Here is a 72,089-nt window from a genome sequence, read left to right as displayed (position 1 = left end):
TTGGTCATTTTATGGGTTTCGGGGGTATTTTGGTCATTTTTTGGGTTTCGAGGGTATTTTGGTAATTTTTGGGTTTCGGGGGTATTTTGGTAATTTTCTAGGTTTTGGGGGTATTATGGTAATTTTTCTGGGTTTTGGGGGTATTTTGGTAATTTTTTGGGTTTTGGGGGGGTATTTTGGTCATTTTTGGGTTTCAGGGTATTTTGGTCATTTTTTGGGTTTCAGGAGTATTTTGGTCATTTTTTTGGTTTCGGGGGGGTATTTTGGTCATTTTTTGGGTTTTGGGGGTATTTTGGTCATTTTTGAAGATTTTAGAGTATTTTGGTCATTTTCACTTTAATGGCATTTTGGTAATTTTGATAATTGGGTAATTGGGTGGGTTGGGTTTACCCATAATAATTAGGTTGTGTTGGATTTGGGTTAGAAGCAATTAATTAAATGAGTTTTAAATGGGTAAATGGGTTTTATATGCCCAACCCAATTATGTCCACCCCAAACCCACCCATTTGCCACCCCTACCTGGAAGCTTGCCTCTGGAATAACACGTGGGCTAGCGAACGCAAGTGCTCCAGCAAGAAGGACAGATTGAACTTTGCCTCTATAAGATCATGCACCACGCCCTTTCATTCCAAAAGTGTTTTTTTTTTTTTTTTTAGATGACGAGTTAAAAGAGGAATCCCTCAAAGAGATTAACACAGCACATAACAGTTCCATCAAAATATTGCCTAGAAATAGACCTCCCTTGAACCCACTGGTAAAGTCTCAATGGATCTTGAACAACCCTTCCAGTAATGGCAGACCCTCCACTGGCACAGAGAATTATAGGAAGTCACCATAAGGAGGCCCAATGCAATAAAAATGGCTTGCAGAGAGGTTGTTGAACTCCAGAAGATCAAAACGGGCCAGGAAAGCAGGAAGCCCTGAGCCAGGATCAGAAACAGTCACCTTTAGGGCCTCCCCCATTGTTGTATCTCCACTTAAAGGGATTAGGGAGCTTTCAATCCTCTGGATGGTTTGGGGGGTCCCTGCTTGAGATTTAGCAACCTGGACGTCAGGAGCAGATTCCACAACTACCTCAGGAACTACGAACTTAAGACCCTTAACACCTATGTCAACACCTACAAAAGCAGACAAAATTCAAAAATGGGGAAAAAACCAAGGAAGAAATATAAGGTGAGAAAAGTAAAGAAGAAAAGAAAAAAAACCAGTATCAACTTCCTGTGGCAGAGCTCCCTCATCTTGCTCATTTGATTTATTGGAAGACTCTGTAAAAGAACACACAGCATGTTGAAGAAAGGGTGAGAAAACCTTGGCAAAATGGCTAAAGGAAGGTAAGGATACTGGGGGCTTCGCCATAGAAGGAAAAGGGGAAGGAGAAGAAACACAATAAAGTTGAACAACATGCACTTTCAGAACCCTCTGATTCCAAGGAAGATGCAACCTTAGGGGCAGATTGAATACTAGTTTGACCTAAAAGGGGAAGAGAAAATGGGAACTCTAAAAGAATAAATAAATAAATAAAAGAGAGATAAGGTTAAGCATATTTATAAGGGGCGAATGAGGCTCACCTGTTTGTATGGATGGAGACGCGCCCCACAAGGGTTCCTTTCTTAACACAAGTTTAGTCACAGGTTCAAATGACACAGTCTTGGTAGGACTGAAAGTCTGCACGGGCTTGGGATCTTGGGAAATAGGAGGCTGGGAAGCTTCAAGGTACTGAGCAACCAGGGGAACAGAAGGCAGAATGGGCTGGACATCCTGCATTGGCTGCCCAACCTACTGAGTCACACCACCACTAGGGGGCTCCTCCTTCATGATTGGGGAAACAGCAGAGGGAGCTACAATCACTTCTTCAATCAGAGTCTCACCAGTCATGGGAGAAGGTACCTCCACTTGCAAAAGAAAAAAAAGTGATAAAACATCACAAAATGCATGAGGACATAACACCAGAAAAGGTTGAAAGCAAACAGAAAAAGGCACGAATAGAAGAGGGCCATACCACATCATCACCATACGACTGACTCTGGCCTCTCTTGGGGTTTGACTTGCATTTGGACTGCAAGGAAGAAAATAATCATTCACCAGTTAAAAGAAGAAAGGAAAAGACACTGATAATAAGCTACTGCAAAAATAAAAGAGGGAAGAAGGAAAGAGGCCTTGCCCTTCTCTCTCTCTACAGAGTCTCCAATGGTCTTTTTTCTACTACAGGTACGCCTAGAGGGTCCTAAGGGAAACTGGGGTACAAAATCAAAGGACCCCAAAGAACCCTGGGCTGAGGAAATCACAGAAACCTGAGAGAGAGAAGACTCTACCTTAGTCTTCACTCAAGTCCTTGGAATTAAAGGATGCCCAACTTCCTTTCCAACTGTAGGGGAGCTCACTCTCTCGGGTTCCTCAGAAATTACCAACTGCTTCTGAGATCTCGCAATCTTCCTCTTCTTAGTCTTAGGGCTAGCCTCGGTACCCTCAGCACTCTCTTCAAGCTCAGCTCTTTTAACCTTTTCCTGCTTAATCTTCTTTTTTTTACCTTTGCCTATGGGAGTGGCAGCACCAATTGCCTCTAATACCCCTCTTTTAATTGGCACACCAAAAGAAGTACCAATAATAAGGTTGCACCTTCACCAAGTCTTTAGAAAATCTTGTGCGTAACACACCCAACCACCCCTAGAAGCATGCCACTCCGCGAATCCTATCTTGTTGCTTATGGCAGAAGATACAATGCTAGCAGTAAGGAAGGATAGGCGCTTGTTGGAGGTAGGAGCAGAGAGAATGTTAGGATTGGGAACTCTCCCAATCTTGCCAGAATCCACATAATCAGAGAAGGATTTTTGAACTCTTCTCCAGTAGCTAGCAAAACCACTGGAAGCAAAGACTCCCCTCTGGGAGTTTGGCACAACAAATTGAGAACTCCTCCGTGACCAATAAGAGAATGTCTAAAGCCTCAAGAACGGGTCCAGAAAAGGGATAGAAGGTACTATATCTTTAAACACTGGCGAGATGTCCTAATGAAAGCCAAACTGCCAGAGTACCCGATATGCTGAGTAGTAGGTGTACCTGGGGCCACTTGAGGAGGGCATTGGAAGCCATAAAGGACTAACACAAGCCAAGTAGGCCAAACTGCCTTCATCACTAGGACACAGGTCAAAGGTATTTCTTGGAGAGTTGAGAAAAGAAGCCAATACAGAGTTACAGGCAAACCCAGGGCTGAACTCCTGGGGAGAACGCCAACTTCAATCCCTGCCTAATCAAATAACTCAACCAAATTGAGGCCACTACCTTTCAAACTAGCCCAACGAAAAATGATAGGGTGGCTATCAGTAGAACTACAACATAGACCCTTGATTACATCAAGAGATCCCTAGAATTTATCTTTTATAAATTTTAAATTTCTACATTTTTCTAAAGTAAGAAAAGAGCAATCCCACGTGAATACTTGGAGAATGGCATAGTGGAGGGACGAGGTGATAGCATAACAAGAATCGCCTTCAACTTCATCTCTATGAAGCAAATCCAATTGAGAGTAAACATGGTCCAAGAACATGGGGGCTAGGGGATATTGAGCACCTTGGGTCAATTTAATTACCAATGGGAAGAAAACAGACTTAACCCCGTACCCAAGGAACTCACTGAACAGAAACTTACTAAGCCAGAGCACCAAGAACCCAACTCACTTGACTGCCTTGTCCTTTTTTGGCAAAAGAGTCATAACCCACTTGCCCATTCTGGCCAATTTCCCACTAGGAGAAGCAGTACACCCGCCAAAATGACTGAATAATTTTTCTTCCACTTTGAGATCCTTGTCAGAAAGATTGATTTCAAAAGGATTCTCATCTCCAAATACCGGGAGGAGAAAGTTATTGACCACATCCTCCAAAGTAATCATAAGCTCACCAACAGAAAAGAAGAAGGTATGAAGGAAAAGGCACCAACGGTGTACCAAGTGTCTGAGGCCCTTGGCATCTCTAAAACCTTCAAGGTTCCTGAAAATCGCCATTACTTTTAGGATTCCAACGCGCTCCAGACAACCAACAAATTCCCTATCGGAAAGTTCCCTATCCACCCAAATAGGCCAGCCAGTGGTCTTCCCAGGAACGAATTTAAAGAAAATAGGAACCGCCTCTCAAGATCCTCGTCTAATTTGGAGATCTAAAACCTCTCTTGGATCTAAAACCTAGGCAGAATTGGCAAAACCAGACTGGCTAGAGAACACCCAGGTATGAGGGGAAGGAGGGGCCTCATCATGAGACACCAGAGGAAAAAACAGGTTGAGGGTGTACCAGGGTGTTAGGACATATGTGATTCACTTGTTAGGAACATATGTCACTATTTTATGTAATTGGATTATCCTTTGACAAAACGCACTTTACTTGTATTTGGGTAAATCTATGATGTGTTTAATACTTCAAGAAATTGTGTTTCAAGATCAAGTGTTGAAGATATACAAATCTGTCCAAGATTCAAGCTAAAGAAGTGCTATTCATTAAAACTCAACAGCTAGCTATCCATCGAGCATAAGAAGTTGTTCCAACTCCGTGGCTCGACAGCTGCTCGACAGCATCTCGACAGACAGGTATCTGTTGAGCTTTATGAAAAACAGAATTCTAATTTTGTTTTGACTCTAATTCATGATTATGTGTTTGGGCTTTTTTTTCTTCTAACCCTAGACATATAAAATGATTATTTTAAAGGCCGTCAAAGTGTACACAAGTTGCACAAGTGTTGAGCAAAGTTTGTTCAAGAAATTTGTAACCGGAGACAAAGTTTTGCCATAGTTCATCATTCTTGTGAAGAAGTTGTTATGTATGTGCACCGTAGGGTTTTGTGACCAAGCATCTTCTTGATCTTCATCGTTGGGATGAATTGAAGAACTTTGCAGCCAACAACCTTCTCTACTTGGTGATTGAAGTTGTGTATTGGGATCCGTGTATTGGTTAGTCACGTACTTGAGAGCCGTGCATCAAAAGGGGAAATTGTCACTACAGAACAAGTTTAATTGGGTATTAGGGTATAAGGTACTGGGATTCCTTTACTTGTAACTGCTTGTTGTGATAATAGTGAAGTTTCGGGAGTGGTGACCTAAAAATCACCCGGTGGGGTTTTTGCCGTGTAAGTTTTCCCCATTTGTAAATAAATGACCGTGTTATTTATTTTCCGCTGTATAATTAGTTTATTGGTGATTTGTTTATGCTACCACGCGTTTGCATGTTAATTAACTTAATTAATTCATTTGGCTGAATTAATTGGTTAATTTATCACAAATGGTCAATTCGTTTTTTGGCCTATTAAGTGGTATCAGAGCAGGCACACTCTGATTAAGATTTAATCTTTACTGTGTTGATCCATTGACCCCTGTTTTTCATGGATAGAGGACAGTCGTTAATCATACCTCCTTTATTTAATGACACTAACTATGCATACTAGAAAGTATACATGAGGGCTTTCTTGCAGTCTTTAGATGAGAAAGTGTGGCAAGCTGTTGAGATAGGCTGGACCAAGCCGAAGGAAGCACCGGCCGATTGGGATGATGCCAAGATCAAGGCGGCAAACTTCAACAGCAAAGCGTTGAATACCTTAATCAGTGCGGTCACAAATGAGGAGTTCAAGAAGATATCCTCCACTAAAACTGCTAAGGAAGCATGAATCATCCTCCAGACAACCTATGAGGGAACAAAGGCTGTTAAGGATTCAAAACTTTAGAGGCTTACTACAAGTTTTGAAGAGATTAAGATGGAGGAGGATGAGTCGTTCGATGAGTTCTATGCTAAGCTCAAGGACATAGTGAACTTAGCTTTAGGACATAGTGAACTCAGCTTTCAATCTTGGGGAAACCATTCTTGAACCCAAGATTGTGAGAAAGGTGTTCAGATCTTTACCTGAGAGATTCCATGCCAAGATTACGGTAATCGTGGAATCAAAGGACATTGACAAGATTCCTTTGACAGAGTTGGTTGGAAATCTGCAGACCTACGAGCTAGGGTTGACTAGGATTGGCAAGACGGGTAAAGGCAAGAGCATGGCACTGAAGGCCAAGTGTAGTGAGACAAATGAGTCTTCAGATGATGAAAATTCTAAGATGATGAAAATTCTAAGATGAAGTCCTACATCACTAGGTAGTTCAAGAAGTTTATGAAAAATGCCATTAGAAAGGGCTTCGACAAGGACCGTAGGCAATCGAGTTCTCCTCAGTTCAAGATCCAAGACAAAGGGAAGAAGGATGCAAGAGATGGCGGTTAGTACACTGTTCCCGCAGGACCTAAGTGCTTTGGGTGTCAAGGCTTCCTTCACATGAAACAAGAGTGTCCTACATATCTCAAGAGCATTGGGAAAAGCAAGGTACTTGCTGCTACCTTGAACGACACCGAGCCTGAGGATGATTCTGACAATGAGGATGACGGAATCTTGAATGCCTTCACTGCCATTGTCAATCCTACCGATGGGATTGTTGAAGATGTGGTTGAAGAAGAGGAATTGGTGGAGTCCAAGTTTGAGAAGATGGATGATCAAGATGATATCCATACAGCCTATGAGAAATTGTACAAGCTTTTTAAGAAACATGAGAAACTTTACAGGTTGACCACCAAGAAGCTCAGTGATGTGGAACTTGATTGTGAAGAGCTTTCCACAAAGTTTGATGAGGCTAATCAGACTATTGGAGCACTGAGGTTCGAGAATAATTTCTTGGCTAAGAAGACCAAGAAGCTTGAAGTGGAGCTGTTTCAAGTCAGAGCTCAATTGGAGAGGACTTCAAGTGCAAAGATTAATGAGATGCTCAATCTTCAGAAATCTGCTTTTGATCGAACAAGTTTAGGGTATGGTTTCTCTTCCTCTAATATTGCTTCTACTGGTACTACTATTTTTGTTCCTCCTAACAATAATGTTGAAATTGAGAACAATGATGTTAAAACTGATTTAGCTAGTGAGAATTTAGACAAAGGTAAATATATCTTAGGATCACCCCCTAAGTAAGATAAGAAGGAAGTTAGGAACCCTAGGGCTAAGAAGGCTAACTCTCAAAAGCCTAAACAAAAGAAGCAGCATCTCTGTCATCATTGTGGAGTTACCGATCATACTCGACCAAATTGCTATAAGTGGCTTGCCACTTAACAGAGCAACGGCATGATAGCATCTAGAAGCCAGAATCAGCTTCAATCCACTCTTGCTCCCCTTGGAGATCTTCTCAAAGCCCTCATGTTCCTTTCGAACTTAAACGGTTTTAATTGTTCCCCCTCACCGCCGGTTCAAGGGTTTAATCAAAGGAAATGTTCTTCCAGGGTGTGGAAGGAAAAGGGCTCCAAGTGATTCTATCACTTTTCTCATTTTCTCTTCTTGTTTTTGTGTGTGTATTACTTGTGTGTTTTGCTTTCAAGTTTTGAGTCAATCTAGTTTTTATACTTTCCATTGTTTAACATGTTTTTGTTTGTTTTCAGTTTTGATTATTTTGTTTTTAATATAAAAATAAAAAAAATTGAAAAATCAGAAAAATACAAAAACAGAGTGTGTTATGTGTACATTGGTACTTGTGTACCTTGGATGGCCATTGAAGCAAAGTTTTCTAAACTTTGTTTCTCTTGTAGCTTAGATAAGCATCTCTATGCATAACTAAGCAAGTGAACTTTGTGGCTCGTGTTTGTGATGAGTAAAATTAAGTAATCTCTTATACTTAACAATCATATCACTCTTTTTGACGGGAAGGACTAGAAAATCCTAAGAGAAAGGCATAAATAACCATCTCACCACTGCTGCCCGCCAATCATAATAGGACACCTGTATGCTTCAGCATAGCAAAAGTGCAGTGTCAATGACATTTGTGTGCTTCAGTATAGCAAAATTGGAATGTCAAATGCTTACCATCATTGGGTATTTCTTTTCTCTTTCTTATATGTCCATGCATGATTTGCTTAAATAAAAATATGCAAAGAAAATGAAAAGCAAAAAGATCAAAAATACTTTAAATATGATTGCAAGCGTGTATTCTAGGAGATGTGGGAGTTATAAGATGTACCTCGAATGTGATAGTCCCCATTAAACAGTTATGATTGTGTGTGAGTTAAAGTGATTTTCTCATATCTTAAATCGTCATAATATGTATACACTTATGCAATCTTGCGATGTTTTTCACACATAACACGCAATATTCTTTGCTACTTTTGATACATATGCAAGTACAATATGATTTGGCCATCACAAGGTTTTATATGTGTTAATGCATGCTCACTAAACTGTCTTAACTTGTTTTTGAAATATAAAATTGGTTAGACTTGTTTAGTATGTGTGTGTGTTTTTGGGATCATTGTACTTAAAATTTTTGTTGAGAGATGATTTTAAGAGCTTAAAATGTTGATCTTTGGTTGAGTAGCATGCCTGATTGCATTCATATATGTGTTTTTCCCTTCTTGAAAAATGGTTTTTAAGCAATCTCGACACCTCCTCGACACCTGGCTATTTGTCGAGCTCTTAAGATCTTTTCCTATCACAGTCTCGATAGATCCTCGATAGTTGGTGGATCGAACGAAAAAGTTCATGGACCTTCGATAGCTTCTCGACAGCTGGTGGATCGATCGAGATTCTCTTCTTATGTCTTTGCTTTGTTTCTCGACACCTTCTCGACAGCTATATCTGTCGATGTTGTTTTTCTTGACACCTCTCGACACCTCTATCTGTCGAGAATTACTGAGGATCTATATATTCGTTCTTCGCGATCCGGTTCTCATTTCTTCGATCTGTCCGCACCTATTCATCTCCCAAACACTGTCTCTCTCACTCCAAACCTCTTCCCCAGTGATTTTTCAAGCTTTTTCAAGTTTTCCTTCACTTGGTAAGCTTCTATTCTCCTTCATTTACATGCATTTCATGTTTTGAAACCTAGGTTTTGGGGTTTTTGAAAATTTTTGGGGTTTTTCAAAATTGATGAGTTATTGTTGAAATTTTGAGATGGGTTTTGCTTACATGATCTTAAAACTTCATGCATTGCATCACACATGCATTATAACTATATTTTCATGCATTTAGATGTGTGTTATATATGTTAAACTGATGTATGCCGGTAGGATTGGATTGGGCTGAGCCCATGATGCAATTTCTTTTGCATATCACATGTTCATGCATTCCTCATACATACGTACTCTCTTTTCAATATACTTGTTATATTTGAATTGCTTTTGAAATTTTCTGATTGTCTCTCTTTCTCTCCCTATCTTTCTGTTTACATTAGTCATGTCTATGGCACCTAAGAGTAAGTCAGCTCCATCCCAGAACCTTTTGCGTTCTAAGGCATTGCCTTCTTCTGATCCTACTCCTTCTCATATTCGGTTCCATGATGAGGATGCCCGAAAGGACTTCTCAGAGAACTTTTCTCGATGAGGTGTTCATTCGAAACGCCAAGTCATTTTGGTGGACTTCGCCAACACTGACCTTCCCACTATCATTCACAGTCCGGGATGGGAGTCACTAAGTGACATCTTGGTCACTTGTCCGACCGTGCTGATCCAAGAGTTTTACTCCAACATGCATGGTTTCGATTTTTCAGTACCTCTCTTTTCTACTCGCATTTGAGGTACGCACACTGTAGTCACACCGCAGCTTGTTGCGGATGTGCTTCATATTCCGAGGGTAGAGCATCCTGACTACCCCGGTTGTGAGCATCTAAGGACTATGTCCAAAGACAAGATGATTTCCGCTTTCTGTGAGTGTCCTGTAGATTGGGCTGATCGTCAGTTTACACCATGTAAGCCCTTTGCTAAAGCTTCTAGATCCATGAATATGGTGATGACTTTTGTTTTGCACCCACTCTATCACTCTAACTCTATCACTGAGCCTCGTGCTCGATTTTTGCTTTCTTTGTTAGAGCACCTCACTATAGATTTTCCTTCACATTTTATTCTTTCTATCTTAGATGTGTATAGGAATACGACTACCTGTGATAAGCTCATTTTCCCTTTGGCTATCACGCGGATTCTATGCCATTTTTCTATTCCTTTTCCCTCGTCCGACCATTTTTCTGTCATGTGTGCCATAGACTACGCTACCATTAAATGTAGCGAGCCGCAGTTTAGGTCTCGATAGTCGGATTCAGCAGCTCCTCCCTCCCATTCTGCTCCGTCTCGTTCTGCTCCATTCACATCCGCTCCCTCCTCTTCTTCGGGCAATGTAACTCTAGGAGACATCATGGCACAACTGCAGCGCATGGATGTTTGCCTTGATACACTCTCTACAGAGTTGTATCAGGTGAACGTTCATGTCGGTCGTATTGCACGACGACAGGAGACCATGGTTGGTTATGCTCCTAAGGCTTCTCCTTCACCACATCCTCTAGTGGCTTCTGATTTTGAGGATAAGGATGATGATGATGGTAATGACGATGATGCTTCGGATGATAATGATGGAGATACTAGCTCTACGGATGAGATGTATACTTGACACTCTTACCCTTTGTCACTCGTGACAAAAAAGGGGAGTAGTTTTGGGTATGAGAATAGTCATTCTTAGGGGGAGAGTTAGTATAGGACATTTTGTTAGGGGGAGTGTTGATTTTTTTTTTAGTGAGGATTACTTGTATCTTTTTCTTTTCTCTATTTTAGATACATTTGTTCTTGTACATGGGTCTTGTGACTATTTTTGATATACATTGTACTTATATTCTTTATATATGTTGATGTATGTTCTTTCATCTACCCTCACATGTGTTGTTTCTTTTCTCTCTTTATGCACATGCTTTTTATTACGTGTATGCAATCTATTATTTCTGTTTCACACAAAGATGCCTTGATGAGTTTTGTTTAAAGTGTTTCAGAAATACAGGTTGTTAAAGTCTTCTTGCCATAAACTCTTTTCTTGCAAAGTTTTTTAAGAGTTTGTTTTAGGATAGATTTTATTGTATTCAACACGTGAATATAAGTTGAGTGATTTATGACTTCTCTCATATGTTCATTTGTTTATTCTGGTTTTGTCACCGATTGCCAAAGGGGGAGAATGTTAGGACATATGTGATTCACTTGTTAGGAACATGTGTCACTATTTTATGTAATTGGCTTATCCTTTGACAAAACGCACTGTACTTGTATTTGGGTAGATCTAGGATGTGTTTAATACTTCAAGAAACTGTGTTTCAAGATCAAGTGTTGAAGACATGTAAGTCTATCCAAGATTCAAGCTGAAGAAGTGTTGTTCATTAAAACTCGATAGCTAACTCGACAGCTAGCTATCCATCGAGCTTATGAAGCTGTTCCAGCCCCGTGGCTCGACAGCTGCTCAACAGCATCTCGATAGACAGGTATCTGTCGAGATTTATGAAAAACAGAATTCCAGTTTTGTTTTGACTCTAATCTGTGATTATGTGTTTAGGCTTTCTTTTCTTTTAACCCTAGATATATAAAATTATTATTTTAAGGGCTGTCAAAGTGTACACAAGTTGCACAAATGTTGAGCAAAGTTTGTTCAAGTAATTTGTAATCGGAGACAAAGTTTTGCCCTAGTTCATCATTCTTGTGATGAAGTTGCTGTGTATGTGCATCATAGAGTTTTGTAACCAAACATCTTCTTAATCTTCATCGTTGGGATGAATTAAAGAACTTTGCAGCCAACAACCCTCTCTAGTTGGTAATTGAAGTCGCGTACTGGGATCTGCACATTGGTTAGTCACGTACTTGGGAGCCGTGCATTAAAAGGGGAAATTGTTACTACAGAACAAGTTCAATTTGATATTGGGGTAAGGGTTCAACTGTAGGTTGGTATAAGGTACTGGAATTCCTTTACTTGTAACCGCTTGTTGTGATAATAGTGAAGTTTGGAAGTGGTGACCTGAAAATCACCTGGTGAGGTTTTTGCCGTGTAGGTTTTCCCCATTCGTAAACAAATCACCGTGTTATTTATTTTCTACTACATAATTAGTTTATTGGTGATTTTTTTGTGCTACCACACATTTTCATGTTAATTAACTTAATTAATTCACTTGGCTAAATTAATTAGTTAATTTATTACAAGAGGTCAATTCGTTTTTGGCCTATCACAGGGGTCCCGTAAAACAAGCTATAGAACAACAAATGTATTGGGAAATAGGAAAGTCAAAGGAGCAAAGACTAGAAGAAGAAAGCAGAGAAGCAGACTAAATTGGAAAGAAGGAGATAAGGTTGGGAATAGAGGACTCTAGAAAGTGAAAGGAAAATATGAATTGGCTGTAATAATGGTGCAAAGAGCAGTTGGGGAAGACGATGTATGGATAGGTGTGCCAGTTGCCAAAATTTAATTTTAAGAGAAGAGTTAATTGGCAGTTATTAATGGGAGTTACAAGGAACGTGAAAAGAAGGCAGATGAGGTTTTTTACTCCAACATTCAACACGCAAAGAAGACTAGGATACCCAAAAGTAGCGAGAAAGTCAAGATCCTAAAGGGAGGAAAAGGGGAACCCTGAAGTTAATTAAAATAGTGAAGAATGAAGTCCTACAAAAATTAAAGCTCTAATTTACTCACTCGTGGGCTGCAGGCAACCCATAAGCTCAGGGGGCTAAATGTTGAGGTCTAAAAAGTTATAACACCAAGGCCCAAAATAGCACAGTGGGTGAAACCATATAAAAGGTTTGAGCTTAATACAAGAGAAAAGGATGGCCCAAGTCCATTAAAAAAGATTTAAAACCCAAAACCCACAAAAGGATAGGCCTTAGGGCCCATGAAAAGAAGGTAAGAAAGGAAAAAAAAAAAAAAATCCCAGCTTGTCAAGATCAGAAAATCAAAGGAAGTCCAGTGGGAAGAACTGGGCCGGGATATCCAGAGGCTGCCAAGGGCTTAGGATCATCGGGATGTGTAACACAGCTAAGATGAGATTGAGACAGTTCAAAAAGAGCACCAAGAAACACAAGGAACAAAGGACAAATACATCATTCTCAATCACCCAATGATGCAGAAAGGAACCAGAAGGCTTGGAGAGTAACAATTCATGAATAAGGGGCTAGTACCTCGGGCAACCCAGAAAGAAGAACTATAAATAGAAGTAGCCGAGAAAACCTTTAACTTGGCAAGAATGGATTCGGCTCACCTAGGAAAAATGACAAAAAGAAAGACACCTAAAAAGCTGAGTCTGAAAATGTAAGGTTTAGAAGCCTTGAAGGAAGAGAGATTGGAGGACAGCCCTCTAAAGACACCCCAGAATGGAAAGTCAGCAAGAAACTTTTAGGAAAACAGCACCAAAATAAGAAAACTATAAGAAACAAGGAAATGACCAGTCATTAGAGTGGCTGGCACAACGTGGGCTCTAGTACCCAGGGGAGTAGAGGAGGGGAATCAGTGGTACCTCGGAACCCTAGAATGACGCTATAAATGGGAGAAGCAGCCAACATTGAATGGGTATTCAACAATAGAGAATCATAACATAATCATTAAGAAAACTCTATCAAAAACTCAAAGAAAGTAGTAAAAGAAAGAGAAATATCGCCTGGTATCCTAAAAACAGCCACTATAGAACATACTTGGATTCAAAGGGATTCAAACTTTGCAAGTCTTTGAGGCTTAGATAGCCATCTAAGTCTATAATTTTTGAGCTTATTTGGACCTTGTAACATGTCTTAGTGAGCACATTGTGATACACAATTAAAGAAAGTAATGAAATATTTCACAGTGTTTTAAGGATCCTTAACAATTACTTTGTCTCTCTCTTTATTACATTGTTCTTTTACTATTTCTTGTTGTTCAATACGTATATATTCTTGCTTGTTAGTATGTACGTATGGTAGGATTCTTGCTTTGTGCAGCACTTGGTTTGTAAATAGCCCATTTAACTGCGGTGAACCAAGCCCAGCACCTTTAAACAACAACTAAAAGGCCCAGGATCCTTACTTCAACTTGGGCCTGGACACTGTCCAAAAAAGGACCCTCACAACAATTTATTGAAATAAAAAAATTAAAAAAAAAAAAAAAAAAAAAAAAAAGCTCTTACAACTGTGGGGTGTGAAATAGCAACTTGGGGGGGTTTTACACTTCAATGATGGTGCTCTTAGAGCACTAGTATTGGTGGTGCTGAAAAGCTATATGCTATTTTTAGCACCACCGAATATTAAAATGTAGAGAAATTATAAGGTCCTCGTGATGAACAAGTGATGTGATCTACCATTTTATTAAAAAACTTCCACCTGTTTAAAATTGCTCAGTCAAATTTTTTTTTTTTTTTTTAAATAGAAACTAATTACTGACTAAGCAATTTTAAACAAATGAGAGTTTTTTAGTGGAATGATGAACAAGTTACGTGGTTCACCATAAGGACCGTATAATTTCTCCAAAATGTAGCTACATTGGTGAGCAAAAGCCATATTTTTTGGCTCTAAGAAAATATTATTAAATTTTTGTATTCACACTGTTTTTTAATAAAGAAATCTCTTTTGGTTGTGTTCACATTACTTTTTAATGAATTTTTAATATTATTTTAATCAAATAGTTAAATATATAAATCCATGGGGTGTATTGTAAAGTAAAAAAGTAAAATAGGTAAAATAGTTTTTTATAGAGTTATATTACTAAATTTATGGCTCTACCAATATAGATGTTCAAGTGCTCCAAGGGTATATGATATAATTAAGCAGAAACCAATAATTAGTTGCCCAATCAATCATCCAGCTAACGTTCAAAATATGAAAAGAAAATAGTTGTTTGCTTGTCCAACTAACATTCAACATAGTGTACGAAAGGAGTTGATTTCACATGCTAATTTGTCTTCTTCTAATGGGCAACGCTCCTCTTATTTAAATCGCTTTCTCATTTGACACGTTAGTTAGGAGTATTTATATCAATATAACTTTTATATATAAATATAAAATTGAGAGGGAAAGGTTTAATTGCATCGCGCCCCTTTTATGAGTAGTAAAGTTTTTGCAATTCGTGTTCCAAAAAAATATATATATATATAGAGAGAGAGAGAGAGAGAGAGAATGCTAACGGATGCCATTTAAGCATGGTATATTTGGGTTAAAAAATGCAAAATTCGAATTACTCCGCACTTGCCTTTTCCATTTTGGACCATTTTTGGTTCAAGCCTGCGTCTTGTACTTGTCATGCTTAAAGAGCACCATCTTGATTGAAAGTAAAAGTGCGCTTAATTTTAATGCAAAGTAATGGAAGCAGAATCCAACTCAACCAATATGATGTTTGTATCTCTTAGTCATGGTTTACAAAAATAGTTGCATCAATCTTTGTCAGTCCTCTAATATCCACGATTCCCTTATGACTCTATTTTGTAAGGTAATTATGTGGTAAATAAGTTTCTTTATTAGATTGCAAAAAAATTGCTGCCTAGAGACTTGTAATTTCAATTTGTAGTGAATACTTCTTTATATTTTCAACATAGATATTTAAAGCTCAAATCTTTGTATCAATTGCTACTTACGACTCCAAATACTTCTCATCAACACAACAAGAATGCTAGAGTTTCTAACATATGAATTGCAACAAACTTTCACTATATTATTGCGTTAAAGAAATTTTGCATCTTCCTAATAACTCTCTTTCTTAAAATTAAACTGTGAAGGTGTGAAACTCAATCCATTAGAATTGCAAGACTGTTGGATAATCATAACTAAAATGAGACTTAATTTTCCTAAGTTTCTTTTTTTCCTTTTTTTTTTTTTTTTTGAGTCATATTTGATGGGTTTAATCCTAATCTTGAATTCTTTCTACTTTTATTTATTACAAAAAGATGTCTTTCAATTTAAATTGAAAAGGCAGTGTATCCTTACAAATATTTTAAAATGAATTCTTAGGATGGAAGCCAGTGAGTTCTAACAGTACTCCTTTGTCCTACAAAAAGAAAATGGCATGTGAGGTTGTCACTGATCAAGACCCACTGAAAACGATATGTTATTGTTAACTGTTAAGCTTAAAGTCACTCAAATTGATGGAGGATTAAGGGGACGAAGTCTTAAGTAGGATGCTGACAAAACAATCAATTAAGATAAGTTTAATGATAATTACCATATTGGAGAGACTGGATTCATTCAGGTCATTGAAGGGGACCAGAGGAGCAGCGAGTGATATGCTTGGTTTGCTTGCCCCAATGCAATGTGGCTCATTCAATGTTTATCCTATCCATTATCCATATATAGAGGGGGGGTTGTTGTGCTGAATCGATAATGGGATTCTCCAATGAAATCATACAACGCAAATGCAAAACAAAAGCTTGTTTAATATCATAAGACACAAATTCATTATTAATTAGAGGAATAGTACGGTAAATGTTTACTTTTGCTTCTTGTTTGATGCCAATGAATATAGACCTATAGCTCTCTTTTGTCTTCTCTTGCCGATTTGTAGAATATATCTTTTCTAATTTATTATTTGACGATTTATAAGACTATTTATACTATTATTTAAACAAGTAACATGACTTATTAAAAAAGTTATGTGACTAAATTTATGTATGAATATTCTCTTTAAACACCACATAAATAGTTTGGAGGAAAATAGCTCCAAATTTTTTCCAACCAACGAATTCTAAGTTTCACATATATTTTCACAAATCCTCTCTTCCTTGTGCTATGATGGCACAAATGAGTAAGTGGGTTAATCTTTTTCTATTTATTTATTTTCATTTAGGAAAAGAATAAGTGGGTTATTCAATATAGGAGATTGTGTGAAATTTTATTTAATTTTTTTTACCTCTAATACAACTGTAAAATTAATAAGAAGTGTTTGTTTGGGAATTACTTATTTTTGGTATAATATTTGTATAATGTGAGCTAAAAGGATAAAAGCTAGCTTATTTCTAAAAAATTGAAAGTTAAATTATTTGAAATAAAGTTGAGAATCACAAAAGTAGTGTAGAACCTGCAAACAATAGCTAAGTTAAGCAAAAAAGTAACTTTTAATTGCCAAATGCACACTAATAAAAGTCATAATTTTAATTTTAAATGATACTTAAGCTAAATCATTTAGTGTTTTATTTAATTTTTAGATTAAATTCAAATATTTGGTTGCATTGACCAATGTAGTGTATAATTAATTTAATTGTCCTCGAAGGAAGATAACACATTTTACAGCCACATGGTTAAATCTAATTAGAAAATTAAGATATGATATAACACCTAAAGAGCTATACCAAAGTTTCTCTAACTTAATGTGCATGATTAATTGTTCAAACTAAATGTCCAAAGACCAAATTGACACTTATGTCAAAATCCATGAGTGACATTTATAGAAAGACAAAATGTTCTTCCAATTTGGTTTGGTGGAAAATTTATTCAAACTCATTTTATAGCAGTTTAGAAGATTACCCAAGTATATTTTTAGTCACATTAACTATTTAAAAGTCATGTGACTTATTTAAATGATTTGATAACTCATATGATTTTAATACATATGAATGGTGTTGTCAATGGACACATAATAAGTTGGAGGGGATTCTTCAAACTTGGCTTAGAGAAAAATTTTGTACCCAAAATGTTATCTTGAACCACAAAAACAAATACACCTGTTAACACACATTAAAATTAGAGTGAGGTTCATTTAAAAAAAAAAAATGAGAGTGATGTTAGAAATATTATAAATTTTATTTTATAAATTTTTGAATCAATATGACATTTCACCTATCAAAACAAACAATAAATTTTACAAAAGATTTTACAACTAGGATTCAGTGACAAATCATGATTAATATCTTTATATTATAAAAGCGCGAATGCCGCTACAATGCTTCGGCACTGTGCACTCAGAGTGTTTGCACTATGCAAGCACTGTAGCGACAACAGTGCTTTGGTGAGGCACTTCTCTTTTCTTTTTCTTTTAAGTCTTCCGTTTGTATTTTTTTTTTCCTTTTATATATATTGTTGTATTGACACAACAAATTTCACACTATTTTCACAATTATTGAGGTGTCAATTTCTTATAAGTTAAAATAAAATAATAAAACATGAAACTGTGACCAACCACAACTGAAAACAAATGTTTTGTGAAAAGCGACAATGCCGTTACAGTTTGCACTGTTCATCTATAGTGTTATTTTGGTGAGCCACTTTGTCTTTGTTTTTTAAGTTTTGAACAGTAGCTAAATTCCAAATGGCACTATAGCTACAGTTTTTTATTTATTTATTTATATATTTTAGTCTTCCGTTTGTACTTTTTTTTCCTTTTATATATATTGTTATACTGATACAACAAATTTAACAATATTTTCACAATTATTGAGATGTCAATTTTATTTTGCTGCTTTAGTGTTTTAGCACTGTTCATCTACAGTGCCATTTTGGTGAGCCACTTTGACTTTTTTTTTTTTTTTTTTTTAAAGTTTTGAACAGTAGCTACAGTACCAAGCGGCACTGTAGCTACAATAGTAACAAATTTTTTTTTTTTTCCAGTCTTTCGTTTGTACTTTTTTTTTTTCTCTTTTATATATATTGTTATACCAACACAAAAAATTTCATAATATTTTCATATGTGTCAATTTCTTATAAGTCAAAATAAAATAATAAAATATAAAACTTTGACCAACCACAACTGAAAATAAATCTATATATATAAAAGCACGAATGCGCTAAATCACTGTAGCTACAGTGCTTTGGTTTCATGAGCTACTTTTTTTTTCCCAAGTTTTGAATAGTAACTGCAATGCCAAGTGGCACTGTAGCTATAATAGCTATAGTTTTTTTTTTTTTTCCTTTTAAATATTTATGTAAGATAGTATATATATTGTTATATTGATACAACAAATTTTACAATATTTTTACAATTATTGACGTGTACTATAGCTACAGTGCTTTGGTTTCATGAGCCACTTTTTTTTTTCCCAAGTTTTGAACAGTAACTATAGTGCCAAGTGGCATTGTAGCTACATTAGCTACAATTTTTTTTTTTTTTCCAGTAATCGGTTTGTTTGTTTGTTTTGTTTTTTTTCCTTTTAAATATTTATGTAAGTTGGTATATATAAATTGGTTTGTGTTTTTTTTTTTTCCTTTTAAATATTTATGTAAGCTGGTATATATATTGTTATATTGACACAACAAATTTCACAATATTTTCACAATTATTAACGTGTCAATTTCTTATAAGTCAAAATAAAATAATAAAATATGAGACTGTGACCAATCACAATTAAAAATAAATGTTTTGAGAAAATGTTACAATATTTATTGTGCAATGCTTTTGGTTTATTCAACTGGCAAGGTATCTACAGTGCCTAAAGTTTTTTTTTTTTTTTTAAATATTTATGTAAGCTAGTATATATATTGTTATACTGACACAACAAATTTCACAATTATTGACATGTCAATTTCTTACAAGTTGAAATAAAATAATAAAATATGAGATTGTAACCAACCACAATTAAAAATAAATGTTTTGAGAAAATGTTACAACTCTTATTATTATCACAATATTTTTACAATTGTTGAGATCTCAGTTTCTTATACATCAAATAAAAAAATGCTAAGTCCACAACATTTTAACATTAATTTATACAGTGCCTAAAGTTTTTTTTTTTTTTTTTCTTTTAAATATTTATGTAAGCTAGCATATCTATTAACTATATAAAAAGAGCCAAAGGCTCATGAATAGTGTTTTTTTGGTTTATTCAATTAGTGAGGTGCACTTTTTCTTTTCTTTTTTCTTTTTCTTTCCCCTTCAAGTATGCCAGTTGGTTTGAGCTTCATTTTTGTTTTTGTTTTTTTTTTTTGTTTTTTTTAAGATCTTTATATGTTTACTTTGTACTTGCAATGCAAGTTTACATTATAAATACACAAAAGTTGTTAATATTATACACATTTGCACAAAAAATGGTAAATATTGTACAAAGTTTGCAAATGTGTACAAAATTTGCCAATTTTTTTGTGTCCATAATATAAATTTACATTGTAATTAAGTACAATGTATACATAGAGATATTATGAAAATGTTGTAACGCATGTGTTAATTTCTTATGAATCAAAATAAAATAATAAAATATTATATCGAGATCTAGCACAACTAAAAATATCATGACATTTTGTTGTTATTACAATATATTTACAACTATTAAGGTGTAAGTTATAGGTCAAAATAAAATAATAAAATATTGGACTAGGATTTGTCACGGTCTTATACGATTGAGATTAACTTTTTATGACATAATTATCAAAATTCTTAAAATTAATATCTCTTTTGATTAATGTAAATCTCTTTGTATTTTAAAAATCAAATGATTTATATTTATACTTTCTGATACAAATAAAATCTAAAATTGATCCTGTAAGGACACGATTCGTAACGACCCGTAACAGTGTTGGGTTCGTACGTAAAAAGGCCCAAACAATATCATTTGTAGAGCGTGGGTTTGAAAGGCTAGGTCTTGGTTACCAAACGGTGGGTTTTTCGTGGTATACATACATGGTTAAGTCTTTTTCGCCCTAGGAGTCTTTCTCCTAGAGGCGGACTGGGAGGCTCTGGTTTTTGGCCATTTTTCCCAGCCCCCTCTCTGGATTCCTTCCTTTTCCTTTTATACTCACAGGTGTTCCTTATCCTTCGTCCACGTGTAGGATCGACTTTTCCCCAGACTGATACTTGTCCCATCAGCCCATACCCAGAGTGGTTGGAGGTGGTTGTAAAAGCTGAAGAGTATGGCTCTATCAAGTGCAGAGTATTGAATGGCAGGAAGGGCAGCTTTCCCTGGTCGTTATACTTTCCAGCGTATCCTTCTCTGTTGACCTAGATATTTTAGATTTTCTTCCAAGCTAGTCCTATACCGTTTTTGCCCCTTTTTTTCCAGTGGGACCTCGGACATGTCGAGGACTGAATCGTCCTCGGTTGTATCCTAAGGCTATTTTATACTTGTATTACAGATCCTGGGCCATAACTTTCCTCGGCTTGGGCCTTTGGACCCCAGCGAATAAATGGGCCTGGCCCACAAATTATTGGGCCCCACAAATCCTAATCACTATTTTTCTTCCCATGGCTAGCATGTGCCTTGCACGTGCTGCCTTGACTAGTATAATAAAAATGATGTAAAATTTGTTGTACATGTAACGGTGTTGCTATTGAAAAAAAGAATTAATACTTTTATTTATCACGTTGTCAAGTTATAGTAATATTTGTAAGTTTCAATTAGTTTAATTAGTATCTTCACTTCATAATAAAAAGTAATCAACCAAAGTCTACACAAAAAATTAGAAAATTCTTAGGTCCTCTTGAAATACAGAGAAATGATTCTATTTCCTCTCATATTAACGGTAGACTCTATTATAAATTTAATGAGTAGACTTCACCAATAATGTGAGAGAGGGGAGTACCAAACACCATTTTCCATGCTCCAAAAATACCTAAGAATTACCCCTAGAAATTAGAAGGTGTTTGGTACATGCATTTAATAACTGAAAAAATATATTTAAAAATATGTATAAAAATACGTGTAGATGAAAATATGTATAAAAATACGTGTAATATCATTTATTGATTAAAAATTAAAAATACATGTTTGTTTGAGTGTGTACCAAATGGGGCCTTTAATTTGTATTTAGATTTAATTTGTAATTTGTAAATAACAATCATTATGTGATTGACCCATAAACTAGCGAGAATGTTTAGCATTTTCCAACATTAAATTCACCAACCCCCTTCCCCATACACAGCACAAGGCTTTGTGAAAAGATCCATTTTCAATTCTTCATCCACACACACCACCTCTCACCACCATGGACCAAGCCACCACCACCACCACACCTCTCCTCTCAACCCCATGGCGCCACCGTCTCCCTCTCAAAACCTCCCTCTCCTCCGAGCTCTCAGGCGCCGTGGGTGACCTCGGCACCTACATCCCCATCGTCCTAACCCTCACCCTCGTCTCCCACCTCGACCTCGGCACAACTCTCATCTTCACCTCCCTCTACAACATCGCCACCGGTCTCCTCTTCGACATCCCTATGCCAGTCCAGCCCATGAAATCCATCGCCGCCGTCGCCGTCGCAGAATCCTCCTCCGGCCACCTCACTGTCCCCCAGATCGCCGCCGCTGGTCTTTCCACTTCCATCGTTCTCCTCTTCCTTGGCTCCACTGGCCTCATGTCTTTCCTCTACCGTTTCCTTCCTCTCCCAGTTGTTCGTGGCGTTCAGCTCTCTCAAGGCCTCTCCTTCGCTTTCACTGCCATCAAATACATTCGCTATAACCAAGACCTAGTCACTTCCAAGTCTGGTACTCCTCGTTCTTTGCTTGGCTTCGATGGCCTTGTTGTTGCTCTTGTTTCTCTCTTATTTCTGATCTTAACAACTGGGGCTGGTGACCATCACGATGATAATCAAGGTGATCACGAAAATCAGACACTGCGTGCACGTGATGATGATGATGATTGCAGACAACCTCGGAGTCGTCGAGAGTATACGAGGTTAAAGTTTCTGTCTTCGATTCCTTCGGCTCTTATTGTGTTCTTGGTGGGGTTGTTTCTGTGTTTTCTTCGTGACCCTTCGGTTTTTAAAGATCTAAAGTTTGGTCCTTCGAAGATAAGTGTGTTGAAAATCACGTGGGAGGATTGGAAGATTGGTTTTGTTAGAGCTGCAATACCACAAATTCCCCTATCTATATTGAATTCAGTGATTGCGGTTTGTAAGTTATCTGGGGATCTGTTTCCAGACCGTGAGGCTTCGGCTATGAAAGTTTCTGTGAGTGTTGCGGTTATGAACTTTGTTGGGTGTTGGTTTGGGGCAATGCCGGTTTGCCATGGTGCAGGGGGGCTTGCAGGGCAGTATAGATTTGGGGGTAGGAGTGGTTTGTCTGTGGTGTTTTTGGGGATAGGGAAATTGGTTCTTGGATTGGTGTTTGGGAATTCTTTTGGGATGATTTTGGGTCAGTTTCCGATTGGGATTCTTGGGGTTCTTTTGCTTTTTGCTGGGATTGAATTGGCTATGGCTTGTAGGGACATGAACACAAAGGAAGAGTCTTTTGTCATGTTGGTTTGTGCTGCTGTTTCTTTGACTGGATCCAGTGCTGCTCTGGGGTTTGGGTGTGGGATTTTGCTCTTTTTGCTTCTGAAATTAAGGCAAAAAGTGGACTGTTGTGGTAATGGGTTTCTCAGATCCAACAAGCCTAAATCTTCCGTTGATGGTGAAACTAATAGCATCATTCCTTAGAAATTTGTGTTGGGTTACACACGAAAATAGCAGCCTTGTTGCAATTTTTGGTTGCAGGGCAATATTAGTAATGTAATTTATGTGAAGTGGGAACTTTCTCTCTTTTTGGATTTTATTTTTTCTTTTTGCTAGAAGTTCTATAAATTAGTCATGTTGTATGTAGAAGTGATAATTAGTCTGATTTTTGGTTCATTCTTTGGGGAAATTTCCTTGAACCGTGGTTTAGTGCAAGCCATTGGGATGGAACCAATTTGGGCAGTAGCCACTGGTGGCGTTTCTTGCGATTAGAAATTTCATTCTTGGTTTGGTATTGTAAAAATCTTGTGAAAATATTTAATCAGTTCCCAATTGGAATTCATGGGTTGGGGATGCTTTTTTAGTTTGCAGGTATTTTGAATTGGTTTGGCCTTCAGAGAGAACAAGAATTCAATGCAAGCCTTTATGTGATGATTGTCTGAGCTGCTTCTTTATTAGCACTTAGCAGGGTCTAGTGTTGCAGTTTGCTTTGCGTTTAATGTCTATGCCATCTAAGAATGATAATTTGAAAATTCTGGTCCGGATGATCTTATTTTTGCTGTAATTGAAAAATAAAAACACTATAGTAAAATAATTTTTAAATGTTTAAATAGTACTGTGGGATCTATTTTTAATATTTTTAAATGCATAAACAGTGCTACTATAGTGTAAATAGTGCTACTACAGTATATGAACATTGATTATTGTCTTTGTACAAAAAATTCATGTGATTTTACTGTTTATGCATAAAAAAAAAAAAAAAAAAAAGGCTGAACGCAGACGCGCAATCCGCGCAATCCAAACGGGTACTCTGAACATGGGAAAAAGAAATAACAGGAGATTCTAGCCTTTTGCCCTTAATTTTGAAAAAAATTAGCAATATGCCCCTTTTTCGAAACTATATAGGGATATGTCCCTGTTTCGATACTCGATTACTTTAAAATCGAGTTTCATTAAAATACTCAATTCATAGAAAATCGAGTTATTTCAAATAAAACTAAAAAAAAAAAAAAAAAAAAAAAAAAAACATAGAACTCGATTTTAGGGAAGTCGAGTTCCAAAACGCCGCCATAGAGCTTTAAAACGTCACTATAGGGCTTAAAAACGCCACTATAGGGCCCTTTGAACTTGGTATGGGGACTTAAAAATTTTTTTTGCAGGAAAACACCGCTATAGGGATCTAAAACGTCACTATAGGGCTTAAAAACGTCACTATAGGGCCTAAAAAAAATCACTATAGGGCACCCAGAACAAAGCGATTACACTTATAAAAAATTTTGCAGAAAAACGCCGCTATAGGGCCTTAAAACGTCACTATAGGGCTTAAAAACGCCACTATAGGGCATCGTGAATATGGGCCAATCACACTTTTAAAAATATTTGCAGGAAAATGCCGCTATAGGGCTTTAAAACGTCACTATAAGACTTAAAAACGCCACTATAGGGCTTAAAAACGCCACTATAGAGCTCCCTGAATATAGAGCAATCACACTTATAAAAATTTTTTTTGCATGGAACTCGATTTCCTGAAACTTGAGTTCCATGGAAATTTTTTTTTTTTTTTATATTTTTTTTTAAGTTTGATCGGGCATAACTCGATTTTCTACAAATCGAGTATTTAATTGAACTCGATTTTAGGATAATCGAGTATCGAAACAGGGGCACGCTCCTATATAGTTTGCAAACAAGGGCATGTTGCTAATTTTTTTTCAAAATTAGGGATAAAATGCCAGAATCCTCAGAAATAACATTGTTACCAAAATAGTATCTCCAAAATGGCAAAGAACTAGCTCTCAATGGGCCCAAATCAGCCCAAAGCTCGCCTATGCCTACTCGGGCCAATCGAGGTCGAAGCTTAAGCGACATTATTTGGGCAAGTATTGGTATGTGTGCTTTTGCTGAAAGGTTAGTCCAAATACAACCTGACCGAATAAACACAGATTTGTTCATATATTTCGGACTTTTGTTTGAATACAACCTGACCCGAGGTAGTTATTGTTTGAATACTTGTTAAGAGATTCCATCAAGTTGTCATGATTCTCTAATTTCATGATTTAGATTCATTTTAAATGATGCATATTGTTAGATTTAAAAAATAAAATTGTACCCATAAAATGTACTCTCTCCATTTCCAATGAAATGAACAGAAGTACGTTTCTATGAATGAAGGGTCATTAAAAATTCTTCCTGTACAATTTTTTCTTTGTACATGGCTTTGTGATTAATAAATCAATGATTAACAAACAGCATATAGAGAGATGATTCACAACATGCAACCTCTATTTAAGGTAGATCGTGCTCTCACCTCTACAAATCCATTCCATTACTCAAACCCAATAGTCACCTTTTTTTTTTTAATATAAAAGGATTGTGAAAACAGGCAACTGTCACAAGGCCACCCTTCACATGTTTGAATTGAAAGAATTTGTTCAATGTCCACCACTCCCATTTAAAAAAAAAAAAAAAAAAAAAAAAAGTGGGAATCTTAGTCTATCACATCTATATTTATTACCCTAACCAATCGTCCATTTTGCATTCAATGTTATGCTAGAAGCTTATAAAATTTTTTAAAAGTTGGATTTGGATTGGGTGCAGGTATTGTGCAGTCACGCCATATCCCTCACAATTTATTTTTTTTATTTTTATCATTCTTACATTTTAACTTTCACTTTTTTTTTTTTTTTTTTACTTTTTTCATTTTTATTTTTATTTTAATGGTAGAGAACTAGAGATTAAAATTTTCTTTTTTCAACTTTAAATCTCAACAACCACAGCCCATGTTAGACAAATTGGTACTTCCCCAAGCCTTAAAGGCAAGGGGTTCATGGACCTAGATTCAAGTAGTCCTGAGGTGGAGAGAGGTGGGGTTATATTGTCGATTGTAAAAAAAAAAAAAAAAAAAATTAAATTAAATCTTAGCATTTCACAGCTATTGCATTAAAGCATTCACATCAAAAATGTGAAAAATGCTGAAATCTTACTTTAGTTCTCAACCGTACAAAAACTCATTCACATCAAAGATGCTCTTCTTAAAATTTTTGATATCTTAGTTACAGTAGATTGCTATCTCTGGTAGTATACTATAGCACAAATCTTTAGAAAAAATAATTTTTTATTACACAGGTCAATTAAAATAACAATTATCCAGTGGCGAAGTCAAGAATTTATCCTTAGGGAGGCCATATATTATTATTATTATTATTATTATTATTATTATTATTATTTTGTGTATGAAATCTAAAATAGTGTGAGAGTGCTTTTTTTTTTTTTTTCTGTAGCACTTAGGCCCAAGGATCCTAGGCCGATTAGTTGTAGTTTGGTGGATTGGGTTTTGATTCACCGCAGCTAAAGGGCTATTTAAGAATCAAGTGGTGCACATGACATACTTCCTACAATACATATAAACTAACAAACAAAGATATTTGTATTGAACAACAATCAAAATAGCAAAGTAATGCAAAAAACAAACAAACAGTAAAAGTACAAAGTAATGGTTAGGGATCCTCAAATTAGTAGAGAATATTTCATTGAATTTTCTTTATTATGATTACAGTATGCTCACTAAGACGTGATACAAGGTTCAAGCAAGCTCAAAAGTTACAGTCTTAAATGGTTATTCTAACCTTTAAGACTTGCAAAATTTGATTCTTTTTGAATCCGAGTATGTGCTATAGTGGCTTTCTCTAGGATACCGGGAAGTAATTTTACTAGTTTCTCTGAGTTTTTTCTTCTCGACAGAACTTTCTCAATGATTCTGTTACCAATTTTTTTTCCCCATTTTTCGCAATCCTTCCCCCCTTTTTATAGTGTTATTTTGGAGTCCTAGGAGAACTATTGATTCCCCTGTTTTGCCCTCTAGGTAGCAGAGCCTGTGTTGTGCCCATTGCCCAAAAGGCTCAATTTCCCTATTCTTCATTCTTTCCTTCTTTTTAGTTTTGTTTTTTTGAAAGTCCATGCCTAACTACCTATTTTGGAGTATGCTGAGGCGTGTTCTTCATGGTCCAGTTTTTGGCGGTCCTTTTTCTTTATCTTTTTTCTCAAATGGGTTGAATCCCACTCTGCCGGTTTGAAAGTCTTTCGCTGCTACTCCCCTTTTTTATACTTCTTCATTTTGGTTCCCCGAGGTGCTACCCACTTGCGCTATGAGAAGTTGCTCCAAGTTTCTTTTTTCTTTCTTTCTTGCTGGGTCACTTGACACTTGAGAAGGACATGCTCTCTCCTCTGTTTCTTGTGTTCTTTTTTGTCTTTTTTCTTTTGAACTGTCTTAATCCTTTCTTGATTGTATTTACACACCTCGGGGATCCTAAGCCTTTTGGCAGTTTTTGAGGACCCCGGCTCAGCTTTCTTTTTCAATCTTCTGACTTGGGCTTCTTTTCTTTTTTTCTTTCTTCTTTTCTTATAAACTTCTGTGCTTGCCTTTTTTTTTTTTTTTTTTTTTTCCTTCTTGATATTTTTTGGGTTTCAAGCCTTTTGGGCTTACCGTTTCTTTCCTTTTCCGTGGCCCCTTGCATTTATTTCTTTGAGCTTGGGTGCTGTGACTTTTTAGACCTCAACAAATAGTAATGTTCAATGCTACATAACTCAATATGTGCTATAAACAACAACTAAATACATGTTAATTTTTTTTTTTTTTTTGAAGTGCTAAATATGCGTTAATATAGTAGTATATATTGTATATTTTAATCAAACTATTCAAGTACATTTATAAATCATAATACCATGTGGTATATAATATATTTATTATTATAATAACAAATAATATATTATAAGGAAAATAAAAAAGAAAGCAAATGAAAAGTAAAGTAAAGAAATCAAAACAAAGTAAATGAAAAGTTAAGTAACACAAAAGCACAGTACAGGGTTGAGGGGCTTACGGAAGCTTCAGGCTTGTCTTTCACTCTTTCTTGTCTAGTCTAGTCACACAAAACTTTTACTTTTATATTGTAAACACAAAACTGCGGCAGCAGTGGGGAAAAGAAAGAACTGAAAAGAAAAAGAAGGCAAATGCCAACCGAGAGAGAGAGAGTGAGAGAGAGAGAGAGAGAGAGAGAGAGAGAGTCACATATGAAAGCATTGTGAGCAAAAATTTCTGCAATTGTGTGGGGGACTTGGTGGTGTGGCGAATCAACAAAACTGTTGACCTTTCAATTTTTCTACTGGTGTGGTACAAGTAAGCCTTAGATGTGTTGGGATGAAAATTAGAATTTTTTTCCTTTTATTTGTTGAGGTAATTGTTAAAATACCTATGTATTCATTTTAAATATAAGGTTTTTTTTTTAAAATTAAATTATTTTAGGATAATTTCAGGAAAAAAAAAATTTTCCTTCATTTTTTTAAAAAACTTTTGGGGGGGCCAAGGCCCCCTCAGTCCTATTGACGGCCCGCCATTGCAATTATCTCTCTCTCTCTCTCTCTCTCTCTCTCTCTCTCTCTCTCTCTCTCTCTCTCTCTCTCTCTCTCTCTCTCTCAGAGAAACCATAGCAAACTTATAGTCCATATGAAACACCAAGACAAACCTTCTTCCTATGCCACCCACTTACACCGATGCTTACCATGGCTTTGCCACCTCACTCGACTCTGGTTAAGCCTATTTACTCGCCGCCTCACTAGTGGGTATGGATCAGGCCATAAGCAACGACGTTGATGTGCTATTGCTTTCTCTCTCTCTCTCTCTCTCTCTCTCTCTCTCTCGGTGGTTGTTTTTCTTTTTCTTTTTTCGTTTGTTGGTGGTGATGAGGTTGTGGGTTTGGATTTGTGATTTGTGATTTTGGTGGGTTGTTTTTCTTTTTTTTTTTTCTTTTTTCGGTTGTTGGTGGTGAATGGTGATGAGGTTGTGGGGTTTGGGTATGTGATTTGGTTGTGATTTTGGTAGTTGGTGGTCATGGTTGTGGGTTGTGGTGATAGTGGCAGTTGTTGTAGCTGTGGTGGCATCGGCTAGTGGTTTATTTTTATTTTTTGGTGGTGGTGGTTGGTAGTGACTTGCTGCGGGTGTGGGTTTGCTTGGATTTAGAAGAAAGTGGTGGGTTTTTAGAGAAAGGGAGAGACACATATAAGAAGAGAGAGAAAGAAACATATAGAGAATAAAAATAATAATATTTAAATAAAGTGGTAAAAATAATAGAATCAAGGCGAAAAACACATTTTTGTCCCTACATTTTCAAGCGATTTCCATTTTGGTCCCTAAATTTTATTTTTACCGCTTTTAGTCCTTATTTTCAAAAATGCGTTTTATTTTGGTCCCTACCGTCATCTCTGTAACGGAAATTTCCTATGTGGCAGACGAAATGCACTGTTGGAATATAAAATGCTTACATGACCATTAAAATAATAATAAAAAGTTTTAATTAACATTTAAATAATTCCACATCAGCATTTTAAATATTAAAAAAAGCCACGTCAGAAAAAATTAAAATAAAATTCTAAAACCTGCGATTTTTAAAACTAAATAAAATAAAATAATTAAAATAAAATTTTCTTTTCCTTTCATTATTTTCTTCAGAAGAACATATTCATATATTTTTTTTGTGTTCTTCCCCAAGAACATGATTGTTCATATTCATATTCTTAGCAAATTAATTCTTAGTTTCTATTCATTTCTCTGTCTTTCTTGTACTTTCTTTAGAGCCAAACACATCAAAACTCAGATCAATAATAGTTAAACAAAATAAAATTTAATTAAGCATTTTCTTGGCAACGTCAATCTCAAGATCTAAACATTTTTCTCTCCTAATTAGTAATCCAGAAAATCCCCTTTTCACAAACCCAACAAATTCTCATTCATAAACCCAAAAAACTCCCTTTCACAAACCCAGAAGATCCCTTCTCAACACACACAGCAAATAGTCCTTTCACAAACCCAGAAGATCCCTTCTCAAAACACACAGCAAATAGTCCTTTCACAAACCCAGAAGATTCCTTCCCAACACACGCAGCAAATAGTCATTTCACAAACCTAGAATATCCCTTCTCAACACATACATCAAATGAGTTTTTCAAATTTTTCAAAAATCAGAAACAAATAAAATAAACCAAGATCGGCTTCAGATCCTCTTCAAATTCAATCCCAAGATAGAGAGGGTGAGATGAGAAAGTGAGGAGGAGAGGAAAACGTGGGCCTTCAGATCTGCTGGAAACCTATATCACACACCACATACGACCCAAAAACTGACCCACCACCTTGTCGAACCCACCACCGATGAACCTTACCAATCCCACCAGCGGTGAACCTTGCCGAACCCACCACCGATGAACCTTACCGATCCCACCATCTGTGAACCTTGCTGAACCCATTGACTAGAAGGATCTTACCAACTTGATAGCTGCGGTGGCGGCAGCGGCGGCGATTAAAGGAGATGAACAGTGGGAGCTTCGACCAAGGGGTACTGAGAGAGAGAGAGAGAGTGAGATCAAGAAACGGAAGTTTGAGGTGTAAGAATCTGAGATGGTTTTGATTAGAGGTGAGAGGGAGGAAGTCTGAGATTAGAGAGAGTTGTAAGAAAATCTATACATATTTTTTAAAATATTTTATTTTATTTTTAAAATTGACAAATTTAAAAAGAAAATGGTTTTGATTTTAAATTCATTTTAAATGCTGACATGGAGTTTTTAAATGTTAATTAAAACTTTTTATTATTATTTTAATGGCCATGTAAGCACTTTATATTCCAACAGTGCATTCCGTCTGCCACATAGGAAATTTCCGTTACAGAGATGACGGTAGGGACCAAAATAAAACGCGTTTTTGAAAATAAGGACTAAAAGCGGTAAAAATAAAATTTGGGGACCAAAATGGAAATCGCTTGAAAATGTAGGGACGAAAATGTGCTTTTCGCCTAGAATCTTTGATGTTGGGTGTATTAGAAAGTGAGGTGTCAAAATAGATAAAATAGTATTTTGAGTTGTTAAAGCCAAAAATTTTAATATTCTTGATGTGAATGCTCTTAGGTATTATGCCTAATCTCAATCGTAAAAAGTTAATATAATTTTTTCTAAAAAGTATGTTTGCCATCCTATGTCAAAAAGTGACATTTTTGGGAATCAAGGCCTCCCTTCTTGCCATTTATCCTTGGATAGGTTAAAGCCAAATTAGAAACATGCTTCAAGGAGAGAAGAAATAATACCATCAAGATTCAAGCTATAATGTAATTGTTTCAAAAGGTTCTAAATTGGAAATTTGTAATCTAAATACTACAACCAAAATACATACTATATGATAAAATTTGGGTTCTAAAAGTCATTGTTGCACCAGGTACCTACACTCTTTTTATGCCAAGCGGATAAACTTCATTAATGATTTTGGTAAATTACATCATTGCTGTGTAACTTTTGTTGGTTTCAAATTAAACCTTAAATTTGAAAAAGTTTATAGACCATGAGATTTTTAAACAGTATTTTCAATCCATGCCTTCAATGAGTCGCTATTAATTAAAAGTAATAATATTCATATATACCATGCAAAAGCATAAGACCTTTGGCACACTATCGGCCATTTAATTTCTGCCACCAAAATATTCACAATAAAATTAATATTATATAAGCTCATGTTATGCTCAAATCTTCCTATAACATATTATATATTATATAATAAAAGTTGTGTATGAAGTGGTTCCATCAAAGAAATACCCTCTTCCTTTGTTATTATACATTAAAATAATGTGAAACTCTATTCCTAAAATTTTAAAATGTTAAAAAAAAAAAATACTATGACCGATTAAATTCTAATACAAAGTTTTTTGTTTTTATAAATTTCATTATTTATTTTATATTATTTCAATAATCTACCCCAATTTGTTTTAACTATAAAAGTTCGATCTTATATGTTGTACTTGCATTATATAGCTCAATTTAAGTATTACAAGTTGTACAATATAATTTTGCCAGACTTATTGTATTTATATAAAATTATTAACATATATAGTTTACTTAAAATGAAATTCTATTACGAAGATTTAATAACATTAAAATACTGGCTTAACACTTAATTGTCAAAAGTTTCAAGAAATTTAAAAGAAGTTCTATTATTTATTTTAAATGATTTTATAATCAATTTTTATCTTTGATTTTTGATATTAAAAAAATAGTCTTATTTGATATGCATTCATCAAGTGGCTTAAAATATTTGTTCTTTTTTTTTTTGTTTTAATTATATTATTTGATTTTTTTTTCCATACAACATAATACTAGTCTAACATAATATTAAGACCAAGAGATGGTTCAAGCATCTTTTGCATGAAAAGTTAAGTAAATTTTACAATATATATATATATATATATATTTTTTTTTTAAAGTTTATTTGAGCAATGAACATATTTGGCATGATTTGGTTATCACACTTTTTGGGGATGATACATAAAACATAAAAGATATGAATATTATCTATAATGCTAAAATGACATGGCTATTATTTAATGAAATTGATAGTAAAAATATTTAAAACTATATAGGTTAAATTTTTTTATAAAATATTGGAGGGAATTAATATGTTAATATCAAATTGGTAAAAAAATTGTCTATTAGTCACTTAATTAAGCAAAAAGTGATTTTGAACTAAAGAAAACTAAATTTATAAGTATTAAAGTTTAATTTAATACAATCTAAATATTTGGTGTTGATTTAAAGGATTGAATTTTATAGGCAAAACTATAATGTTGGTCCCTCAAGTTTACCCTGTGTGCATAATTGGTCCCTCAAATTTGAAGCAAGTACAATTGGTCCCTTAAGTTTTAAAATTGAGTTGTACTAGTCTTTTTACTAACTACTATTAGTGGTGTTACTTACGTGGCTAATGGAATAGAATTCAATTCTCAAAACTTTCAAAAAACAAAACTCCAAGCCCTAGCTACCATCGGCTCCAAATCCTGAGAAAATAAAATTGAGCAAGAAGCAAAACCAGAATTCAATTCTCAAAGCTTTCAATTTACACCGTCCACCAACAAAGAAAAGGTTAACTTTTTGTAACCGAATTGGGACCAATGAGAAAGCAGGACTCCACCACCTTTTTATTTATTTATTTTTTATTATAAACAAAGGTCATGAAACACAAGCAACTACAAATCTATATAGAAAGACCATACTGATTCACAGACCAATGTTAAAACTTACCAGTCCCTTTCTTGATCCAGAAAGGAGAGGCGATAATTGTTGGCACACAAACACCAAGCATATCAAACTTGAAGAAATAAGGAACCGGCAGCAGCTAGGGCTTTGTACAATAGTAGAAAATACTTTTTTTTTTTTTTTTTTTTTAATTTGGTATTGGATATTAAATATTGTTTGTGTAAATTTATTGTAATTTTTTAATGAAAAACATGCTACGTCATTAAAAAAAAATGCCAAGTTATTGTTCCATTAACTATGTAAGTAACACTACTAACGACAGTTAGTAAAAAGATTAATACAACTTAGTTTCAAAACTTGAGGAATTAATTATATTCACTTTAAACTTGAGCGACTAATTATGCATACAAAGTAAATTTGAGGGACTAATATTGTAGTTTCGCGAATTTTATATATAGTACCCTCAAGCTAGCAAAAAACAAGACTAAGGTTGATAGGGGCATTACTGGTAATTGGCAAGGTACTTTCTAAAGTATTAACCATTGGCTAGCGCTCATCTCCAGCTCTGTTTCCAGCCTTTCATTTCACATATTAGTCTCGTATGCCATATGTCCAAGCCTTCTCCCATCAGTAGTTGGAAGCAGAACTAAGAAACAATCCCGAAACTTCACTTTAAAGTCCAAGTATAGTAGGAAGAATATGCCAATATGATTAAGGTTGAAAACATACTGAGCATGAGATTCCTTTCACTGGCTTTTTGAATCAATTGGCTAAACTAGATCTCGATTCTTATTGGAACTGGACCGAATATATGAAACATGTATTGTATGCTTTTGCTCTTTCTATACAGGGTTTGGCTTGGTTAAGTTGAAAATCAATTAATCAATTATTACCAATTTTTATATATGTCTACCTGTTAGTTGTGAAAACATTTTCAATTTGCATACTAGTATTGTTGGCTTGTTGGCGTGTCCACATCTGCTTGGTGGGAACATTAAGATGCTTGTGATGCAGGCTTCTGAGTACAAGAAGACTAGTGTAGATACTTAAAAATTGCTTTCAAATTTACCAAAATCCATCTTTTAAATGGACTTAGCTAAATATTTGACTAAATGTTAGTTTGAGTAGTCTTATACTAATGCTCTCATATGTAATCTACCTATTTGGGTTGTTAGTAAATTAGTTAAGGTGCCACCTCTTCATAGTATTCAACAACTCTCCTTCTTTTAGTTTAAAATATTTTAAATTTATAATGCATACACACTAGCTAGATCATTGGGTGGATATGGTGTTAAAATATGGCTAAAATATAAATGAAAATGAAGAAATTATCGGGTCAAAGATATCTCAATCTGAAACTTATTTGATTACATTAGCTAAGTTAAAGTTTATTGTTCTGAAGAACTTAAAAGTTCATAGTTCTGAATAACTTGGCCCAAAGTTTCATTATTGAGGTAGCTAGCTTAGCTAATGTGTTGGGAAAAGTTTTCAAACCCGAATGATTCATTGAACTATAAAAAGTAGAGGTTTAAGTTTTTTAACATTGAACCGAGGTCGAGCTGTAATGACGTTATAACTAATTTAATAATTATTTAAATATAAATAAATATATTAAATTAGTATAAATAGAAAAATTAAATTAAATGACCCAATTAAATATAAAAATTTATCTTTCAAATGTATTTTTTTTTTTTGTATCATACTTTCATAGGACAAATAAAAAATATCATATCCTAAGTCTTTCTCAAAAAAATAAAAAAAATCATATCCTAAGCATACATAGATATAATATTTATTTATGTGTTGACTAGTTAAACTCGTGATAGTAATATTGTAATAATATAAAAATTAGAAAGGCACTTAGTAATTTTAAATTAAAATAATTATTATATACTTAATTGTATAGATTGACTCACTATTTTTTTCTTTACTATTTAAACTTTGCTACATTATTACTATGATAAAAAAGTTGTGAAATATTTTATAACACTAAATTTTCTTGTTTAAAAAAAATTATAAATATTAATTAAAAGTACTTATATATTATTTGTCACATATCACTTCATCAATAGTCACATCACATCACGGGCATAAAGCTACAGAAATCTAATGGTTGAATCATTTTGCCATATTTAATTCAAAAATCAAAAGTTTTACTCTTTCCAAATGCCAAGTCACGTGAAGGGCTTTTTTTTTTTTTTTTTTTTTTTTTTCTGAAGAAGAAGGTAACGTGAAGGGCTTTGAGGGAGTTTGGATTCGAACTATAAGGGGCTGTTTGGTCATCATGTTTAAACACTAGTTTTCAGTATTTAAACACTGAACACTAGTATTCAAAAACAAAAAAATGTGTTTGGTGTACCAGTTTTGTTCCCTATTGTTTGGAAAATATTGTTAAAAAACCAATGTTATAAAACCCATTTTTAAAATCACCTCCGGACAGTTTTTAAATAACAAACACTAGTGCTCAGTGGCAATGCCGCAATTATCTTAAACAACAAACACTAGTGCTTAGGTCAGCTTTTTCGTACTTTGGTCAGTTATTTTTAAAATATTTTGGTCAGTCATGTTCTCTCTCTTGATTTATGGGCCCGCCATGTTCTTTGTCTTGATTTAAAATATATTTATTTTGTACTTTGATCAGCTTTTTTTATCATTCAAAACACACATACTAAACACATATTATATATTTTTTGAACACTGAAAAATGTTGTTTAAACCATGATACCGAACACACTTTTTTGTTTTATTCACACTAAAAACATGTTTTTCAACAATACTTTTTAAACCATAGTTTTCACATCTTTTTAAACAATAATTTTTGAAAACTAGGACCAAACGGGCCTAAGTGGCTGCGTTTGCGTTTTCTGACTCTATTTTTCTTTTTGGTTTCAGTCACATTATTTGACCAAGTCAACCGTGAACAGTGTACAGATGTACTATTCATGGACCCACAAATTCCACTTTTCAGTAACTTTTTCATTAAAAATGGGTCCCACAATACTATTTACACATTTAAAAATTATTTTGCTACAATGTTTTCAGTTTTCAGTTTCAGCAAAATAAGTTCTATCCAAACAAACTTTTGGAAACATAAAGTTTTCTTGTTTCCCCAATAACTTAAGTTTTCTTCTTTCCCCAATGCCAAGTCACATCAGAAACATAAAAAAGAATTCCAAACAAACACAAACAGAGAGAAGGTGAGAAACAACAGCAGTGGAGATGGAAAGAAGAAAGGGATGGAGAAAAAGAAGAAAGAAGAAGAAATAGAAGCAGAAGACAAAGATGAAGGCCGTGACTGGCAATCTGTGCTGGGTTGCTAGCTTGCTGCTTCAACTTCGCATAGCCCTTACTTTGTTATCTTCTTCTTCTCAGTTTTTTTTTTTTTTTCCTCACAAATCTTTTGGTTCTAGATCTGAAAAAAGTCCAAAGCATGTCGGCCAAATCTTTAATTTTAGCTGGTGTTTGCTGAAAAAAAAGGAACCGTGAGAGCTGTTCACGATTTTAAGAACCGTGCGGTTCAATCGCAGTTCACTCGGGTTCATGCTTTTCTTGCATAGAGAGGTTCTTAAGGCTAAAAGAACTGCAAAGTAGAGGGGTTCAAGGTTAACTGGGTCGAACCGTATGGTTTGGTCCGGATTTCAAAACCTTAATGTTGCGTGTGCATGAGTCAGATTGGGATGGGTTAGAAAGTTGTTTTCAATTTGATATTACCTTATTTGTTTGAGAAATTCTCAACCAAATCCAACCATCACAAGTGAAGTGGGTTTGTTTCGGTTGGGTTGAGTTTAAACTTTAAATATTTCATCTCTTGTCTTTTCATCAATTATTTATATTGTTTTTTGATAAATTATTACAATTTGCATTATATGCCTAAATTGTATTCCAAATTTCCAAATTCATCAAAATTATTTCTCAAAATACCAATCTAAATTAAAATATACTACTTAAATAAGTGTAATAAAATGAAATTATATATATGCCAAGTTGGTTTGGGTCAGATGGGTTGAAAAAACTATTAACCCAACTCAAGACTAAAAAAAAATTGCAATCCAATCTAACTCACTAATCCACAAAAACCAACTTGAGAATGAGATATTGGGTTAGATTGGGTTGGTTTTGTAGGGTTGGTGGATTGGATGCACATCCCTAAATGTGACTTGTTTAGCCAAAAAACCTAATTTGACTTTGTCCTTGGAATAGTGGTATACTTTAAATTAATTAAATTAATGGAATAACGTATAGGTTAACTTTTTTTTTTTTTTTTTGGTTGAGAAATCGTATAGATTAACTTAATAGTTAATATCTTCTCCAAATTTTTTTTTAAAAAAAGTTAATACTTAATACTGCTTCATAAATTATAAACAAAGTGTTAAATTGATATTATAAAGTTTTACAAGATAAGGATGATAGAATATTATATATATATATATATATATATATATAGTAAAAAAGATAAAATATACTAAAAAAATGATAAAAAGTTATAACTTATGAGCATGTTTGTATAAATTCCCTATGATTTCTCATATAACTTTTAAAATATAATATACTTTAATTCATTTTTTTTCCATAATAAGATAAATCTAAATGATGATACCAAACTAAGAACACAGAGCTCTCACACGTTAATCAGACTTTTTTTTTTTGGGTGAGAAGAACGTTAAACAAATATTGATACAGAGCTATCGTGATTATTATTATTATTTTTCTTTTGAGAAGAGATAGAAATTTGTATTAAATAACAGAAGGAAAAATTCGTATACATCAATAGCTTGGACTAAAAGACCTTGTCCATCCAAGGAAGAGTGGACTAGAAACATTGAGATACTAACATATAATAACCAAAATAGAATAAGACCAAAAACACATAGGCAACGTTGCATTGTTATTTGCTTATGATAGTCTTCTAGTAGTACTATAGCTCCATTTAAAATTTTCTTCGAATGAACTTGAACATTTTCAAAGCAGAATCTATTGCAAGCATTCCAAATAGCCCATACAATTACTACCCATCTTTCGAGCTTTTTCATTCCCGGTTTATCAATCACTTAGCGAAACAACATAAAAAATCATGCTCATCATTCGCACATTTCTACACTCTGCCTCGAACCAGAGCCATATGTACCTAGCAAATGGACATTCTCACAGTAGATGACACACTGTCTCTATTTGTTGGTATGGGTGGTTCAACGAATTTGGGACCTTAGGTGAAAGCTTTAAACAGAATCTTTTATTATATTTAATTATAAATTCATTTATTTTTTTTTCAATTAAGGTGATGACATTAACTTTCATGTCACTTCAGTGTGAGAAACGAACTTTTTCTCTCTTTTATTTATTTTATTTTATTTTTAAGATAAGAAAGTAATATTATATAATATATTATTACTATTTAGGGGCCTTCTTACAAGTGGGGGCCTTAGGTGGTGGCCTAAATGGCTTATAGGTTCAACCGGCACTATTTGTTGGCAATATATCAACTTCCAAACATGTTTAGCGAGCATAACTAATTTAAAAGCATGTATATCCTAAACGTCCATCTCTCATCTGGGCTGAAGTTTGTTCTAATTAATCTAGTAAATCTTCTTCTCGTTCCGGGTTTGCTCCCACCAATATTTGACTAGAACTAAATTTGATGTCATCACAGAGTGTCTTTGAAATTTTGAATATGCTCACCAAGTTGGAATGACTTGTGCTAGTTTTTATCAGAGTTTCTCATCCCACCTTGGAACTAAAATTTTCCTTCCAACTCATTACTCTTTTAACATTCCATTCTTTTATACCTTTGAAAGTGCTCACTTTAGACTTACTCCATTCATCGGCAAACCAAGGTAGTTCTCGCACATAGTCATGACTTGGGCCCTAACAATTCTGGATCTCGTCCTTCACTTCCGGTCTTGTATTCCTACTGAAAAACAAAGAGATTTCTTTATTTATTGCCTGACCCGACGCAACCTCATAGTGACCAAAAATATTGATTAGTTATTGACACTCCTCCACTTTCGCCTGGCAAAACAGTATACTAGTTTGCAAACAACAAATGAGTGATGTGAACACCATAATTCCAAGATAGGACACCTTGAATGTTTCAAAAAAAAAAAAAGATAGGACACCTTGAATTTGTTGATTCTCTGCCGCCTTCCTCAATAAAAAAGACAATCCTTCAGCACATACGAGAAATAGGTACGATCAGAGGGGTTATCCTGAATAGGAGGCTGTGTATACACTTTCCATGGTCAAGTTTACCCATCACTCTGCTAAGCTCTACTGTAGCATCATTTGTCAGAGAAAACCCTATTCGACTATGTTTTTTTTTTTTTTTTTTTTTTTTTTTGAGGGGAAACATCGAAATTTTTATTAAACAGTGCCTCTTAAATCGGCATGAACTACAAAATAAAGATGTGGTGGAACATCCTCCATCCACACTAGAAAATCTGGTATGCCAATGGCATGTCTAGCCAGACCATGAGCTAAAGAATTACCTTCTCTAAAAGTATGAGAGTAAAGTAATTTGACAAATTGTGAGGATAAACTTTTCGCCTCATCTATGAATAAACCAAATGGAGCTAAAGGGACCGAATCTTCTGTTTGAGCCTTAAAAATTTCCAGTGAGTCTCCTTCTAATATGGCTTGTTGAACTCCTATGTCTGATGCCAAAGAAAGGGCTGTAACAGCTGCCATCGCCTCCACCTCTCTGCTACTATAGGCTTGATGCAACAATTTCGAGCATGATGCTATCACTTCACCATCTCCATTTCTTATCACCACGCCTATCCCTGATTTATTTTCGTTCGGAAAGATTGCGCCGTCGTAGTTTATTTTCAAAAACTCACCCCTCGGAGGCTTCCACCTGCTTCTTGTCCGACGAGTTTCCTGTTGAACCTGAGGTACACGACCTGCATTTCTCCTTTGGAATTCCAGTAACCACGTCCTGGCGGTATGGGCAAGTTGGTGAAGACTTTCAGCTGGAATATTGAGTCTTACTCTATTCCGCTGGTTCCAGATCATCCATACGGTTACTGCAAACAATTCAACATCCTTTTTCTGCATAACCAACCACGACCATAGCTCTTTGAAATCCAGGAATTGCACTGAACTTCTGAAACCCCACTCCGCATTGTCCCACACCGGGTCCAGTTCAGGACACTGCCACAGAGCATGTAAGGAATTTTCTGTCGAGTTGCAGCACCGCTCGCAATTTGAAACTTCAATAACTTTTCGACGGACTAAGGCTTGTTTTGTTGGCAGAGCTTCACGGCAGGCCCTCCACAGCATGGTCTTCACCTTTTGTGGTGTATGCAAAGACCAAATGCTCTTCCAAATATGCTTATCCCTGTTTTGATGATCATGTGCAACATCACCCAGAGCAGTTGCCTCTTCCTTTAGAAATCTGTAGCCGGATTTACAGCTGTAGACACCATTGCTTGAATGGGGCCAAAACAGAGTATCCTTGGCTAAAGCTTGGCCTAAAGGAATTTTTTTAATCATCTCGGCATCCTCCCTTGTGAACAGACCGTCAACCAGCTCCTCAACCCACTGCCTACTCATGGGATCAATGAGTGTATCTACCGTTGAATCCACAAAGTCTTGAATTGGACACTCCGGTAAATAAGGTGGATGCTTCCTTGGCAGCCAATGGTGCTGCCATATCTTAATCTTCTGCCCATTACCAATCCGCCATCTAGCACCCCTCTGTAAAACACCTCTTCCATGTAGGATACTCCTCCAAGCGTAGGAGCCCATCCGTGAATCTGTAGCTTCCATGATAGTCGTGTTAGGAAAAAATCGGGCTTTGAAAACTTTGTAAAATAGTGAATCGGTATTGTGCAATAAACGCCATGCTTGCTTTGCAAGGAGAGAATCATTGTGCAAAGCGAGTTCTCGAAAGCCCATTCCACCTAATATTTTTGATCTTGTCATATCTTCCCATTTAACCCAATGAATCCTCCTTCGGTCTCCTCTTTGTCCCCACCAAAACCTCTTGATTAGGCCCTCAATCTCATTACATAAGCCGATCGGAATTTTGAAACACCCCATTGTGTAAGTAGGGATAGCTTGGATAACCGACTTAATCAACACTTCTCTACCCGCCTGAGAAAGTAACTTCCCTTCCCACCCTTGAAGTTTCCGCCACACCTTTTCTTTAATAAAATTGAAACTAGCCTTTTTTCCTTTACCCACAAAGGATGGGAGACCCAAATATCTCTCATAGTGCGTTATTTCTGACACACCCCAAGCCTCCTTGATAGCCCTCTTCGCTTCAACATTTGTTGCTTTACTAAAAAAGATTGTGGTTTTGCTTTTGTTCACTTTTTGACCCGAAGCTTCCTCATATTGATTCAACACTTCCAAAACCTTTCCACACTCCTCCATAGTTGCCCTGCAAAAAAGGAGACTATCATCTGCAAAGAGCAGATGTGTTAGCTTTGGACCCCGTCTGCATAGAGAAAAGCCATGGATATCACCCCTCCTCTCAGCCTGCTTTATCATCCCATTTAACCCCTCAGTACACAACAGGAATAGGAAGGGAGAAAGGGGGTCTCCTTGTCTTATTCCTGTTGTGGGCTTAATCATACCACACGGTTCTCCATTCACCAAAACAGAGTAAGTAACTGATTTCACACACACCATCATCAGATTTACCCATTTTTCATTAAAACCCATCTTCTTCATAATCTCTTCAAGAAAACCCCAATCAACCCGATCATAGGCTTTACTCATATCTAATTTAACTGCCATATACCCATGGGAACCAGCATTATATTTTTGAAGGCAATGTAAGGTCTCAAAGGCCACAAGAATATTATCAGAAATTAATCTATCTTTAGTAAAAGCAAATTGATGTTCTGTAATGATGGAAGGAAGCAGCTTTTTTAAACGGTTGACTAAAACTTTGGAAAATATTTTATACAACACATTACAAAGGCTAATAGGGCGAAATTGATTTGCATATTCGGGAGAATTAACCTTTGGTATAAGAGCTATAAAGGTATGATTCAAAGGAGTGGGTAAGGTACCTGAGTTCAACCACATCAGGATTGAAGAAGTGACATCATGACTAACAGTGCCCCAAAAATGCTGGTAAAAAAGGGGAGGCATTCCATCTGGTCCAGGTGCTTTAAGAGGCGCCATTTGATTCAACGCCTTGGTCACTTCACTCTCTTCAAATTTGCAGCACAATATTTCATTCATCTCATCCGTAATCATTGGTGGTACACATTCCAGAACAGTTGGAGTCACACTTCGATCCGTGGATGCAAATAGTGACTTATAATAATCAACTAAAACTGCACCTATCTCCTCCTGTTGGACTCTCCACACCCCCTCATCATCTCTAATACTCTCTATCAAATTTTTTCGATGCCTCCTTGTTGCACAACTGTGAAAGTATTTTGTATTTCTATCCCCCTCCTTAGCCCATAACAATCTGGACCGTTGTTGCCACATGATAGCTTCCTTATCAAGCAAAACCTCAATTTCAGCCTTCAAATGCCTTACTTGAAAATTATTACCACTGAGAATGGCCTCCCTTTCTGCCTCGATAAGCATTTTTTTAGCTTTCTCTAGCTCCCTTCGGACATTTCCAAAAACATTCCTATTCCACCAGTTTAAATCCTTACCACACTTCTCCACCTTATTCAGAACCTCTCTCCCATCTTCGGCTCCACTAGTTCAATACCAAGCGGCTTTGACAACCTCTTCACAACTAGTGTTAGAAAGCCACATCTCCTCGAATCTAAAAGGTTTCTTCCTCCTAGGATGTTCCAAACCCGAAAAGACAACAAGGATGGGTTGGTGATCGGAGGAATCACAATGCAAGTGATGTACCCTCGATCCTGGAAATTTAAGGAACCAATTATTTGTGGCCAAACCTCTATCCAATCTTTCCCAAATAGAACTACCGTCTTCATAGTGTCTTGCCCAAGTGAATTTTGGACCCACAAATCCCAAGTCCATAAAGCCACACTCATCCAGAACGTCTCTAAAAAGCTGCATTTGATTATGAGACCTTAAAGCACCCCCCACCTTTTCATCTTGTCTGACAATTTCATTGAAGTCGCCCAAACACAACCATGGACAAGTTGGGTAGGAATTAAGACACCTAAGTTTGTTCCATGCCTCAATTCTGTTAGCCGTTTCTGGCTCACCATAAAACCCCGTTAACCTCCACTCACTCTCTTCACCTTTATCGACAAAACCATCAATATAGTTTTTGCATGATCCCACCACCGTTAGTTTCACCGAAGCCTTCCAAAAAAGAACCAATCCACCACTTCTACCCACTCTCGGAACCACCCATCTATGATCAAACCCTAAACTACCTTGAACAAATTCTAGCCTTGCTTCATCTGTTAGTGTCTCGGCTAAGAACACTAAAGAGGGATCTTTTGCCCGAACTATCTCCCCGAGCTCTCTCACTGTACGTAGGTTCCCAAGCCCACGACAGTTCCATGCTAAGCAACTCATTGATTTTGGCGGGGCTGATACTCAGCCTCCACCAATAAACTAGATACTCCTTCCTCATTCTGAGAAGCCTGAAAACGTTTTGGCGGCAACTCGGAATGATCCTCTGAATCCCTTCTCTCCCTTTTCTTTCCTGAACAACAGTCACTGCTTGCAGCAGCCTCTTGAGTCGGTGGCCTGCCTCTACGTGTCCAGGTAGGTTGAATCCTCTTCTGCCCTTCTTGTTTCAAAACCCTACTAGGTGCGTGAGATGCATGTGCTTCATTAATCTGATCTGGCCCCTGTTTTCCTGAATCATCACTTACCAACGTGGCAGCTGTAACCGACCCTTCACACCTGTCCAAAACCTCTTCAGTCAGCGCCGTTTCTTCCAAATTTGGCTGCTTTAAATTCTCCTTTATCACGGCATTATTGGACTTTATTGGTGACGTGATTTCAGGCTCCACGAAATAACTGGAATTTACTCCAAAACGACCGTTGGGCATTAATGGTTGATCATCGCTCCATCTGAAACGGTTGTCACCGTTTTGCTTCTGCCCTGGCACGGCGTCAACATCAGAGGGTTGTGACTGGGCTGTATGATCTTCTGCCATTGGTTGAGACTCCGTACTGGCTTCCGAGTTAGTCGTCTTCCTCGTGGAGTAATACCCAGGGACAGTGATCATGTTCTTCCGTGACATACTGAATGGAGCAGCTCTTAGATATGACCCAAACTCCCTCTGCTCAGCTTGCAATGTTCCTTCACTCTGTATCCAAAGATCGCAATCCTTATCATCGTGTGTAAGACGACCACACCAGTAACATAAATTCGGTAGTCTCTCATATTTGAAGGAAATCCACACCTGCTTATCCTTGTTCAGGGAAACTAATCGACCTCTGCACAGAGGAAGAGTTAAGTCTATGGATACTTGGATACGCAAGAAACTACCGCCATCATAAACTCTAGGATCCGTAGGACGAATCACCTTTCCCACAGTGCTACAGATTTTTTCTGCTGCTTCCATAGTCATATATCTCATTGGGATTCCATGTATTTGCACCCAAAAAACCGTTCTGTCAAACTTTAGTTCTTGTAAAGGCCCCTCATTCTCATATCGATGCATAACCACCAAATGTTTGTCGAAACTCCAAGGTTCACTACTCATGATTCTGTCCACATCCTCTTTCTTTTCAAAGGAGAACAGAACCTTGTGATCCCCAATGATCTTAACCTTAAAACCATTCCGAACTCTCCATAATGGCGTAAAAGTTCTAGCTATGATATCCACGTTAATGGCCCTTTTGGTGAGAAATTTTGCTGCTATAGAGAAATTTCTTTCACTTTCATCCGCAGTGAGACAACATCCTGGCCCTTCTCTATCGGAGAGAGTTAGTTTCCTCCAAGATTGTGCAAGGTCGTCCATCTCAACTTACTGTTTCCCAAAACCCTTGAACAAAAACCCCACTAGCCAAGGAATACACTTGTTATTCCAAGGAAACTTACAACTCCTTCAAAACGAAGGGACAACCAATTCTACAGTGCAAGAGAAGTTAGAGCCTGAGCACTAACTTTCTAGCAGCAGAGAAACTGCCACATCATAGACTCCTATTCGACTATGTTATATGCCTTACTTATGTCTAATTTCATGACAATCTATCTCACCTTCTATTTATCCACTATATAGAGCATTTATAATAGTAGAGCTATATTTTTAGCTATTTAACATTATAAAAAGTTACTCTATCTATTTTATTTATTCATATTCTGCAGCAGTAGATCTATTTTAGCTTTTAACACAATAAAATAATATATCTACTACAATAAAATAATACATCTCACTACAAAAAAAACACCACAAATATTCTAACCGATAGTGTGAACACAAAATAAAATAATTTTTTTTTTAACCTTTGAGCTATAGCTAAAGCTATCTTTAGCTTTGCACTGTAGCTGAGAAGCCAAATTTTTTGGCTATAACCTCACTGTTGTAGCTCCAAATAGCTTTTTAGTGGTGCTAAATTTTTTTATTTTATTTTTTTATTTTAGCACCACTATTGCAAGTGCTCTTCAAAAGTTATAGTAGCTTTGTAAGTAATAATTCTATCAAGAACTTAAGTACTTTAAGCATCAAATATCACATTTAGTTGGATAATTTTAAGTCGATTGGCAGGGACTTTAGAATAATTTCTGGACAATACATTACCCAAACTGATAGGTCGACACTCTGTGATGGACTATGAGTTCTTCTTCTTTAGGATCACAGCTACATGAGTGTTTCTTTAGGATCACAACTACATGAGTGTAATAGATGGCCTAAGTTTAGAATCGATAAAATGGCCTTTGTTACATCAGGCCTTAACAATATGCTAGAATTTCTAAAAAAAAGAAAGTGGATTTACCATTGAGTCTATATAAAAAAGTGCCGTCTTAACCTCCTCTGATGTGTATGGTTGGAAAAGTGTTCAGTTCATGCCTGCTATCATATTATTTGAGTTATCAATGACTAGAATCGCTATAATTATATCATTTTTTTTAGGGTGTCCTTTAAATGTTGGTTAGAAGTAGTCTTGAACTTATAACTTTATAGACTAATTGTGCCTTGAGAATCATTAGGCCGAACTTTGTTATTTATTATTCAAGAATTAAGAATGATAAAAAAAAAATGACTATAAAGTATAATTGTATAAACTACGTCATGAAAAGCTCTCATTATAAATTTTGCTAGTTTTATTCATCATTGTTGAAAACATGAGGTGTCATTGCACAATTTATAGAAGAATTCGTACCAAATTAACGAATGAGAAGTTGATCTTGACTCTTGAGTAACGCTCAAGGGAAGCAGAAAGGTAGTTGAAAAATTAAAATGGGAAATTTCCTTCTCATTGACTCTGTTTCCAAAAAAAAAAAAAAAAAAAAAAACCCATTCACTCTATTACATTACACGCGCTTCGACAAGTTGTGGGATAAAGAGTTACTATAAAGAAAGAAATTGGTCAGCTGCACCGGAACCACTTCAACTTCACTCTTTCTCTCTCCAACCCCAAGATCTAGAGTTCAGACACAAAGCGAGGTTGTACGAAGTACCAAGTTCTTTACTAAATTTCAGCAAGTGGGGTTCATCTTCAAAGATATCTAAGCAAAGAAGACAGAAATGAACAACCCCAATTTCAGGTTTGTCTTCCTCACATCAAATGTCTCATAGAATTGCCACCATACACTTATTTCTCTTACATGCTTCCCTGTTATTCATGGTTATGTTATGTAACTAGCTTCATGTGTATGCCTAGTGGGTGTTACTACTAACTACCAAAACTATACTTGTCCTATAGAAATCTCTGATAGAGCACTTGGGTTTTGAACTTTTCTGATTTTTGTTTAGTGGGTAGCTGAGAGTTTTTGAAGAAAGTTTTTAAATTTGAACAATTGGGATCATGAAGATTGCTTCTTTGGCTACTTTTGTTTGGTGTGTGTATGGGCTATTGGTCTTGGGGTCTGCAAAGTCATACTTATCTGAAGAAGATCCTGAAATCTACAAGTACGATAGAATAGATGAAGTGAAAAAAGAATGTGCTTCTGTTCTATCTTCTGCCTCTGAATTGCGAGCTGAAGACAACAGAGTTTTTAGTATCGAAGAAGAACTCTTTTTTGTCCATGGGGATTGGAGGCAGGAGGCAGGTAAGGCTCCAATAATGCCATTTGATGATAGAGATGTGTTAAAGAGTTCATCCGATGTTGTGGATCCATTAAATTTGGTTTCCTTTTGGGTAATGGATGTTGATCATGCCCATCGATCTAGGAAGTCTGTGAGTGTCAGTGGGTTCTTGGTCATGGGCATGACTCTAGCTGGTACATTTGAGAATAGTAGGTACCATGGAAGTCCTCAGTTTAGGATATGGCCTAGCCATTCTGAGCTCTCAATTGCCTTTGAAGGGATTTACACTGAATCAAAGAAAAATGGTGGGGAAAGAGTGTTATGTTTGTTGGGAAGCACAATGTTGCCATCTAGGGAGCCCAATTCTATGGATCCATGGGAATGGGTGAAGGTTTCTATTCCGAGATATGACCAGCCTCCTCTTTTGCAAGATGATCGAATTCTGTTTGTTCTTCGCTTTCCCAAGACATTCACGTTAACAAACCGGGCAATCCAAGGGGAGTTGAGAAGTTTAAATCCAAAATCAAACCCTAAGTACTTTGATGTGATTCACATTTCATCCCAGTTGGACAAGTTGGCGGACTATAAGTTTGGGTCTGAAAAGATTGTGTCCAAAGCATGTGATCCATATCCATACCAGGATAGCTTGATGGATGGAGGCATTAATATCTATAAAGGATTTTTCTTTTGTGAAATACTTGAAGAAGTTACTCGGGATCAGGCTTTCACAGTTGTGCCAAACTGGAGATGTAATAGCACAGATGCGTTTTGCAGTAAGTTGGGTCCATTTGTGTCAGATAAGGAGATTAAAGCGACAGATGGGGGCTTTAAAGGTGTTAAACTTTACATGCAGAATGTTAAGTGTGAGCAAAAAGTTTCTCGGGGAAATGTCAGTTCTGCAAGGGTTTCAGCATTGTTTAGAGCTGTTCCTCCATCGGAGAATCAGTATGCTGCAGCACTGAGATCTGGGCTTGGCAACATGACTGTTGCTGCTGAGGGAGTTTGGAAGTCGTCTAGTGGGCAGCTTTGCATGGTTGGCTGTCTTGGAGTTGTTGATGCTGAAGGGAGTGGGTGTGATTCTCGGATCTGTTTGTATATACCTATTTCATTTTCCATAAAGCAACGGAGCATTATTTTTGGGAGTTTTTCTAGCACAAATAAGAAGAATGCATCATACTTTCCTTTATCATTTGAAAAGCTAGTGCAGCCAACAGAGCTGTGGAATTATTTTAAAGTTTCCCGTCCAAATTACATCTACACAAAATTTGTTGTGGCTGGTACTATCCTAGAAGAGAATGAGCCCTTCACTTTTCGAACTGTCATCAAGAAGTCTTTTCTTCAATTCCCCAAACTGGAGGACACAGAGGCGTTCCTAGTTAGTCTTTCGCTTCTCTCGGAAGATCTCACCCTTCATGTCTCTGCATTTCCTGATCCATCTTCTAGTCATTCATGGCCTAGAACTGATGTTCAACTGGAAATTCTTTCAGTTGGTCCATTGTTTGGGCGTTACTGGTCTTCACACAATGGTTCCACCACAGATGAGGAGACCCCTTACCACACCAAGGCTGAATACACTGAAAAGCAGCTCCTTCTCAATGTATCAGCACAGCTCAGTCTCACTGGAAAAGATTATGGAAACTTTTCTATGCTTTTCTTGGAGGGTCTTTATGACCCACATGTTGGAAAGATGTATTTAGTTGGTTGCAGGGATGTCCGAGCATCGTGGAAGATCTTATTTGAGAGCATGGATCTTGAAGCTGGGATGGACTGTTTAGTTGAGGTGGTGGTGTCATACCCTCCGACTACAACTCGGTGGTTAGTCAATCCAACAGCAATGATTTCCATAGTTAGCAAAAGAACTGAAGATGACCCTCTCCACTTTAGTACAATCAAGCTTGAAACTTTTCCAATTATGTACAGGAAGCAGCGGGAAGACATTCTATCTCATAGGGGTGTTGAGGGGATCCTCCGTATTTTGACACTTTCACTGGCAATTGCTTGCATTTTAAGCCAGCTGTTCTACATCAAGCATAATTTGGATTATGTCCCCTATATATCACTTGTTATGCTAGGTGTCCAAGCTCTTGGTTATAGTCTTCCTCTGATCACAGGTGCAGAAGCTCTCTTCAAGAGAATCTCTTCTGAAACTTATGAGACGTCATCTTATGATCTTGAGAACAATCAGTGGTTTCATATAATGGATTACACTGTGAAGCTTCTTGTGATGGTCTCATTTCTACTGACTTTGAGACTGTGTCAGAAGGTGTGGAAATCTCGCATCAGATCATTAACACGAGCCCCTTTAGAACCACATCGTGTCCCTAGTGATAAGCGGGTACTTCTTACCACCGTTACAATCCATGTCATTGGGTATGTAATAGTTCTTATCATTCATAGTATGACGAGTAGCCAGGGACTTATCCGGGTGAAATCACATTTAATATCAAGGGGAAATTCCCACATGTTGCGGGAATGGGAATCAGTACTTGAAGAATATGTGGGTCTTGTTCAAGATTTTTTTCTGCTCCCTCAAATTATTGGCAACTTTGTGTGGCAGATTGATTGTAAACCACTCAGGAAACTCTATTTCATTGGAATCACAGCAGTCAGACTGTTCCCTCATTTTTATGATTACATAAGAGCACCTGTTCGGAATCCTTACTTTGCTGAAGATTATGAGTTTGTCAACCCAAATTTGGATTTTTACTCTAAGTTTGGGGATATTGCAATACCTGTGACAGCAATTATTCTTGCAATAGCGGTCTATATTCAGCAGACGTGGAATTATGAGAAGCTTAGCCAGACTCTTACCTTGGGGCATTATAAGCTTCTTCCATTGGGGTCTAGAATGTATGAGCGGTTGCCTTCCCAGATAGTTGAAGCTGAGCTTGTTTCTGGAGTTAATGGTAATGTTGCACATGAAAAAGAGAGTAATGATGTAGAATGACATCATAAGCATTCAAATTACAGAGAAGAAAATGTTGTTGTAGACATACATCTAACGTGGATGCTATCTTGGTGGTTTTCTATTACATAAGAAATGTTTGGGTTTCTTAATGATTAAAACACAGTTTTTCCATATTAATACAATTATTTTAGGAAAAGTGAAAATATGTCCATATTGTGTTTAGCGTATTAATAGCTCCTAGAAAAATCTTGTGTATAGAGCTTGTCATATGTAGAACCTTCAACATGGAAGACCTATTTAGTTGAGCCCACAAGAGAAGTGTGATTTTTTGTTAATTTCAGCTTATGATAAGGGTCATCAAATAGCCCACGGTCCACAGCCCGACCTAGAAACCCGATGACCCATTGAGCTAATGGGTGGCCCAACCCATTGTTATTGAGGCCCACGGGTAGCCCACTAACCCAGTGAGTCAGGCCGTGGGCTAGTTTTTATACCCATGGGTACCCGGTGGGCTAGCCCAGTAGCCCAACCGTTGCCCAGCCCATTGGCCCAGCCCAATAACTCATAATTCATAACAAAAATATATAGGAAGTGTATGAAGGATTGATCCTGAGATATTATAGAGGAATTTCTTAAGAGAACTCCCTCAACCACTAAGATACTCAAAGTAATTGTGCTAAACTTAGTTTACTAAATATATATTTTTCTAGTAGTCTAGCAAATTTGAATTAACCATTTGATATTTTTTTTTTATTAAAGATAAAAAAAAAAAAAAAAAAAAACTATTTAAAGCCTTAATAAAAAAATTAAATAGGTTTCCATCAACAAAACAAAAAATTAAATAGATTTGATTGTAAAAAAATTTGTAATTAAGTATTAAATTCTTTAATTATTTCCTTTAAAAAACTAGATTGATTATTCCCTTATAAAAATTAATTCTTTCCTTATAAAAATAATAAAATAATATGTTAACACAAACCCATGGGTAGCCCATTAGGCCCAACCTGATAGCCCACCTCACTAAAGACCAAATGGGCATTACCCACGGGCAAGGTCATGGGCTGAAGTTTTCTCTTTCGGCCCAACCTGACCCGGCCCGTTAACTAGTTAATAGCCCATTATGCCTAGCCTATTGTACCCATGGGCCAAGTAAAAATGGACTGAGCCGGCCCGACCCAGCCCATTGACGACCCTTAGCTTATGCTCAAATATCATCTCAGATATTATACGCACAGATGTTAATAAAGATGCTAGATAAACTTTATTATTTACTCATAATTATGCTAAAAGAAATTAAAAAAAAAAATACATTTCCATATTTTTTGGTGTTGGGAATGATAATAAATGCAAATTAATAGAAAATGTTTTCTATGGTCAACGAAAAAACAAGCCCAGCCGAACATGACTATTTCGTGTTACTAAGCGGTCTGGGAAACTTTGAATAGCAAATATGGATGATAAAAAATGAACAGTTATGAAAGTTTAGAAATTTAAAAATTAAATTGGCGACAATTTGAAACTAGGAGAAGTGCTACGGGTACAACAGTTTTACAATGATTTCACATCAAAGTCTAGATGACAAGTTATTATTAGTTCTTATCTAGGTTCACCATTGACTCTTTGTTTTGGCAAAGCTTATTAGAAAATCTTAAAAGTTAATTGGTACTTATCATCTCATATTTATTCAATCAAACACTTCTTAATCTATATATATATTATAAGACTGAAGACGTTTGACTATTTGTTGATCTTACCAAAATTCGACACAAGCTTTGGAGGCCTCACAATTTTTCACCTATTTTTTAATTTTTTAACTAAACCCTTAACGCAAGTTTTGAAAACCCCGGCTACAAAATTTTATCTATGAAAAACCTAAACTAAAAACCTACAGACGCAGAAAAACCACCCCATTGACAGTATACCTAAGCCAATGAAGCCAATCTAACCAATTTTGAGCCGCCCAATGTCTACCCCTTTTATTGTTAGTGCGTTCACATGTTCTGCAACAATATAGTGAGGTGCGGCAAAGGCTTACAAAGGAGTTCGAATTGTGGGTGCTTACACAAGAAACAAATATTGCTATAAACACGTTCAGGTACACCCCAGCAAGATCATAAGAACTACAAAAGTACTGTTGGCTGAGTTTCATATCACACAAAGTCATTCTCAGGTTGTTACAAATAGTGACTAACTCATCGTTTTATTATTGTTTTATTTGTTGTTTATGTGAATGAGAGCAGAGTCCCTTTTTGGGTTTAAGAATCTTTTTGACTTTGAGTTTTGTCTAATATGCATGTTTATTTTTCTGGATTAGTGAGATTATGCACTATAAATTTGGCTTGAAATTGTAGATTATTTTGTAGGTTTTGTTAGATATATTTTTTTATAAAAAGATTTAACAAAGCAATGAAGTATAAGGAAATATTAATTCTTGGGGTGTGCCTCTCTTTTGTTATGCCATTAGCTGAGAAGATTATTTATTTTCTTGGTATTGTTCTTTAAAGTGAACTCCACATGCCTGATGAAATGTCTAAGTTGAATTTTATGGATAGTTTAAATAGGTTGGATAAAGATCTTGCATTGGGTTTAGCTTCTATCTGCAGATAACCATTTGAATGATAAGAATATGAGGTATTTCTTCTCTTAAAAGCCCATTTAGTAGGTGAGGATGAAGTTTGCCTAGGAAGGACTATTGTAATAGTAGATGATTAACGGGTTATGGGATGTAATAATAGTGTTGAGCTATTGGGGAAACACCATTTTTGGAACTTAAAAAGCTTGAAGCAATGGTTTTTTTTTCTAGTCCTAGCAAATAGTGGTTATTATATCATCTTCTCTATAAATAGTATTAAGCTTCAACTTGGGTTGGTGATTTATATGATAGTGTAGACATAATAGCAAGTTCCTTTTCCATTTATCTCATGTTCACTTAGTTTTTCCCTTTACATTTTTTAAACTTACAATTTTCTATCTTAAATGGGGTCTGTGTTTTCTTCCCTGGAATCAAACTTGCAGTGTTGGGTAGGAAATAAAAGTTCTGAAAATTAGGTCCAATAGATGCAAGAACCCAAACTAAGGTTTGCTCTAAAATTTCTTATGCAATTTTCAAATTAAATATGGCCTCTTATTTGAAGATATGAGATTTGAAACTTTCAACCTATAAATTAATTTCCTGAGTGCCACCACATTCATTTGACATTCACCAATTATCATAATCTTACTTTTCTTATTGTAGTATGAGGACCATGGTTTTAAAAACCGGTACGATGAAAGAACCGAAAAAGAGACTGATTACCGGTTTTCTGGTCGGATCGGAGTCCGACCGATGGTCGAACCAGTGACGTCATAAATAATTTAATTAATAATTATAAAAATAAATAAATAATTTTATAACTAATCATTTTAACTAAAAAATTAAACAATAGTAAAACATTAAACTTTGGCTTATCAACTTTTAAACACCATTGAACACAATTCAACCAAAAAAAAAAAAAAAAAACATATACAAACACTCATAGCCTACAAGTCTACTATAAAATATTTTAGTTATTTTTTAATCTTTCAAATAACAAAAAGTAAGTGCACCATGAGTAATAATATCATTGCCCATTTGATATTTTTTCCCCTCCACACATTCTTGATTCTACATATCCCAAGATTCCCAACAACCACACATTTTGAAATTACATCCACACGTTTTGGTACAACAAACAACAATAGTACCCACCTCACTTTTTGCTTTTTGCTTTTCATCTCTTTCTTCAATACTCTCTCTCTCTCTCTGGCGTGAATAAGTGCAGTGCAAGATGCAAGAGCAGCGAAAAATAAGTCTCAGCTGAAGCAGACAGGAAAGACGCAAGAGCAGCAAAAAATAAGCCAAAATAAGCCTCAGCTGAAGCAGACAGGTAAGATGCAAGAGCAGCAAAAAATAAGCCTCAACTGAAGCAGCCAGATCATCACAAATCTGCTTATCTTTGGGCTTCTTTGATTCTTTCTCAACATAATATAATAAATCTGATTTTTTTTTTATTTTCTTTTGAGCAAAAGGTAAGTAAAGTAAATATGATATTTTTGGTTTACTGTGTCTTAGGCTTCACCACTTCATACTTGAGAAAGCATTTTCAAAATCAAAATCTATCTTCTTAAATCTGAAATAACATCTCTCTTTTTAATTTAAAATTTTTTTTTTTTGGGTTAACAGCTGAAGTATTTAGGTAGAAATGCTAAAACCGGTTTAACTGCACCGGTTTCCGGTTATACCGGTTGAACCGGCGGTTTTTACTGTTCATCCGGTTTTTCTTTCATTTCCGGTTTTAATTAGTAACCGGACCGGATTAAGGTCCGGTTCCCGGTTGAACCGGCCGGTTCGGTCCGGTTTTTAAAACATAGATGAGGACATAATGTCTTCTAGATTTAATTTTTTGAGCCTATATACATTAACTAATTTGAAGAAGTTTTTTGTCCATCTTCTATATCATTACCACTGTATTCGTGCCATAATGATAATGATTTGAACATTTTTCACTAATCTCATATAAAAAGGATTGTTCAAAGCAAATTTAAATTCACTTTTATAGTAATGAATTTAACTATACATTCATGTAGCGTAAGTTTTTTGTTATCATTTTCAAGTCATAGTACCTTATTGTGAACTAAATAGTTTTGATATTTATTTAACTATCCATTGCATCGTATGAGTTTACAACTAGTAGTAATAAAAATGGTTCCTTAAAAAAAAAAAAAAGTAATAAAGCTTGTTGTTTCTAATTTTGAGACGATACTCGTGAGTAGTGACATGACGTTTTGAATTGTTGTATTTGTGATATTATACATATTCTTTATTATTCATATAATTTGGAGAAGTATTACATCCATAATATTTTCACAACAAATCATAGGTGATAGATTGTTATTGGTTCTAGTTTAAATTCACAACTTAAACTATTTTTTTGCCCACCTGTAACATCTTCTAACAACTTATCACTTAAAATTTATTGTGAAAATATTGTGAACATAACATTTTTCTATAATTTTATAATTTTTTTTTTACACAATTTATCTTGTTATCTTTTGTCTTGCCTAAAATATTATGTTGTGGTCTTTTGAAGATACTGTACGCCATTTTTCTTGATATTTTATTCTGTCTAATATATATAACCCCAGATGGCGGTATGTAAATCATTACATACAAGCCTTTTTAGTTCATTTATCTCTCTCTCTCTCTCTAACACACACACACACACACACACATATATATATATATATAATTGCTCATATCCACCTAAAATTATGGGTGTTGATAATTTGCACTATGAACTATGAGAATTTGCAATCATCACCCCAATCACACCAAGTTAATCTTGCAAATTTCACCCTACAATTTGATTGACCAGTGAAATTAACGATCACTTACAAGTCATTTGACCAAAAAAATGAACTCTCCATAGCCAAAAGCCCATCCTATAGCCGGTTATGGGATGGATTTTGCAAGCTTTGTTATAACTGGGGTCAGTGGCGTGATGATTGCGAGTTTTCATAGTTGAGTTGAGCCCCTAAAGTTCTAAAACCCCTGGTGGTCCAAATGAATATGTGCAATTAACCAAGTTTTCACTGAGACACATCATTGCCTTGTCCTTCAAGAGTGATTCGAATGTGTCGGAACTTAATATAGTTGATGACAGCAAGTTTTTGCTTTCCTCCGCTGCTAAGTTTTAGGAAATTTATTTTTCTCATAAAGTAGTGTCAATATGACCCACCATTTGTTGGCTTGTTAGGCTTATTTGTATTTTATAGACAATCTAAGAATTGAATAAAATAAGAAATAGGAATATGTCATAGATAGTGATTCATTATTGATTGTGAAATATGGATTGTTTGATGAACCTGTGAATTGCGTGAAAGTAAGATACATTAAAATTTGAGAGTCCAATTAGTGTGAGTTTTACTAGAGAAAATGAGTTCACAATAATTTTTATTTTACTTTTCTCAGTGGTCATAGAAATTGTTACTAAAAAGGATTCATTAAGGCTTCTTTTTTACCGCTGTAATAAATTAATCTATAGCAGTGGTTTTATTAACGGTCATTGTAGTTAATTATTATTAATTTTATTTTTCGGCAGTTTTCAAAACCATTGGTATATGTTATGTTTTTGTGGCAGTTTTAAAAGTCCTCGTTTCATTTAGTGAAATGAGGTCATTTTTTATTCCCCCCCCCCCCCCCTAAACTTCAAACAAAATTTTAAATATGGAGGAGCTGGTCCTTTCACTAGGCCAATTAGATCATTGCCTAAGGCCCCCAAGTGAAAGGAGGGCCTCAAAATTTTGGAAAATAAAGAGTAGTGGGAAAAAAAATTAATTTATGAAAATATGTTATAGATAATGTTTATTTTATTTGTAAATATTGTTGGTTTAGAAATGTCTACTAGAAAATATGCATTGTGATATGAAAAATAAAAAATATATTAAAAGAAGAAAAATTAATTGAATCTAAAAAAGGATTAATGGATAAATTTATTATTAGTAATAAACAAAGTACAACAAAAAATTTCGATGAAAATATTACAAATGAGCAAGAAATTCACCAAAAAGAGTTAGAAGATAATGAAACGGTACAATTGCAAGATAACAATGAAAATAACAATGATGTTCAATTTTGCAATACAACAAATCTTGATAATAAACTTCAAAAGAATTTAGAAGAAAATGAAAATAATATGATGAAAATCTCACAAATGAACAAGTTCACCATAATGATGTTTAACTAGAAGAAAATCAAAATAATGATGACACGCTAAATTATATTCCTACAAATATTTATGATCCAAGTCATTGGAAAAATATTTACACAAAATTAAGAGATTTTATAGTAGAAAGAGGTCCAATTAGAGAAAATATTATAAATTTTCCTAAACATGCAAACTCTAGACATTTTTCTACTATTCATTACACTCGAAAATATCAAATGAGGAGAAGCATGATAGAAAATGACTAGCATATTCAAAAGATATGGACAAACTATTTGCTTTGTTGCAAGTTGTTTGATTCTAAATGTATTGGTCAACTAGCTAACGAAGGAACTAGAGATTGGAAAAATATTAGTTCCATAATTAGAAACACCATGAAACAACTAATGAGCATATTACTAACATGAACACTTGGCTAGATTTAAAAATGAGCTTGTCAAAAAATAAAACAATTAATAAAAATATCCAAGAACAAATTAACAAAGAGAAAGATCATTGGAAAAAGGTTTATTAAGAATTATTACTGCAGTAAAGAATTTTGGTAAAAATAATTTGGCATTCAGAGGAAAAAAATGAAATGATTTATGAAGAAAATAATGAAAAATTTTAAATCTAATTGAAATGATTACAAAATTTGATCCAATTATGCAAGAACATATTAGATATATTCAAAATGGTGAAATCCATAATCATTATCTTGGACACAAAATACAAAATGAATTGATACAATTGTTAGCAAATGAGATTAAATGTAAAGTTATCAAAAAGATCAAAGAAGCAAAATATTTTTCAATTATACTTGATTATACACCAATTAAATGCGAAAGTCATCAGGAACAAATGTCTCTCATATTACGATGTGTTGATATTTCTACAAGTCCAATAAAAATAGTAGAAAATATTGTAGAATTTGTAAAAGTTGATGACACTACCAGAAAAGGTCTTTTTGATGAAATTATATAATAAATATTCTTAAGCTTGATATTAATGATATACGTCGACAAGAATATGGTAATATCTAATATGAAAGGAAAACATCAAGAGGTATGAAAAAGATTCCTTGACATAAATCCTAAAGCACTTTACACACCATGTGATATGGTCAATCCTTGTCCAAAAGCTATATCATTTTTTGGAGTTATACAATGCATTTTACAAAAAGATGGAAAATTTTACAAGATAATGTATTAGGTTTAACTCTTAATTCATTATCACAAACACATTAGGAAGTTGCATTGAAAGTGTAAAAGAAATAAAATTTCAAGATCCACAAATAACAGATTCTTTGATACAATTAGCAAAAACAAAAGAAGATCCTAAAATAAAAAATGAAGTTGATTGTTGTTAGGGTACCTTTTTTTTTACCCCTAACTTTATTTGAGTTCCACCTATTTATATCACTATACGTTATTGGGTTTTCCCGAACATTGTTTGGCTCTATTATTATGTTAATCACAAATATTTCATATCTCATTATCTAAATTGGGTCATGATATAAACTATCACAAAAGGCCCAAAAAACTCATATTTTATCCAATTTGATTATCATTACTTATGCTTGGCAGTATTTGAAAAGCCCATGATTCAAATCAATGGCAAAACAATTTTATTAATGGAATTCAAATCCATAATCAAAGCCCATGGTTTGAACCCATGGTGATATATTTATCCAAAGCCCAATTCACATTGGCAATATCAAAGCTTAATTCTCATTAACAACATCAAAGCCCAATTTTCATTGGCAATATCGAAAGCCCAACTTATGTTGGTACTATTAAAAGCCCAAGCTAACTACTTTGCACTATTTATCGAAAGCCCAAGGTTATACTTGGCAAAATACTATATCATAATTATTTTACTTAAAGGTCTAATAAACAATACTTTGGATTCTTAAACCTATTACCATAATATTACAAACTCATGGAATTTATGAATTGTCTACTCTCAAAACCCATGACGATTATCTTATAAAAGCCAATGGAAAGATATGATTATTAAACCCATGACATTTATTTCTTATAAACTCATGTTCACTATCTATCTTACAACACAATATTCATAATATTTATTACCAAAACTCATGGTAGTTATTCATCCTACATGTCCATTATGATTATCTATAGAGAAACTCATGAGAACATCACATTATTTCATTATAGTGGTTGTTACCATATTTATTTAAAACCCTTGGTAAATATTATTCTCAAGGACAATATTGGAGGTCATTATTTAAAAAAAGCCCCAAAGAAAATATCATTTACAAAGTAATTCATAGTAAAAATTATGGGAAACTATACAGGTTATTATTTAAAGCCCATGGGAATTGATACCCAAAATCTATCATAAATATTTATTAAAGCTTATGGATTCATTTTATTTCTACTAACAACTAAAGCCCACGAGGAGTAAAAAACACATGGCAAAGCATATCTTTAATGCCCATTTTGTAGGCCCTAGAATCTCGTGGAGTAGGAAACAAGCCCAAGCAAAGAAGGGCCATGTGGCCCAACTAAAGGTACTGAAATGGGGCAAAGTTCCAACCCAAAAAGGTCACAGCAAGAGGCTTGAAAGTGGACAACCAGCCCTTATTCATCACTAACTAAAGAAACAACTAGAGACCCCTAAAAGAGAACCAAGCTTTTGAGGATGAACTAGGGGCTATCCCATCAGTTTTCTGCCGCCCTTTACCTGATGTGAATAGTGCCTAAGGGCTGTCATATCAGCTGAAGTCTAAAGGATGATAAGACTTCATCATCTTCCTCAAGATAGCACCTTTAGCAGAAGAGAAGCTGAAACAAAATTATCTAAACTTCAACAAATTGATGCTATAAATGTTAAAAACGTTCAAGACGTGACGTGATTCATGTGCCAAGCCCATGAATCCTAAAAGGGAAAAATTGGGAACATGTGGTTTGGAGGGCATAAAGGGATCTCTAGCGAAACCCCCTGAAATGGACTTAGAGCTTGACACCTAGCTTGGGGTGTTAAATCTTACTTCTTGGAGGTTCAAATCTCAGTTGCAGCACTAAGATTTTTCCTTAATACTTGCCTTAATCCCATTGGCTGAATACAATCTCAGCAATCTTAGCATTTAATGCAAGATTACCCCAAACACTCCAAAATCCCATTATTACCCAAAGAAACAAGGCAGCCCCAAAAGCAAATCTCTCATTTTTAGGCCAAATCCTGGTTATTAATTTAGCTATCAATGCTCCCCTGAATCAAACCTACATTTTTTGGATTCTTGTTAATTAATGCTTCTCTAAGCTCCATTATAAAAACATAAGCATCTCAGCCCACAAACACATAACTACCCCCTCTAAAACTCTTGATTTATTTACCATTTTACTTGTGTTTTAGCTCTCCTTAAGCTCACCACTCATCCTCCTTTAGCCCACTACTCACTAAAGCCTTAACCTCAGTATTAATCCCATCCAACGCACTCAAAACAGCCCACATTACCTCATTCATGCCTTATGCACACATAGTCATCAAAATCTTAGTTTAATACTTGCTGCACTGAGCTGTGATCTCTCTTTCCCTTCATTCCATCCTATTTTTCCTCTTGTATTTGTAACTATAAATCCTTTATCCTTATTTAGTATTATTATGATGAAGGCCATAATATTTTGGAAACTATGGAAGATTTTCCTATGCTGACTTAATAATAATAAGGAAAACATATGATTTTTACCATGTAAACACACTTATTAACTTGAAATTACCCTACCACTGGAGATAATACCGTATTGCTAGAAGACTGATTTGAACTATGATGTTGTAAAAGAACTAATAATATAACAAACTAACAATAGTAACGTGTTTATTGTGCTTTATTGTTATCTTCTTGTCAAGGTGCAGCCTCCATCTCTTGCTTGGGCAGGCTTACACGACATCGAAAGCTTTTGGGCTTTATTTCAAGTGCCCATCGTTGAGTTTCAGCTTGGCTACCCCATATTCTATTTGGGAACATCAAAAATTTCCCCCCAACAATTGTTTAGCAGCATATGAAATTGAAAGCTTTGAGTTCTTATTGGGTATGACTATTTGGTATAAGATATTATTTGCTGTCAACCTTGTTAGTAAAAATTTACAATAAAAAGACATGCATATTGATTTTGCTATAGATCAACTAAAATGCCTCATTTCTTATTTTAAAGAATATAGAGAAAATAGATTTACATATGCTATGAATTCATTAAAAAAAAAAAATTGCATCTGAAATGAAAATAGAACCTTGTATTTAGTGAGAAACATATAATTCATAGAAAGAACTAACTTGATGAAAATATTCATATTGAGACAACACTATTTGCCGAAGAATCTTTTAGAATTGGTTATTTCTTATACATAATAGATAAAGCAATTAGTTCAATTGAGAATAGATTTGAACAATTTCAAATATATGAAGATATTTTTGGTTTTCTATTTAACTTCACGAAATTGAAATCGCTAGATGACGATAGTTTGCAAAAATATTTTCTTAATCTTGAATCTTTTCTCAAACATGATGTTTATTATGATATTGATGGTTTAGATTTATGTTTAGAATTAAAAATTTTAAAAGAAATTTTACAAATAAAATATACTCCAATTCACATACTAAATTATATAAAAATGTTAGATTCATTTCCAAATACATGCATTGCTTATAAAATTTTATTAATAATACCTGTTATAGTTGCTTCTGCAGAAAGAAATTTTTCAAAATTAAAATTAATAAAATCATATCTAAGATAAAAAATGTCTCAAGAAAGACTAAGTAGATTAGCTAAATTATCGATTGAAAAGAGATGTTAGAAGAACATGGATACAAAAATTTAATTAGTCAATTTTTATCTTAAAAGGCAAGAAAAATATATTTTAAATGAAATATATTATAATATAAAAATATTAAATAAATATTATATATATATATATATATATATTTATATAATGACCCTTTTTTAGTTGTTGTCTTAGGACTCAAAATATCGGGAATGGTGGTGTGGATTTCAATACTAAATATGCATTTTATTGCAATTAGAATTTGATAATAATTTTTTTAAAAAAAAAATTGAAATTTTTATACATTAGCATTTAGCAATGGTTTCTAAACCGTGGCAATATATCATAAATATGAATGCTTATTTTCATGTTTATTTTTTTAAAAAAGATAGGATAGAATTTTAATGTATAAAGTGTACTCTATGATAATTATTTTTATTTTATTATCAAGTTAAGATACCAATTGATTTTTTGGTGTAGATAGGTTCAAACTCTAGATTTCGTATTTGATGATAAAAAACTTTATCAATTAAGTTAACTAGAATCCAAATAAATGAATAAGAGTTATAGCATAATAAAAGTAAAAAATTGTTGCAATAGGTTCTTCATAACAATAATACAACTACTAAAATGTAACTATCGTAATGGCATTGTAATTGCCATTAAAAATTGGGAGAAATTACACTTTACCACCTTAAATTATACCTCATGTTACACTTTGCACCATAAACTTTTTGAATGCACTTTTTACACCTTAAACTATGAACCTTGTTATGCTTTGCACCCTGATGTTAAGTTTGCTATTAATTTGGATGGAAAAATATGACACTATGTGAAAAGATCTAATTGCCCCTCTTCTTAATGCTTTTAAAAAAAAGAAAGATAAATTATACTTTACCACCCTAAACTATACTTCTTATTACACTTTGCACCCTAAAATTTGAATTTTCATCCCAATTAACAGCAAACTTAACGGCAGGGTGTAAAGTGTAACAAAATACATAGTTTAGAGTGTAAAACGTGCATTCAAAAAGTTTAGGGTGCAAAGTATAACATGAGGTATAGTTTAGGGTGATAAAGTGTAATTATTCCTATAAATTGTCCAAGTAATTTCTTATACATTTTACGGTGGTTTTGACCGCTTTTATAAGTGGTCGTTGTTATAAATCATCAATTAGGAAAAACCTATACATCATGATGGACTTTAGGAACCACTTTCTACTCTAGCGACACTTTTTTTTGGATAATTAAGAATAATTGCATTCAAGGAAAAGAGGAAGACCTTGAATCATCTCCACCTTCGGGGCAAAAGATCTAATTAGGATGAGAGGAGATGGTTAATGGCCCATCTCTACTTTCTAGCAAAAATTGATTGACCTTTTTAATTGTGTGTTTGGAAAAAAATAAAAAGCCAGCTTATTTTATTATTTACCTTATTTTTGCTATTATTTAAAAACTCTATTGCACGTTTTGGTACTATTCATGGGTTTTACTGTACTATTTCAATTAACTTTTACCTTTATCTACAGTATTTTTGGTAAAAAGTTTTTAGTTTTGCAGTGATTTTGATTGCCGCTAAAAGTCAATTTTTTTGTAATGAATATGGGCTAGTTCCTTAGGTTCCATTTGGTTGAGATGATAAAAATGGGAGGATAGAAAATAAGGAGATGATGGAAAAGTGGGAGGATAAAAGAGATTTTAGTTTTCCTAATCTATGTTTGGTTAAGATCTGAGATGGAAAAGTGAAAGAATGTAAAACTTTTTTATTTGGTTGAGAAGAGAAGTGAAATGATGAAAAAAATAATTATTTATAAATTGACTTACATGCCCTTATTATAAAAATTATGCCCAATTAAAAAAGAGCAAAAAATCAACAAAAAAAAAAAATCAATCACATCACTTAAAAAAAATCATATCCAATAATAAAAAAAAAAGCAAAGAATTAACCCCCCCCCCCCAAAAAAAAAAAAAAAAAAATCCTACCGAACCTGGCGAGTTAAAAAGATAAAAAGCAAAATAGTGAACCCAAAAGAAAAAAGGAAAAAATCATGCCCACTGCCCAAAAAAAAAAAAAAAAAAAAAAAATGCCAACCAAAAAAACAAAAGCAAAGTCATGTAGGCAGCACGTACAGGAAGAAGCTTGTAATAAGGACATTTTTATTTAAATATTGTTGCACCATTTTCTCCCCAACTTGGAGAGATTGGGTTTTAATGGCCCTAGAAGAAAACTCATGACTCTCACTAATTTTCTCCTCTCTCTCCTCCTAACTAAATATACCAATTTTTAGTTTTATCTCTCCCATTTTCTACCCACCTAGCTTTTATCCCAACCAAACATACCCTTAAGTTCGGTTTTCTAGTGCTTAACTTTGGGAAGTTCTTGTGTTTAATTGGTTATTTGAAGAATGTTTTTTTTTTTTTTTCTTTAGTGCCCAATAAAAGCACAAATATATATTATATTATATACATTTTTTTTTTAGACCAAATAATTCACTCATTCATTAATATGTAAAAGATCATAATGCAGAGCATCTACAGTAGGTGGAGGCTCATCTTCCACCCAATACATATCCTCCACAATATTCCATTATTCCTAGCAAATCTAGCTAAAGAATGTGCAACCATATTTCCACCCCTTTTCACACAGCTAAAAGAAACATACTACCTACCGCTAATATAGTGTCTAATATCATCAACTATATGGCCCAATAGAGAATTATTTACTGCAGAACTCGATATTACTTGCATCACATTCGAATTATCTCCTTCAATTACCAGGTTTGTAAATCCAACTTCCATGGAAAATTCCACTGCTTTTCGACATGCCAAGGCCTCTACTTCATCGCTATGCACATGGTCTCCCTTAGCCGACATTCCAGCCATCACCTCACCTGCAGAATTTCTAATTATTGCACCAAATCCAGATTAGTTTAAGTCTGAGAAAATCGCTGCATCAAAGTTCAACTTATAAACATCCTGCGGTGGGGGCTGCCAATAGTTTCTGCTTGGTGTTACATTTGTAATCACCATATTTGCCTGGGCTTTCTTGTACTCTTCTAACAATTTTGCTGCTCTATTAGTCAACCATCTCGAATCCTTCATTTGTCCTCCATGCACAACCACATTCCTCTGGTTCCATATAATCCATACTTGAACAAGGAAAAGCTCAAGCTTTGTCGTCGATAATCTGTTCGCCAAAGCTTCAAATAGCTGCATAAAATCAAATTGGTTAGTTGGAAATTTCTGGAACACAGTGAGACTTCCTGCCCAAACATCCTGGGCTGCCCCACACTCCCATAAAGCATGGGCCGCATCCTCAGGAGCACTTTTGCAGCAATGACACATTTTCCTTACGCTTTGCCAAGTTCACACGTGTTGGAAGGATATCGTGACAAGCCCTCCACCCAAATATCTTTATTTTACTTGGTCATCTTCCATAATGCGCGCCACACCTGCTACCCTCCAGCTCTACTTGATGACTCAGCCCAATTTTCCTTCCTCATTACCATCCTTGCTAAGTGATACCCTAACCGAATAGTATAAATCCCCCTCTTGTTATGCAGCAACACCAGTGAGTCCTTCACAAACCTACAACTCAAGGGAATTCTGCAGATAGCTTCAGCCTCATCCCGAAAGAACATTGCCATGATTATATCCCTTCTTCACCATTGAAAATCCCAATCAATGAGGTCCGAAACCCTCCAGCCCCCCTCTATTTCATGCACAGGATGTAAAATTTTATTGGAAGGATAATTTGTGATCCATTTATCTGTTGTAATCTCAATGGATTCTCCATTCCTGGCATGGCTGCCATCTTGCTTTTCCAAACATAAGAGTTGTTAGTTGAGTCAACCGCATGAAGAAAATTACACCGAGGGAAATATCTAGCCTTGAAACATTTAAAGAGAAGAGAATCTTGGCTTTTCAGCAACCTCCAACCTTGCTTAGCTAACATGGCAAGATTAAAATACCTCAAATCTTGAAAACCCATTCCACCTTCCTTCTTTGGTTGAGCTAAACTATCCCAACTCTTCCAATAAATTTTCTTTTCATTTCCGACTTGACCCCTCCAAAATTTAGCACACAAGGCATTTAGTTCATCGCATAATTTCACTGGCAATTGAAACACCCCCATGGTATAAGTGGGGATAGCTTAAGCTATTGCCTTGATGAGCACTTCCTTTCCCGTCTTGGATAACATTATCCCTTTCCAACCCTGCAATTTTTTCCAAACTTTATCCTTTAAAAAAGGAAAAGTTTGGTATTTTGCCCGACCCACCAAAGCAGGTAGACCCAAATAATATTCAAAGCGCTCCACCTCTTTCACCCCTAAAAGTGATACAATCGCTTCCCTTTGGTTGCCTTGGGTATTACTGCTAAAATATACCGATGATTTTTCCATATTGATACATTGGCTTGATGCATTAGCATAAATCTGCAGGACTTCATTGATCACCTCAACCTCTCCAAGAGTAGCACAACAAAATAGAATGGAGTCATCTGCAAACATTAAATTTGAGATTGTTGGCGCCCCTTTGCAAATAGATACACCCTTAATACGCCTATCCATCTCCGCCTTAGCTAACAGTGAGGTAAATCCCTCAACACACAATAGGAATAAGTATGGTGAAAGTGGATCACCCTGGTGAAGCCACCTAGATGGTTTGATGTTGCCATAGGGTTTCCAATTGATGAGAATGGAAAAAGAAGGCGTTGTGATGCACCCCATCACCCAATTAATCTAAGTCACAGGAAAACCCAACTTTACCATTATACCTTGTAGGAAATGTCATTCAATTTGGTCATAAGCCTTGCTAATATCAAGCTTCAATGCAAGTGATCATTTTTTGCCTTTTTTCTGGGAATGCATGGTGTGTAAAGTTTCATAAGCCACCAATACATTGTCAGTGATGAGCCTTCCTGGGACAAAAGCACTTTGTGTAGAGGATATAATATTTGGAAGGATTAGTTTCAACCTGTTAGCCAATACTTTGGAAATAATCTTGTAAATAAAATTACATAAACTAATAGGTCGAAAATCAGACATTTTTTTAGGTGACTTTACTTTAGGGATCAGCACAATATGGGTATGATTTACAGCAGGAAGCATGATACCAGAGTTCAAATAATCCAAAACAGCAATAACTACACTATCACCCACTACATGCCAAATTTTTTGGTAAAAAAATGCATTCATACCATCAGGTCTAAGTGCCTTTGTTGGTCTCATTATATTATATTGTTGTGCGCTTATTATATTATATTATATAATATGGGTATTATATTAGACACTATAACATTGTTGTGCGCTTATATGATATGACTAATATTCACCACAATATGGCTATTATATTATATTGTTGTGCGCTTATTGATATTGTTTTTCCTTATTATAAGATGGGCTAAAGTATCCTACTCTAAACCAATTATAACTTACGACAAAGCATGATTAAATTTTTATAACAAAATGGTGGGTGTCATTGTAACCCATTAATAAAGTGGAATTTTGATTAAAAACTCATTTTCACTTTCCAAGTTCTTTTTCTTTGTGTGATTTGCCTTCAGTTAATAAGATGCACGGTGTTAAAAAAAATGCATTCATACTATTATGTCTAAGTGCCTTTGTTGGTCCCATTATATTATATTGTTGTGCACTTATTATATTATATAATATGGGTATTATATTAGACACTATAACATTGTTGTGCGCTTATATAATATGGCTTATATTCACCACAATATGGGTATTAAATTATATTGTTGTGTGCTTATTGATATAGTTGTTCCTTATTATAAGATGGGCTAAAGTATCCTTCTCTAAACCAATCATAACTTACGACAAAACATGATTAAATTTTTATAACAAAATGGTGGGTGTCATTGTAACCCATTAATAAAGTGGAATTTTGATTAAAAACACATTTTCACTTTTCAAGTTCTTTTTTCTATGTGATTTGCCTTCATTTCATAAGATGCACTGTGTTAAAAAGAGTTGTTCTAAAATTACAAATTATTCCATAATTTTTTTGTCATAATTTTGACATAACAGACTGTGAGTAATTAATTATTATTTACACATGAACTCACTATATTTTCTTTACCAATTATACTCTGTCACATCACAGTTATGACAATAAGTTGTGAAAAATTTTGTGGTATTAGAATTTTTCTGTTAAAAATTAAAAGATGCATTTCATGGTGATATCATTGATGACGTCATAACGATGCAATATGTCATAAACAAACACACCCAAAAAAAAAAAAAAAATTCAATATGTCATCAATAGGTGGTTATGTACTTTTATGGTTATGTACTTATATATATATATATATATATATATATATATATAAAAGTACATAAGCACTGGAGTCTTTTGGCTAAAAATTGCAAAAAACGGAGTTTATTGTTGTTATAGGTATTGTTCAAAGTTATTTGGTAAAATGAGGAGAGAGACTGAATTTTAGCAATGGTGTTGCTGAAATTGCAAGAAAAAGTATAATGTGCCAGGGGAAAGAGAAAATTGAATTTTGGTAATGAGATTACTGAAATTCTTGTCCTGCCTACATTGCCGAAATGGAAACCAATTGTGTCAATGGCATTGCCAAAAATGGGAGAAAAAAAAAAAAAAAAAGAATTGTGGCAGCTAAGTTGCCAAAATGGAGGGGAAAAAAAGATGTTACATCCACAACATTTTTCACAACAAATTACTGGTGGTTAGTTGTTATTGGTTCAAATTTGGATCTAACACTAAGATTACTTTTTTGCTCCAATAATAATAATCAGTAATAACCTGCCACTTAGGATTTGTTGTAAAAATGTTGTAAAAATGTTGTTAACGTATCATTTCTAAAAAAAGTTGTGGTGCAGATGTGGTTAGCATTTTTTCTTAGGTCGTTACATAAATGTAATACCCAGAAAAAAATAAATTAGGAGGGGTATTTAAGTAAATTTGTTTATGGGGTCAACTTTTATAATTAATATTACTAAGGGGTTTTTAGAAAATAAGGTTGAAACCCTAGTTTATATAGTCTAATTTTAAGTCAGCGTATACTGACAGATGTTTTGAGAGAGAAAACTACCTAAAATACTGAAGTAGAGAAGATTTGATTGCACAATAGAGGTAAGAGCCTAAAAAATCTTTGCTTGTCAAATCTAAACTTTATTTAGAATTAGAGTATTTTATTTATGTGAGTATTTTAATCAATAGTGAAACTATTTATTTATTCAAAGATTTTAATGATGCAAACGAAGAAAAGTTTAGATTTATATTTCGGTAAATTGGACGCTACAACCTACAGATTTTTCTGTGCTTAACATCTAAAATTTTTATGTATATATGCTCCAATGCGATAAGTAGCTGGAAGTTGTGGATTTTAGGCATGAGGTCTAAGGTCAACTTTCTGCACAGTTGGTTGTTTAAGGAATTGTGCCCGAATTGATAGAATTGGGAAAAAAAAAAAAAGAACAAGAAGGAAACTATAAAGTAAGAGTAGTACACATCCATTTCATTCCTTGAGTGACATAGTACTACACTACTCCTAGGTACTAGCTTTATCTTGTAAGGCATAAGTGGCGGCAGAATAGATATATATATATATATATATATATATAATCATATTATGATTAGGTGGAATTTTTGGTGTGAGATAAGCAGACAATTATGAGAAATTTGCTGATACCATTATAAGTCTTTCTTGAATTTTATGATTATTGAGTAGATGGTACTTGTAAATTGTTAGGTGAAATCTAAGGATTTTAGAGAAAGTGTTAGAGAGAAGTTCTTTGTGGTGAGCTAGCAGAGGTAAGTAATCTTATCCTAATTAGTTTTGTCTCTGCGTAATTTAACTACTGAATATTGTTTACAGTTGTTACTATTTATTTCTATTGTATTAATGATTTCAGGTAAAGAATAGAGAAATTCCACAAATAAATATGAGCATTGAATATATGATTTATTTATTTAATTGTTCCTTTAACTATATTGATTTAAAGTACAGAATATAGAAATATCACAAATATATTTGAATACTGAAAATATGATTATATATGTGTGTGTGTATATATATATGTACTTGAATAAGATATATTTTTGTTAGAAACTATGATTTCATATATATATGATTATGGACAAATTGACTATGAATTGATTTTAATACCCAAACCAATTGGGGTTATTCATTGGTACTCTGATACCCAGTCAATGAGGGTTATTCATTGGTACTCTGATACCCAGTCAATAAGGGTCATTCATTGGTATTCTGATACCCAAACCAATGGGGGTTATTCATTGGTATTCTGATACCCAAACCAATGAGAGTTATTCATTGGTACTCTGATACCCAAACCAATGGGGTTGTTCATTGGTATTCTGATACTCAAACCAATGGAGGTTGTTCATTGGTACTTTGATGCCCAGTCACGAGAATATAGCCTGACCATAGTCATAAGATTGTTAACAATATGAATTACGTTTGAATATTTAACTATTTTGAATCATTAAAACTGCTTATGTATTTTTGGAACCTATTGTAAGTTATAACTTTTGATATATAAAAAAACCGACTACTTTCTAAACATATGTAACGACTCAAGGAAAAACGCTAGTCATATCTGCGCTATACCTCAAAAGGACTAGTTACAATTGAGGCTCCTTATAGTTTTTAATAAAATCCAGTTCAACCGAGCAAATACTCGATGTGGGACTCATCACACACCCATACACATCATACAACCAATCAAATTGGGGCATCACAATCTCCCCCACTTAAATCCCTAACGTCCTCGTTAGGGCCCACTTTGTGGGGTAGTGTCTCTGAGCCCACGTGGGATTACCGAGCCAGCTCTAATACATATGTAACGACCCAACGAAAAATGCTAGTCACATCTGCACTATACCTCAAAAGGACTAGTCACAATTGAGGCTCCTTATATTTGTTAATAAAACCCAATTCAACACAGTAAATACCCGATATGGGATTCATCACACACCCACACGCATCATACAATCAATCAAATTGGGACATCACAATCTCCCCCACTTAAATCTCTAACGACCTCATTATGGCCCACTTTGTGGGGTAGTGTCTCTGAGCCCACGTGGGATTACCAGGCCGGTTCTAATACCATATGTAACGACCCAAGGAAAAACACTAGTCACATCTGCAGTATACCTCAAAAGGACTAGTCACAATTGAGGCTCCTTGTATTTGTTAATAAAGCCCAGATTTACCCAGTAAATACCTTATGTGGGACTCATCACACAGGCATCACAGTCGCTATAAGGGATCTTTTAATGAAGACAAAGATTGTTGTCACTAATATGTGGCCAAAACAATTTTGATATAATATGATTTTTTTTATTTATCAAATCCTCCAAATGCTTCTTTAAATATTTAAAATGACATAAATTCCTTTAAAATATTTGAAATGATTAAAATACCATTAACCTCGTCAAAATGACCAAAATACCCCCTAAACTTATATAATGACCAAAATAAACTTGAAACCACCATAGTAATTTAAAACTTTCAAATCCGTTAAAAAAATAAAATAAAATAAAATAAAAAAGAGAAGAAGAAGAAGAAAAAAAAAATGAGACAACGGAGGGCTTGTTGCTTCAAAATACTCTCAAATCATAATGTTTATCCATTTGAAACTCGAAATCGATAAAATAATAAAAATTGAGAAAGTTCTGATTCTACTCAAAATATTGACTAATTCTCATAGTTATCAAAATGTTAATCGTATTGTGAATTAATTTTTAATTTTTCTATATCATGTGTCATAAGAAAGGTATTAGTCAATATTTACCCAACTAATAAATTCATTATAAACATATGAAAGGTATATTCATTATAAATTCATAATATATTCAACTAATAACCAATTCAATCATCAATTATATAATAATATTTAACAAAAGTAAGTAAATAAATCACATTAAAATATATTTATAACATACATATTCAAATTAATTAAAATCAGAAGTGATAATACATGATATATAAGCCAAAATAATAAATTTTAACACGATGTTCATCATCTTTCAAAATTATTTATTTATTAACAATTTCTAAAAACTACTCCAATACCCAATAATCCAGTGAAAACCTTCCCACTGAACCAAATTTCACAAAGTCTAGTGGTCTCAGGACCATCTATTAAGTTTGACCGGATTTGACTAACTTTAACTAAACTTTGACTGCACATTTCTCTAAATCCAACTATTTGATTGTGACTATAATTTACTAAAATTAACCTTTCATTACACTCTTCAAATCCAACAGTTAGATTTCAAATCCAATTATGGCGTGAGATGGACATGTGTTGTGAACCTATATGACTATGTTCTCTAAATCTGATCATCTAATTGGTCTCAAATTTCACCAACACTAATATGTCATAATACTCTTCAATCTCAATGATCAAGATTTGAATATGAATTTC

General features: G+C 34.8%; 3 protein-coding genes across 3 annotated transcripts; 2 read left to right on the top strand and 1 right to left on the bottom strand.

Annotated features, from left to right (window-relative positions):
* Window positions 1–21,544: 21,544 nt before the first annotated feature.
* On the top strand, window positions 21,545–23,415 carry LOC115992881 (molybdate transporter 2). Its single transcript, XM_031117125.1, has one exon. It carries the CDS (start codon window positions 21,630–21,632, stop codon window positions 23,055–23,057), a length of 1,428 nt encoding a protein of 475 aa, XP_030972985.1. The 5' UTR covers window positions 21,545–21,629; the 3' UTR covers window positions 23,058–23,415.
* A 19,385-nt stretch (window positions 23,416–42,800) lies between these two features.
* LOC115990264 lies at window positions 42,801–43,595 on the bottom strand. The gene has a single exon (XM_031114110.1). It carries the CDS (start codon window positions 43,593–43,595, stop codon window positions 42,801–42,803), a length of 795 nt encoding a protein of 264 aa, XP_030969970.1.
* Window positions 43,596–46,539: 2,944 nt separating this feature from the next.
* LOC115989681 lies at window positions 46,540–50,467 on the top strand. The gene is made up of 2 exons (XM_031113492.1): window positions 46,540–46,743; window positions 46,952–50,467. The coding sequence occupies exon 2, from the start codon at window positions 47,004–47,006 to the stop codon at window positions 50,169–50,171; it is 3,168 nt and encodes a 1,055-aa protein (XP_030969352.1). The 5' UTR covers window positions 46,540–46,743; window positions 46,952–47,003; the 3' UTR covers window positions 50,172–50,467.
* The last annotated feature ends 21,622 nt before the right edge of the window (window positions 50,468–72,089 follow it).

The sequence above is a fragment of the Quercus lobata genome, chromosome 5 (assembly GCF_001633185.2).
Source record: "Quercus lobata isolate SW786 chromosome 5, ValleyOak3.0 Primary Assembly, whole genome shotgun sequence".
NCBI classification, from domain to species: domain Eukaryota; kingdom Viridiplantae; phylum Streptophyta; class Magnoliopsida; order Fagales; family Fagaceae; genus Quercus; species Quercus lobata.
The sequence above is the reverse complement of the archived record's forward strand: the minus strand, read 5'-3'. Positions and strand labels throughout refer to the sequence as shown.

Coding starts and splice junctions, on each gene's coding strand:
- LOC115992881 (XM_031117125.1), top strand. CDS start 21,630: ATGGACCAAGCCACCACCACCACCACACCTCTCCTCTCAACCCCATGG.
- LOC115990264 (XM_031114110.1), bottom strand. CDS start 43,595: ATGAGTTGCTTAGCATGGAACTGTCGTGGGCTTGGGAACCTACGTACA.
- LOC115989681 (XM_031113492.1), top strand. CDS start 47,004: ATGAAGATTGCTTCTTTGGCTACTTTTGTTTGGTGTGTGTATGGGCTA.